The sequence below is a fragment of the Gossypium hirsutum genome, chromosome A12 (genome assembly GCF_007990345.1).
Source record: "Gossypium hirsutum isolate 1008001.06 chromosome A12, Gossypium_hirsutum_v2.1, whole genome shotgun sequence".
Classification (NCBI taxonomy): Eukaryota; Viridiplantae; Streptophyta; class Magnoliopsida; order Malvales; family Malvaceae; genus Gossypium; species Gossypium hirsutum.
In genome coordinates this window covers 7,812,591-7,884,679 of record NC_053435.1, presented here as the reverse complement: position 1 = coordinate 7,884,679, position 72,089 = coordinate 7,812,591, and the positions used below count along the sequence as shown (strand labels likewise).

Here is a 72,089-nt window from a genome sequence, read left to right as displayed (position 1 = left end):
AATGTTGGCAATTATTTTTGGTCATGTTATAAGCTTAATTGAGAGGTATGATTTATGGTAAATATGTTGTGATGTTGGTTATATGATTTGGCAATGAGAAGTGGTAAGTAGGGTATATATTCGGCTTATTAATTAACTTACTTTGGTGGCATGAAAAGTGGTATAATATGGTTTGGTAAAAGGGGTCATTTGAATATCTATAAATGACATATTGTTTTGATGTTAAGATATGAGATACTATGTTTATCTTATAGACTGGGTGATGGAGATGTTATGATTTATTGAGTTAAATTTGATAACCGAAAGGTTATTTTTTTTTAAATTGTTGGACATTTGAGATATGAATACATATGCCTATTTAATGTTTGCTTGTAGTTTCGTTTTAAAAAGGTCAAATCATTGATTCAATGATGGTTATAAAATGTGTTATATATATAGGTAGTTATATGTTCGGCTATGGTATTTGACTATTTAGGCTCGATTTTTGAATGACAAAGAATGTATATGATCTAATTGATATGGAGGTTAATTGAATGATTGATTATTGAAAATATTAATTGGTTGTGTATATGAATTATAGGCATGATAATTCGCATGCGAATTAGGTATGGGGTTCATGTGTGTGGTTGAATATAACATGTTAGATATGCTATTTAGCTTGCAAATTAGATATTTTATGACTTGGCATTTGTATTCGAAAATGGTTAAATTTGATTTAGTAAAATGTACATAAGGTTATAATGTTTAAAATGCTATGATTTGGTAATTGAATTTAGAAATGACTTTTGGTTTTAGGGTGTTATGCACATGGTTGGATGATGTAAAAAAACTTAGTTGGTCATGTATAAAGTTACCTAACGTTTTATGTGCAAATGGTTATTAAACTGTGAGATATGGCTAAATTAGTTTAACAGGTGTATGTATAATTTTTATTAAATATTACGTTTGTTATTTAGTTTGGTTTTGATATTTGATGGCTTGGCTTGAAAGTTTTGAATTAGCAAACGTAATTGAAATGGTTAGATATTGAAATATAGTTCATATAAGAGAATGTTCGATAAGGCATGATATGTGTGGTTAGATATGTGATTCGAATAAATGATTTTGACTTGTATGAATAAGAGGTTGGTTTATCAATTTATTTCAAAAAATTTTATAAGGGAGAATACATTACTGGGCCTATGATTTGTAAAGAATGTCTGTTTTGAACTGTGTTTTGTTTGGTAATACCTCGTAACCTTAGTTCGGCGACGGACACGGGTTAGGGGTGTTACACACAAAATCTGAGGTGTTACATTATTAGGCCATCAACTTATGCGCATAATCCTATAGAAAACTAAACTCCTCATTGTATTTTTAAGATAGCCTCTCAATAACTCTTTTTTAGCCCTTCTACACCTGGTGAATTTTACTTTAACCCTCAACTCAGAAGAACTCTTCTTTAGATCTCCTTCAATTTCATCTTTGGATGGCCTCTAATTGTCTCTTCAAAGCGGTTTGCAATTGCTTGTACATTGACCATCTTGTTCTTAAAGCTCGCATAACAACTATCTTCTTCTTGAAAGCTCTTTACTTGTAAACACCTAGCCTTTTTATTATAGCTAACAAATATCTACCAAGGACATTTGGCAACAATAATGCACTTCACCCTAATATTGTGTGGTTCATTTTTTTACTACTTCCAACTCTCTCCTACACTCCTTTGAGTATCTACAAACAACATCCTTAAATTCCTTCCCATCTTTGAAAATTATCCTTAAATATAATTCCACTTGTTTAACATTTGGATTAAACTTTTTATACTTGTTTTTTTCCTTCTGGCAGTATCTTTATGTTCTTCCTCTAATTTAGATCCAATTAGATTGTCAAAATCATCTCAATCATGATAGTCTGTCAAATTCCAATCAGCCTGTGTAACCCCTTTATCACTAATAATTTTTTTACTATCACCCCTAACAATATCTTCCTTCCCACTATCACTAGCGCTGCCATCAGTATCAACTTGGTCTGGTTTACTATTTCTTGGCAATTTCATCATAATTACCATCTAACACATACCTTACTTTCATAAAGTAAATATCTTTATCATCCTTAATTGAAAATTTATCATTAGCTCCAACAAAAGACCCCTCCTCAATCCCCACAATATAGTCATCATCTACCTGCATAGAAAGGCCATCAACAGCGACACTAGCAAGCCCTTCAATGGCCCCACCAATAGGCTTCTCTTTAAGCATTTCAGTGTTCCCCTCACCTACAAGCCCTTAGTTTAGTCCTCGCCTAACCCCTCAAATTGATCTTTAACAAGCCCATCTAGAGTCATATCGTTGGCACCTTATTATGCCCCTCACCAACAATCCCCTCGTCAATGACCTCAGTGGTCTCATGACTAATAGGCCTCTCAACAAGGTCTTTTCCTACATGTGACCTAAAACTATGTTTCCCTAAATTGTTAGACTCCCCTAAACTGGGTCCAGCTAGCATTCTTCAATCACCACACCCGTGTCAACTTCATGCTCCACATAAACATTTATCTTTTTGAACTTGTACGAATGGCTTATCATATCAATTGTTCTTTGATTACCCCTTACAACCTTAAGGCTATTATCTAGAACCCTTATTCTAGGATCATGAAGTGAATTATCCTAACAATATGGGAAGCTAACCCATTTTGAACTATTTTCCTAAGTTCAAAGTAAGATATAGTGTTAGGATCTTCTATAACCCTAACTTTAAACCCACTAGCATACCTAAGGAAATGATCACATATGAATTCCCCACCAACATACAGGTTCAACCAATATTCTTATCCCATCTGACAAAAAACATATTACTTAAACTTAAGTTTTAATAAAAAATGACACAAATATAAATGTTCAACAATAAACCACATGCACTCTTAATATATATTGCCAAAAATGACACACATATAAATGTAAAATTTTGCAAATATAACAATACGGTGTCTACCCATAACCCACTTGCAGTGAACCTAAACTTAGTTTATCCATATGCAAACAAGAACTATCACCCTCATAACAAACATGCAAGGACTACAAACATAACTTTTATTATACAAATACATATAAATAAACACATTATAGTTATAAGATTTAAAGGGTTTTAGATGCTTAATCTTCTTCGTGAAACCCATACAAAGTTAAAATTTATGTGGGTTTCGAAGGTTTTCAAATTTAAAGGTAAACAGTTTCATTCTGGAAATATATATATGCATAAACAAATAGTTAATGATTTTTAATTTAGGGTTTTCAAACTTTATTTTTTTTCGAAAACTATATAGGTTCAATTCGAAGGGTTCAAATGAAATTACAATAAACCTTTATGTACAAGCCCAATTTTGGGCCCAAAACCCTTAAAGCCCACTAAATACCCACTACACCCAAAACAAATAACCTACCCAAATCACCCCAAAGACCCAAACCTACCCATGCCCACACACACAACAAAAGAAAAGAGCTAAGGAAACCCTAGCCGTTTAGCACATGCTCCCCATCCCATCCGCCACCGACGTCTGCAAGCACCGCCACTGTGCCACCGCCCTACTTGCGCCTGCAACATTAAAAAAGGGAGAATAGACAGATATTAAAAAAGGGAAATGTAATGGCTATTTAAAAGCCAAATCAAAAAACCATTGTACATTGGGCATTTTTGAAATGAAAACAACACTAGATTTTAAGCATAAACCCTAGCAATATCAAATAGCAAAAATAGTCCAAACCGAGGAGCCAAGTTTAACAACCTAAGGTGATTGTTTTTATTTTTTTTATTTTTCGTTTTATTTTAGTTTTTTTTGAATACATCGACAGAAATTAATACATATATATCATAGATACATATAAAAAATATATAAAAAAACAACAAAAAAATATATAAAAAAGCACATCGGTGGCCGGCGACGGCAGACGGCGGATACCGGCGTCGGAGTCGTGGTCGGATACTGGAGAGCAGGACAGAAGTTGAGAGAACCTCCCTCTGTTTTTGGTTTTTTGAAATGAAAAGGTAAAAATAAAATTTTTGTTTAAAAAATAACTTTTATAGCTTATATAAAACGGCGCCGTTTTGGGCCAAAGCGCAAACGCTAAAACGGCGTCATTTAGGCCATGACCCGTACGACCCGACCCGGCTGAGGGAGAACCGCGTGTTTTCTATCTGATGGGCTATTTACGCCCGCGGTCCTTTTGCATTTCTGATTCTTTTAATTTAGTCTCTTTGTCTACTATTCTATTTTATAAATTTGACCCATAAATTTATTGAGCTTTCCAACAGAATCCCTGACCCATCAGCTCGCTGGAATACAGACACGTGTCCAGATATTGGTTTTTTTGCTCGATTGGTCTTCAAGCCTCGTGCGAATTTTCATTTTTAACCCCGCATTTTTATTCTGTTTCAGTTTTCATCTCTAATTTCATTTTTATTTCAATTTAACCCCTAATCAATTTGATTTTAATTCTCCTTTCTTATCTTTATTCACTTATTTATTTTATTAGTTCATTATTTTCATTAAGTCATTTAATTGTTACTTTATTCTCACTTAATACTTATATATATGTTATATAATGTTATTATTAGTTTAATATTATTGTTTTATTAACGTATTTGTATGATTATGTATTCATCTAATGTATATACATTATACTCCATATTATGCATATATGTATTAGTATTATTACGTATATTAATTGTTTAGCATTATGTATATTTTACGTATATTATGTATACATTTTAATATAGTATGTGTATATTTCGTTTTGTATATTACGTATATATTATGTATAAGCTTTTAATACTATTATTTTTATTCGATCTTTTTTTTCTTATACACATATTTATTTGATATTATTAATTGTATTTTCTTTCTCTTTTCCATTTTATATTATTATTATCATTTCTAATATACACGCGTGTAGTATATTCTTTTACATATATTATGCATATATATATATATATCGTATTTTTATTACTTTAATTTAATATTTAATATATTTGCTTTTCATATTTCTATATTATCATTATTATTGTTTGTTGTTTAATATATTATTATTGTATTTTTATTACTACTCTTACGGTTATTAATATTATTATCTTATTTCATTACTATTATTCTTATTAATATTTTTTTTTCATATTTTCTACTTTGATATATCATTATTAATTGTTATTACCATGTATCATTGTCATTAATATACTATATTCTGTATTACTGCTGTTATTACTATTCCTATTATTCCTATATCTTTTATTATTCCTTCTATTATGTCTTATCTGCATGTTATCTCTGTTATTGTCACTATTATTATTATTTTCACGACTATTATTTATATCCACTATTATTATTATTATTATTATTATTATTATTATTATTATTATTATTATTATATATCCTTTTACTACTGTTTTCTTATATACATACATCATGAACATTACTTCTACTATTTATACCTTATTATTATTACTTACTACCTTATTATTTTCATTTAATATATATCAACATCATCATTATCATTATTATTACTAATATACTTTTCATTATATTACGTATATATTTTTATACTACGCATATGTATCTTTTAATATTGTACTACTATTATTATATATATATATATATATATATTTCTATATTTCTTATTACTTCTATTATTACGTGTGTTTCGTTATTATCGTCATTTTAATTTGTCACCTTTTTTGTATTTATTTATTAATTTACTTGCGTATTCGATCATTTCATTTTCCCCATGCGCTTGTTTACTAGCCTTATTATTATTGCACCTTTCATAATTGCTCGTATTATTACTGTCACACTTATTTTTACGCATTAGCATCATGGTTTGCTTTTATATAGCATCATGCTTTTTATTCGATACCATAAAATAATTCTTTCATAAAAAGTGATATTCCGTATTTGGTAATTCGAGACAATCGTGCCCTAAGTCACTGGGCTTCGATTTTTCTAATTTAATCCAAATAACGGAATATTCATTTAAATCACAATACGAGTTTTGAAAAATGCGTATTCTCGGAGATACGAAGTGTTGTGCCCTAACTTACCGGGTATGACATTTCGTCACCTCGAAATAAGAATTTTTTTTTTAAAATAAAGGCAACATTCGGTGTTTGAGGATTCGAGAAAACGTGCCCTAGCTTACTGGGTTTCGATTTCTCTCGTTTACTCTAAATAATCGAATACCCTTTTTATGAATTAAAATACGCAAATTTTATATAAAAGGCAAGCTCGTTCTCAAAAATCCAAGATGTCGTTTCCTAACTTACTGGATGTGACATTTCATATTTTCAGACGAGAAGATCTTTCACACTTGAGCATTTTTATAAAAAAAGGGATCGCATTTCAAAAGTCTTTCAAGTTTTCAATCTTCGACACTAAGACACTAATTAATCAACTAGGTACTAATTTTGGGCATAGCGAGGGTGCTAACCCTTCCTCGTGCGTAACCGACTCCCGAACTCATTTTCTGATTTTCGTAGACTAAAAAAAATCGTTTTAGTAAATTTAACTTTTATTAAAATGATTAATTTAAGGTGATCCGATCACACCTCATCAAAAAGGATTGGTGGCGACTCCCATTTTTCATTTTCGTTTTCAAAACTTAAGTCGATTCCCGTTTTCAAAAAAATGGATACGACACTTTATATGTTGTCTAATTAACAATTAAATTAATTTTTTAAAAGGTTGAGGATGATTTATGTGATTATGTCAAATATTAAATTACGTTTAATATATAAATTAATTTTTTTAAAAATGTTAAATAAGAATTAAATATCTCAATATAGTTCCTTAAAAAAGGGATCATAATATTGAGTATCCAATTTAACAAAATTTAATTTTAATATTATCTTTTATCATTAACAATTTAAAAATAAACCAACGGCGGCTTGACCATGTTTTTCATTTCCTATTTGTGCCACCCATGTTGGCAACAACAACGCCATTTCTTGATCGTACATTGCGACATATAAAACCCCAAATGTTCGCATCCTTTTCACTCTCAAAATCCAGCAAACTTTTTCATCATCTTCTTCATTCTGTTACTGTTGGTAAAAAACAACAACAACAAATGGATACAGCGAGAAAACCCACCATTGTTTTCAATGCCAATAATAACCAATGCCCCTCCGCCAAGCTCATCTTCTCGGCCGCTGCATCAGTTGCCGCCACCGCCATGTTGATTCGATCAGTCGCCAAAGATTTCGTTCCTCTAGAGCTCCGAGACTACATCTTCTTCAAAATCAAGAATCTCATCCTCTCTTTCCGTTCGGAAATCACGTTAGTCATTGAAGAATTCGATGGTCTCAACGAGAACCTTCTTTACAAGGCCGCAGAACTCTATCTCGAGCCTACCATCCCTCCCGACACCAAGAGAATCAAGCTAGCCCTGCCCAAAAGGCAAGGCAAGATTTCATTTTCTCTTGAAAGCAATGAAGAAATCGTTGATAACTTCAATGGGGTTCAAGTGAAATGGAGGTTTGTCTCAAAAAATTTCCCTCCCAAGAACATCCCAGGGTCTGATCCTTACAACCCTTTGTTGCTTACCACTGAGGCTCGGTTCTTCGAGCTAAGTTTCCACAAGAAGCATAAAGAAACGATCTTGAACAATTATATGCAGCATATATTGGAGATCTCAAAAGATTTGGAAGAGGAAAAGAAGACCTTGAAGTTATTTACCTTGAAATCTGATAGGTATAGTGGAAGGATTGGGGATATGTGGCAGGCCCTCAATCTTGATCATCCGGCTACTTTCCAAACCCTGGCAATGGATTCAGATTTGAAGAGGAAAATAATGCTGGATTTGGATAGGTTTATGAAAAGAAAAGAATATTATAAGAGGGTAGGCAAGGCTTGGAAAAGAGGGTATTTGTTGTTTGGTCCTCCTGGTACAGGAAAGTCGAGCTTGATTGCTGCCATGGCCAACTACCTTAACTTCGATGTATACGATTTGGAGTTGACTGAAATCAAAGGGGACTCAGAGCTGAGGAAGTTGCTGATTTCAACTGGGAATAAATCCATCATTGTTGTGGAAGATATTGATTGTTCATTGGAATTTCAGGACAGACTCGCTCAAACCCGGGCTATGATGCCACAAGGTCTTCATCGACATATGCAAGTACCTCAGGTAAATATATAATTCACTAAACCTATTCTTACATTGCCAAACATATACCTGCGGTAGTGTTGATTTGTTGTTTGTTTTTGGTATTGTATGTACCAGCAACAGATGACACTGTCAGGATTGCTCAACTTCATAGATGGGTTATGGTCGAGCTGCGGGGATGAAAGGATTATAGTTTTCACAACCAACCACAAGGACCGGCTTGACCCGGCTTTACTACGCCCTGGTCGAATCGATGTGCAGATCCACATGTCTTACATCACGCCTTGTGGGTTCAAAATGCTGGCTTCCAATTACCTGGGGATAACGGAGCACCCACAGTTGTTGGAGATCGAGGAGCTGCTGAAGACAACCAAGGTGACCCCCGCAGAAGTGGGGGAGCTGTTGATGAAAGATGAGGGGACCGAAAAAGTGTTACAGGGTCTGATCCAGTTTCTCCAAACCACGCTAAGCGATGCAGCTGCTGAACTGCAACCGGGCATGTCCCAGCAGTACGGGGAAAAGGTTGGAAGAGATCTCTTTCTGTGAATTGGTGAGAAATGAGATTTGGGACAGTGAAGACATGCTATAGCCTAATATAGTAATAAATAATACGAGGTTGTTTGTTGATGACTGTGCTAGTTTGTTTTTTCTGGATAATATGGTTTGGAGATGATGGGATCTGGGTTTAGCATGAAAGCTTGTTTAATATGAAACAACTTTTTGAGCTAATGATTTTCATATATGAATGTTTTGGTAGTGCTTAAATTCATTGGCAGAAGTAAATTACCCGCAGGCAACACATCTACATTTATGATTCAAACCTAATCAATTTATAAAAAAACGCCAGACTGATGGCCACAATTTGGGGTTAGCTCTGAATTAAATCGGATGGGATTTAGGGATCAAAACTAACGAAATCTATATGATGCATAAATAAGAAAACCTTTGAACCAATAAAAATAATAATAAATCGATAAATCGATTTTAGGGTTTTCATTGCTCATAGATTTTTTATTGGATAATTTCATGGTAAACAATTTAACTATAAGTTAAATACATATATATTTTTAATTTTTTATCCATTATATTTGTTAGGCTTATTGCCTCTCTGTATATTGTTTTTTTTCTTCTTATTTTCGCGGGATTATTTTTGTCCTTTTTCGATATTTAAAGCATGGCAATCCATATTTATACCAGTGGTACTAGTCGATATTTATCATTTCGGTCTTAAATTGGTACCAAATAATTTATGTTTTGTTCTGATTAAATTCTAGTGCTATCCAGTTATTTCGGTCTGTTTCGATCCATTTTAGTCATTACTGACTTATTTTGGTGTGTACCGATCTGTACCAGTCAATACAAAATTTTAATATTTTAAATCAACTTTTATTTTTATTTATCTTAACAATTTTAATTTTTCTATAATTACATTTAAATTAATGTTTATTAAATTAAATCATTGAATTTAATTAATGCTTTTAAAACTTATATTTACATGTAAATATATTTGCCAGTGTACATAATATATAATTTATTTTTTACCAAAATAATATATAGTTTCTTAAGAAATTAAAAATTAGACTATAAATATGTGTGTGAAAAATATTTAAATGTATATATAAATTATCAAGAAACTAAAATTAGGCTATAAGTATATGTGTGAAAAATATTTAAAAATATCGACAAATTTAAAATGATACATCCAAATATATCAAATACCAAGATAAAAACGATATATTCATAAATATAATATTAACTCCTTGCTCCCTTAAATAAATTGTTTAGTCAATTACGAGGGAGTAAAATAGTAACCAATAAGAGACGTGCAAGTAAAATAATTAAAAAATTAAAATTATTTTCTAAATAGATAAATATTAAAATATTAATAACTTTTAGAAAATTTTAAGAAATATTTTTTTATATTATTATTCTTATATAATTTTTATATATTACAAATTATTATAATGGTTAAATTATATAGTATGTTAAGATAAGTAAAGGTGATAGTTATACAATAAGTGATGCAGATAGCCACTAAAAATAATGGTTTTAGATGATTAGAGGCGGTGCTTGAGCATAGAGTGTGGGCACATATGGTTGATCTCGTATATGTGCCTCTTACTTTAGTGCTCAAAGGAGATATTTATAAAGGGAGGCTGGCTTAGCATGGGTCTCAACCATTAAATGTCCTATTCTTTAAGTGCGGGTCATAAAGAGGTGGATTGTCAACTAATAATACTTTTGGATCGATATGAGGAGAGTTTGTGAGGTGATTGGTTAAAACAATGTTAAATTCAAAGAGATAATGAATTGACGAATGCTAATAAGAACTCTTCTCCATATAGGCTAGGATTATACTACTAGCAAGGCTATGAAGTTAAGCTTCATCAAGTTTTACCTTCAGCCATAGACATCTGATGGCTCCACAAAAGATGAATCTCAAATGGTGTTATAAATGTCTTAGATGCTATTATAGGTGTATAATAACTGTTTCCTTAATATTCAAAATTTTGACTAACAAATAAGCTATTATAAAAATTTAACTGCAGTGTTTTATATTTTTATGATTGTATGTACATTCATATCATAAAAATAAAAAAAATTTCGTTAGTATTTTTGTCTTAGAAAATTTTTATATATTTTTTTGCATTTATATAATTATATATATTAAAATTTTGTATCTTTTATGCTTTCAATTATTTTGCTTAATAACGACTTTTTAGTGTTTATTTGACCTTTCTGTCACCTGAAGCAAAATTCTAAGGCATTCAAATTGGAAAAGAAATTATTTTAAGAACCAAAGTGAAAAACGAGATACAGTACAAGGACTAATTTCATATAAAACATATCTTAAATAATTAAAAAAATTCAATCAAATTAATTCATCCAACAAACCAATCAGATTGAAAATTTAATTTGTTAAACTGCCTAATCTCAATTTAGCTTGAGAAAATGATGAAACGGGCAAAAAGATATCCTTTGTTAGCTATCCAAGGGATGATAGTTCTCCATTGGGGTGGTGGGGAGCGGGCATTGCTTCATCTACTCAATCGTGGTTGCAAGCTCAATGTCAAATAGGCTTACAAAAATGAGACCATAACAAAATCAACAGTTTATTGAATGAAAATTCATGTACATGGTACACTCTAGATCCAATTTCAACCCTCAAACACTGTTCCTTGATCGAATTAAAGACCTTCAAAAAACCGCATGTGGTCTTCAAATGTTTCCCCATGTCGAATCTTGGTCACTGATCCATCTTCTTCAACCTGAGAGCAATAACAGTTAACCAACTAGGATGTGGAAAATTTCGTTTAACAACCAAATTTAACATAAACATGTTGCTAACAAATGATCAAGCTGATGAGGGTAAACGCTATTAAAGAATAAAGATTGCAAGTTCAAGAACGAGCTTGCCATAAAGGTAAACAAGGTTAAAGTTAGTTACCCAGTACTCGGGAGGGCGCATCTTGAGATTGTAAGTTGATGCCATGCTCATGCAGTAAGCACCTGCATCATGTACGACCAGGCCAGTCCCCTGCAAAATGGAACCACCAATTAATGCAATTTTTCAAATAATTGTTGCTCCAACCATCCTGTTATAGATAGAACTCGATACCTTAGCTGGGGTGGGAAGTTCTCTCTCCTTTCCCAAGAAATCGCAGATTCACAAACAGGGCCAACAACGTCGAAAGTAGAAACCTCAGCAGCAGGAGGAGCAGGAGAAACCAGCTCTATATGCTGCGATCATATATGAATGGGTCATTAATTTGAGAAAACAAAATCAAACTCGATTGGGTAATAATTCATATCTTTAGAAGGCTTCAAATATACCAAAAACAGAAACAAATTAGGTCCGCATGAAACATAGGGTATACAGAGATCAGAGTGGTCAAACTGATAGCCAATAATCAACTATTTTGGCACAAGGTCAACCAACTGCATCTAGGACTGAGGCACTGTTAAAACCAACAGCTAGATATCTTTGATTGTGTTAAGTGTGTTCATCAAAGCTTGAACTTGATGGCTGATGATACAAATTATGAAATCATGGTCATTACAAGAAAGATGAACTAGAAGCACTTACTTGATAAGCATCATAAAGGCTAGGACGGATGAGTTCAGCCATACTACCATCAATCATAATGAAATTTTTTGTTCCATTAGTTTTGACTCCAGTGACACGATTGACAAAGCAGCAAGTATTTGCAATGAGTGATCTTCCTGGTTCAATGATGAGATTAAGATTCCTTGAATGTACCAATTCTCTTACCTACACCAACCAACGCCAAGGGGAGAAAAACATTAATATTAGCCAAAATGAACAATCCTAGAATATTGATATTGATACTTCATAAATGGTCAAACAAGAATTATAACCATGGTAAGTACCCTGGCATTTTATTCAAACACTAGATATTGTACACTAGATATTGTATACTAGAAAGTATTTAAATAGTAATTTAAGATACATTGGTTAGTTTATTGTATAAATAACTTTATGACAACAATTTGCAAGATACGGAAAGTCTGAGCCTTACAGTGTCAATGAGATCTCTAGGTGTGGGAAGGACGGCACCACTGTGGTAGTAATCTATCCCCAAACCGCCTCCAATGTTCAAATAATCAACCTCAAAACCTTGGGCACGAATTTCATCAATGTAGTTGACCATGAGAACAGCAGCATCCCTAAATATATCCACCTGAACAACATTAAACGAGGGCTTCATTAACGCTTGATGAGCAATTTTTGAACTAGATTAAGACAAATAATAATGCTGAACACAGAAAATAAACCAACAGGAATGAGCGATAGAAGAATCCTAGAAAAAACTATTAAAACAAGCAAGTACCAACTTGCAAGTGAGTCAAGTCAAATAAAAATGATGATGTTGAGATACCTTGGTAATGGTTGAACCAAGATGACAGTGGGCCCCTACAAGTTTCAGCTCATTAGGATGTCCCTTTACAGCATCCAGAAACCACTGCAGCTTCTCGTTCCTAATACCAAATTTGGAGTTCTTGTTCCCGGTAGCAACATATGGGTGGACCTACACGTTAATAACATAAATATGAAACCTGGATAAAAAGCATGCTCCTAGAATCTCTTCAATCTTTAAAGTCTTAATGGCCTTTTTTCCTAGAATTAAGGTAATCCTCAAAGCTAGGTTTAGGTTGCATTCCCAAAAAACCAACTCTGTAAGGTAAGTTTACTAGCCTTCCTATCATGGATCATCAACTTGAGAGCAAAAATTAAAGTAAAGTAGGCAGGAAGATTTCAAGCTATGGAACAATAATCTGGCTCTCGAGTACACTAAAACAGGTGAATGAAAAAACGGAACAATTAATGGTTGAGAGAGTCATCAAGGAAATGGAGATTAAATAATAGAGGTTAAAGAAGGTATGCTAGTTATACTAAGAACAGACTGAAATTTCAGTTGATCACTTTTCAATAAACCTATATTTACTATGAGAAAGCCATATCTAGCAGCCCAATTAGATTCTCATATGCCATATAATAACTTCACTAGCAAACAAATTTGATTTTATTTCAAACCATTTCATTTCAATTAGATTCTCATATCCTAAGGTCAACTGAAAACCAAGTTTAATCAATTTAGTTATTCAAAGTTCTCTTTTTTATAGAAACAAGTTCAAATCATATATATTAAATGTCCATGTAGTTAAGGCTTAATGGAATAATTACTGCATTACCTGAGGATCTACATCAGGGTTGATCCGAAGCAAAACATTAACCTTTCTGCCAGCAATTCTTGCAGCAGCTACAATATTCTCCAGATCAAATTCACTATCCACATTGACAAAAACACCTTCTTGGGCAGCTAGTACCAAATCTTCCAAGATCTTCCCATTCCCATTAAAGATACACCTATTCATTTAGATATTAACACCAATCAAACTAAATAAACAGTCAACAAGAACAACCAAATCATTCTTACTCAAACAGTAACAAACAAATTTAACATAGCTCAGCACATTTCGAAGCAAGATAGATACATTAAATATATAATATTTCATTGTAATGATGGGTGCAACAGCAATATGCTTAAAATGTCTAGCACTGAAAAGCACAATAGCATACCTACAATATTGATATGTAAAATTTCCAAAAGGTTTTGGATGACCATGACCATAACCAGATGTCTAACAGGGCCATTTAGTGCAAAGACACTCCTCTAAAGATTGTAATACTTTCTATAAACAATTTGACAAGGTTCAGAATACCACCTAATTAACCATTCAAATGCAAAATAGAAAATAAGAAAAATATTAAAATAAAGTGCCAATTTAATCATAATTGCTGCATTTAAAAAGTAAACTAATGAATTTATTCACAAAAGTAAATTTTGATCTAAATGTGAAGCCAAAAGAAAGTAGCTGAAAAAATATGAACAAAACCGAAATGCAAAACAGAATAACCGATGTTTAATCTAAGGAATTTACTTAGTTGGATCGAAGCCGGCACGAAGAGCCAACTTGAGTTCATTGCTACTAACAAGCACAGCACCGCAACCCAACATCCTCAAATGCCGCAAAATCTTGAAATTGTTATTCGCCTTGATGGCGTACCGAATAATGGAATTCTTCAAGCCTTCAAGGGCCTCTTTATAAGCTTCCACATTCCTAGTAATCTGAGGCTTACTATACAAATAAAACGGCCTCTTTTCGACCTTTTCCATGACATCCTGGACCTTGGTATCCTCACAGTAGAGAAACCCATCTGGGGATTTAGTGAAGCAGTGTTGAAAAGTGGGGTTGAGGGTTTTAGCAGGGTTCTGAGAGAGGACAGCTTTGAGAGAGAGGGAGAGGGAGGGTTGCTTGAAGAGATTCTTGGAGGGCTTGAGGGGCAAAATGGGGGATTTGGAAAATGGGTTCTGGGTTAATGAGTGGTTTAAAGTTTTGGGAAGAAATGGGGAGTGAGAGAGAAGATGAGTAGCCGCCATTAGTGATGAAGATTGCAATGCTCTGCGTTTGTTGACTGTCGTTTTTCGTCTTCACATGGATAAGAAAAAGGGTGTTTTTATATTTGTATAAACTATAAAGGTTACCGGGAAACATGTTAAAACGTGGCGTTAACTACATTAATTAAATTAAACTCATTAATGTATTTTTAAGAAAAAGTAGTAATATTCAATAAATTTAAATATGCAAATATGGGCTTCGCACGGTTAGCAAAGGCTGAGGCCCGGGTTTAAGTTTCATCGTTTGTATTTGTGATAATAGGTCACTTTCTTATTATGTGCATATATTTTATATGGGTTTTATTTGGTTTCTTTTCAAATTTTGTTTAACTTTGTCCGGTTCTTCGTTCATTGTGCATTCTATTGGTTGATTCTACACACTATTGTAGTTGGTCAGATACATATTTGTACCTTATCTTGTACTTGTAATTGTATTGATCTTGTGGCTTTCTATTATAGAAAGTTAAAAAAAAATTTTAAGGTAATGTTTGGAAAGTCATCTAGTATTTAGATTTGGGCCTTATTGCTTGTAATTAGCTATTATAATTAGTAGATCTCACTAAATTGGATCTAAGTGGAACATCCTAATTACACTTTTCAATTCTTAAGAGAGATTATGAGCATCAGAGTAATTACACCTAAATCCAATTACTCTAGGGTATTCCAAGCACTCATACATGATATAACTTTAAGAAATATTTTTTATACAAATTTAAGTTATAAACTTGAACATGTAGGAGTATTTGGGATGGTTATGGCAAAAAAAAAATCTAAATTGTTATCATAAATCTTTTTTTTGGTAGATAAAAACACGACATAAAGCTATTGCATCAACTAGTCCATATTAAACTGAACTAGAACCATTACAATCAACATATCTTTTATTGAATCCAGCAGAGCTTCAAACAACTAGAGCATGGAGCTTCCTATTGCAACATGTTTAGCCGTAAGTAAACATGCAAAACTAAACATTTATCTCATCATTGCATGCACCTTCAATGACCATAACCTCCTTAATAGATGATGTATCATCCTCCATAGGAGCTTTCTTACGGACCCGTTCTAACGCACGAACCAAGCCATTCATAGTCGCTCTCAACTCCATCGAGTCATGTAACTAACTATTCATTACCCTATTAGTCAACTTATCGGGCCTCTCATTCTACACATTACTGCCTTTTGGATATAAAATTGGAGTAGCATTACTTGACTCACCAAAATTAAATAATTTGTTTTCCTTCCCTATAACCGAATCAAAATTTTGTTTCTCCGTTAAATGAACCATCTTATGTTTTTCTTGATTCAAATTTAAAGAAACATTGATAGGCTGAATCATAAAATTTCCCCGATAACCCTCAAATTCCTTTGGTCCCATCTTAAACGCATTATCAAATTTCCCATTTATTTTTTTAACTCTAACTCCCATATTTCCATTATTGGGCCTCAAAACTTTAGAAATAGCCTTTGGCCCAATGCCTATCAACAAACCCTTCCCTTTGACCCGTTGCCTCATTCTATTTTCTTTAGTTTGGTTCTTGGTCCCTTAAATCCATAAATCCCCAACAGATCCCATCACCTTATTTTTCTCCATTCTCCCTTTAACTTTTTCGTCGTCAAACAAGTCATTTACAGTATCTTGTTCATCTCCCTCAACTTCTTCAAGCGCAAAAATCTCGAGCCACCATTAACGCCGTTCTAACCACCGTTCTTAACCACTCTTGTGAACTGACCTCTTCTCATTCGCCGTCCTACAACCATCCAGGGGCCAAATGGCTCATCTTCCACATTCTTTTGAAACCCTCTATTCTCTACAACCCAATTGAAATCTACTGCCTCTTTCTCCGACAATGTCGATTGTACCCCCATACAACTTTCCGATCCATGGCCATAGTGACCGCATTTGGAGCAAATGTTTGGCAATGACTCATATTCTATGCATTGGAGACGACCATTTACCCTCACTTTCAATATTAGTTGTTTTCTTAAATGGGTAAATTACACCAACAGTTACTTAACTTTGAGGTAGCTAATAAAACAGTCACCTAGGTTTCATTTCAGTCACTTAACTTTTGAAAAATAACAAAACAGTCATTAACGTTATAAAAAAGTGACAAAACAGTCACTGATTAATAGTTTCCGTTAGTGTTTTAACAGAACTACTGATGTGGAAAGTTAACTAGCTGATATGGCCAATTAACTTGCCACGTAGGATGTCCACATCAGAAATTAAAAAAAAACCAAAAAAAAACCCTTAACAGAGAAGAAGAAGAAGAAGACTGTAAAAAAAAGTCTTATTTGCCTAATTTGTCGGGGTCTGATTCTTTGCCATTGAAACACCATGTCTTTGCTCTTCTTCTTTTTCTTATTGGCTCTCTTCCTCTGTAACTCTGTAACCTTCTGCCATTGTTGGCGAGGTCTTGTGGTTTAGCCAAAAAAGAGCAGGATTTCGAAGAAAAAGATACACCGAAGGGAAGTTTCATGCTAAGGAATTTACATCTTTGCTGTAACAGCCTAATTTTCAGTGGTGTCGGAACAGTGATTCGAGATCATTAAATCCGACAAATGAGTAGGAAATATTATTAATTTAGTGAGTATAAGTTAAATGTGAAGTTAGGAAAAATTTTTAAATAGTGAAATGTACTAATATATATATATTAAAATAATTAAAATTGAAAACGAGATATCGAGACCACGAGAATTTTAAATCGAGCCATAAATATTTTTATAAATATTTATGGAGTGTTAATAAGTTAGTATCAAAGTTTCGTCAAGAAATTTTAAAGTATTGATAGCTAATTGAACAAAAAAGACTAAATTGTATCAAATGCAAAATTGTGGGAAATGATTAAATAGCTTAAATGATAAAAGAAAGAGGGTTTAAAAGGGAAATAGACCCAAGGTCTATTTGGGCTGGACTGCAAGAGCATGAAATCACCAAGAAAATAAGGGGAATTAAGGGCAAAATTGGAAAATTGCAAATTTTACTTAATAAAGCTAGGACTAAAGTGGAATTATCTAGATTTCTCTTTATTTTTCTCCATGCTCATCAGCAAAAACACCATGGAAGAGTTCCCTTAAGCTGGTTTTTCATATTTTTACTGCAAGTAAGTTCAATTCTTGATTATTTCTTGAAATTTTTGTGTTTTTGTGACTTTTACAACTAGGTCCATTTGTTGAATTCATTAGTTCTTGATTCTATGAAAGAAATTGAAATTTTCTATGAATATGTGCTGGAAGTATATGATGATTTGACATAGAATTAGAGCTTTAAATTGTTTATATGCTGATTTTACTGAAAGAATTGAATAGAAAGTGAATGTTTGGGACCTAAATTGTAAAAGAGTTTGAAGTTAGAGTTTTATGTGGAAATTATGAATTTCAATAGTTATGAAATAACTTATAATTTCTGGGAAAAGTATTAATTGAGAAAATTAGTTTAATTGAGGGGTTAATTAAGTAAGGACTGAATTGTATGAACTGTGAAATTTGGGGCAAAATGAAAATCAACATTTTGCACTAAAACAGTTTTAGACAACAGCAATAGTCTAACTTTGAAAAATCTCCAAAAATTTTAGAAATATAATTAGAGGATGAATAAAATATGAAATTAAATCTTATTGAGTCTAGTTTCTTATAGAAGAAACGGTGTAAGCAATGGAATTGTAAATCATGAGATATAATAAGTTTTGTGAGACAATGTCAGAATGATTTCTGGTTCCCCTATTTTGACTTTGGAAAATCATCACAAATTGGAGAAAAATAATTAAGGGATTAAATTTATATGTTTAAAATCCTTAAAGAGTCTATTTTCAATAGAAATAAGCGAGAACATCATCCGAATCTCGTACGATGAGATAATTAATTCTTAGTGAAGAAGGGTCGGAACTGTCAGACAGCAGGATAGGGGAAACTTTAAAGAATAAACTATACTTATTGGCTAAACCAAAAATTCTGAAAATTTTATGGTAATAATATAAGTAAGTCTAGTTTCAGGGAAAATTAGCAGATCTTAATTTCGAGTTCTGTAGCTTAAGATATAAATAATTTAGTGACTATGACGCAAATGGACAGTTTTGAATATACATAAGTAAATAGTGAAATTATTGATAATGTTACTTATTGCATGTTATATAAATTAAGGATGTGGAATGGAGAGGAGGAGGAGGAAAATATGTATGAATATTCAGCTAGCATGGCTAATTTGTATGTTTTAGGCTCATGGACTAAATTGAATAAAAGTAAAATTTTATGGGCAATTTTGTAAAATAAAAATGTTAAAAATGACCAATTTGCATTAAATGGATTATTTTATTATTTAAATTACAAAATTGAATGAAATTATTAATTTAGCTCAAGATCAGGGAAAAACATGTATTAAGGATTAAATTGAAAAGTGTTGAAATTATGAAAAATTCTGACATTTTATAGAATTCATAGGTTGTTATCAATTTGTGTGAGAATAACGGCTGGAAATAAGGATTAAATTGCAATAATTTTATTTTATTTTAACCTAAAGATGAAATCGTCATTAATTAAAAGTTTAGGGGTAAAACGATAATTTTGTTTAGAGCATTAGTTGAATGTATTATAACATGAAATAAATGAAAACGACGATCAAATTTCTTTATAAAGATCCGGATGACTTGAATACAAGACTTGAACGTGGAAAAGAAAAGATATTGGATTAATGAAATATCTGATAAATGAATCGGTAACTCCGGTAATGCTCCGTAACTCTATTTCGGTGACGGATTCGGGTTAGGGGCGTTACATTTGCTTACTCGATTTGATTAATTTTGGCATTTTCGTCTCCTTATTGAAATTTAATCAACCAAATTTGTACCAAAGATGAAATGTTTTAATCAAAAGTTCATCTTCTCAATAAGAAGCAGTATACTTAAGCACGCTACTCAAATGATGCCTCTTCGGTTTTCTTCATCTCAGATTGCTTGACCTTCAACAAACACAACCATATCTTCAAGTGAATCAATTCTCCTACAACATATACCACTCACTGCATATTTTGTTCTAAAAAGTTTGCTTATAATGTTATTCAAACACTCTAAAAATGCTTCGTGTATTGGGGTAATTTCAGCAAAATTATTGGAAATTATCATTAGTTGTTTCACTGCAGACTTTGATGCTTCCTCATTTAACATACAGTCTTATGCAGATTAAGGTTGATTGTACTCACCAGTACTGATTGTGAAATACAAATGATTTAGTTGCCACTTTTTTCCTATCATTATTGCGGTTCCAATGGTAGAATGCATGGGTCCTATTTTGGATTTCCAGTGTTGAATGACCATAACTAGCTTCTCGAAATGCAGAATACTCTGGTTAGGGATCTAAAAATCTGCAGAATCAAAAAATCATTTGCTTAATTTAGCGAGGTATTTAGTTTGTAACAGATTAACTGTAAACAAGTAGCTAAATATCATTCCTATATTTGTTGCATTATGCCATCAAACTAACCTTCCAGCTAGACCTTCTTGATTTCCACCATCTCCGACAGTGATGTAAACTGGAGTTGATTTGTCTGGTACAGGGTAACGTTCGCCACTTGATAATTGTACCTTATATTTGAGATTCGAACATGAAAATTCAGAGAAAAGAAACATGAGCCTTCCTTCCATAAAATAAACCAATGATTGTACTGGAATAGATGCAATGGACAACAAATTATGCATGAAAGAGTTCAGTATAAAGAATTCAGGTGGCTCAAAAATGACTTGAATCCATTGATGATCCAAGACCTTCAGCTTTCCTACACAATGCATGAAGGAACATGTATCGATGGAGATGACATCCACAATCTCACATCACATTAATTGAGTTTTACAGAAAAGATGAATAAATTGGATTCTAGGTGCTAATGTATGAACCAGCCCATAAGTCAATTTTGGTTATTAGTCATAAAATTACAATGTGGCAACATGGTACTGCCACTTAAAGATAAACATGCCGACATTATATCAAGTGATGACTAGTGAGGTTAACATCGGGTGGGAGTGGCCTTACCTTTCAAGGAGACCTCTCTATCAAGAAACCAAAAAATAGAGAATGAGACTTTGTTTCGTACAGATTCAGGAGCTTCAACAGCCTGAACCATGTCATTGATCTTGAAGAAAAGGCGCCCCAATGTACTTCTATAGCCGCCTCTTTGTCACATCGGATTCGAACAGTAAACCACATCCCAATCTGGAAAAATCATAAGACCTCGCCAAAAATGGCAGAAGGTTATAAAGTTACAGAGGTAGAGAGCCAAGAAAAAGAAGAAGAAGAGCAAAGACATGGTGTTTCAATGGCAAAGAATCAGACCCCGACAAATTAGGCAAATAAGAATTTTTTTTTACAGTCTTCTTCTGCTAATATTTATTCTTCTTCTTTGTTAAGGGTTTTTTTAGGTTTTTTTAAATTTTTGATGTGGACATCCTACGTGGAAAGTTAACTAGCCACATCAGCTAGTTAACTTGCCACATCAGCAGTTCTGTTGAAACACTAAAGGAAACTGTTAATCAGTGACTGTTTTGTCACTTTTTTATAACGTTAGTGACTGTTTTGTTATTTTTCAAAAGTTGAGTGACTGAAATGAAACCTAGGTGATTGTTTTGTTAGCTACCTCAAAGTTAAGTGACTGTTGGTATAATTTATCCTTCTTAAATTAACATAAACCACCAGTCGTGCGAAGTGTCCTCTGCGAATATAACTCGTGTGGACATCCAATTTCACCATTGGACGAATAGTTTGGCCAATCGCCCTAAGCAGACAATCCAAATAAAACCCCTCTAGTAGACCCAGAAAACGTATCCATACCACTTACGATTTGATTTCGTTCTGAGCCGTTGAAAAGTTCGACTACCATGGCTGGACAGTTAAGTATCGACAGTAAATAACCCATCGTCCTCCAACCAAAACCCTATTATAGTCATCCTTATCTTGGAACCTTACCAAAAAAAATCATTCTCAAGATCCATCAATTGGATCGGGCATCTCAGATTCCATAACAGTGTTAATTTATTCAACAAAGCATTAAATCCAATTCTCCCCCAACATTTTCACTATTATTGTTCTGGCCATTCTATGTTCTATGATTCTTTGGACCCAATTAGAGAACGTGATAGACGGGACACCCTCGACAACCACTGTAGTCACATCACCGTCCATTAAAACGAACTCCTCTTCTAATAGAGTATTCTACGTCAAAGCCTGCGATGCGCCTAAAAGAGTGGATTTATACAATGCTCTTAGTACCTCCAATTCTTGAACCTTCAGTCCATTCTCATCCACCATCGGGTCATCCGTGTTCGGTGGTAACTCTGTCCTGGAACGAACCTTCTTCACGCCACCTACCATAAACTCCACAATATTTGTTAACATAGTTTGGATTCACCAATTCTACTCTACGGAGCCTCGCTCAGTGAATGACTTTTTATTTTTAATAATACTATTACATGCAAAACCATTGTTGAAAACTTTTTACTTTCACGATTCCATATTTTCTAATGTTGACATAACCTATCGAGATCTATTTATTTTCATCATTTCCATATTTAGGTGTCTGAATCTATTCTGGAGTTTTAATAATTAGTTATATATTAAGTCTCTTTAGAAGCAGGTACCCACCTTCACTAACCATATTGATTTATTATTTTTTTTAGGATAATTTTTATCTTTGGAACCAATCAATCTATCATGCTTTAGGCATGTATTACTTTCATTTATTTTAATAGGTTGTCATATTAGACTTTAAAACATTAGCTGATATATAATACTTGGTTATTCTCATTGGATTGGTAAATACATCTGGTAGTTAACTTGCAATAAAGTGAATTATCTTTTTTGAACTTCTTATTCAAATTCCTTTCTATGAGGATCTAGATAATGATATTTCATCTAGCAAACATTTCTCTTCCCATAATGTTAGGAAAACTGTCAAATCAAAGTAGTTATAAACTCATATCATAATTAAATCTCCAATTTGTTCAAAACATCTAACAATACAAGGAGATTCATAATTAATATATATTTCTAACTTTCTTTGGATACTCATTCTGTACATTGCGATGAAGCAGCTTGAACATATATTGCCCATTCAAAAATTATAAAATAAGTTGTATTTAGCTCCTAACTAAAAGTCAATTGTAATAGAGAATATTTATTATAACTTATGACATGATATGTACAAGTATTTATTCATGTAAAGCATCATATCCTTATGCATAGAGAAAAGATTTGTCCTCAAAGATATGGTTTAGTTATTGAAAGAATTTTATACTAAAAGTAAAAACAAATAACTTTAAAACAATGGAATGAACTTAATGATTATTGCTTGATTGAATGAGTACATGAGTAGTGAATATATATACATTCAAGAGGAAATAAATGCTATTGAAAGATAACAAATTTAGTTGAAAATTGACTAATTATTTCTAATATTCACCCAACTACTATAACATCAAGACTCGAAGTAGCTGTCAAAATCGACAAAAGTGAGAAGAAGACAATGATTTGGTGAGAATATCGACAACTTGATCATATAAAGGTACCTCACCAACAACAAGAGATCTATCAACAACCTTCTCTAAAAAAAATCAAGCTTAACATGCTTAAACTTTGAATGAAGAACAGAATTGGCCACAATAGCCATAGCACTGGAGTTACCGTACCAGATGGTCAGTTTATCATCAGAAGAAACCTAAAGTTCTCATAATAAAGATTCTAACCATGTGATGTCAATAGCTGCAGCAGCTAAACTTCGATATTCAATCTCAACAGTCGGTCGAGACACAACTTGCTGTTTCTTAGAGCACCACGAGACAGGATTCCCACCAAAATACACACAATACCTAGTGGTGGATCGACAGTCATCAAAATCTAATCCCTAGTTTGCATCTGTGTATCCGACAAGAGATAACCTCTCAGAAGGTTGAATACACAATCCAAAGTCAATAGTGGTACAAAGAAAGCGCAAGATGTGTTTGATTGCCAAAAAGTGGACATCGATTGGAGCGTGTGTAAACTGACAGATACAATTAACAGCCTATGTGATGCCGGGTCGAGTGAGAACCACATATTGTAATGCTTCAGCAATACTTCGATATTCACAAGGATCATCAAGCAGAGTTCCCACATGCTTAACAAAGGACAAGAAGTACTCATGTGATATCGATCCAATTAGTCAAGGATGTATTTACCTTGACACAAATAAAGAGCACCGATGGATGAATTAGTTACCTTAACACCCAAAAAATAGTGAAGGGACCCCATGTATTTGAGTGAAAACTCGGTGTGAAGTTGGTGCACAAACGCATCAATCTTGACAAAAAAGTCACCTGTAATAAATGATGTTTTCATCATAAACCAAAACATATATATGAGACTCATTAGTGATACGAATGAATAATGAGGCCTTAGATTTGGAAAGCACGAAACCAATAAAGATAAGAAACGCCTTCAATTTATTGGACCATGCCTTCGGAGCTAGCCTAAGACCATCTAACGCTTTGTTTATCTAACATACAATAAGCTAGCCATTGACATCGATTTGAACATAACCGAGAGGTTGCTGCATGAATACTTCCTCAGTCAAATCATCATTTAGAAAGGTATTATTCACATTAATTTACCGTAATGACCACCGTTTAGTGATAGTAATGGACAAAATGGTGTGAATCATGGCTGGTTTGACGACGAGACTGAACGTTTCATAAAAGTCACACCCAAGAACTTGTAAGCAAACTTTTTCTAACCAACCTTCCTTTTCATCGAGCCACTGTACCTTCAGAATTTCATTTGATTTTAAAAATCCATTTGCAACCAATTGCCTTCCGACCCGAAGGTAAAGGAACTAGCGTCTATCTGTGGTTCGAATCAAGGCATCATATTCATCTTGAGCAGCTAGCTGTAATTTATTATTAGCAAAATCTTCTTCAATAATACAATGCTCTCGTTCATTGGGCTCAACTTCTAGCACCTTTGGTTTAAAAATACCATCCTTTGACCAAGTGATCATAGAGTGGGTATTACCAAGCTATGGTGGAGGATCAACTAGAGCAACAGAAATTTTTTGTATGAGAGAGAAAGTGTTAGAGTTAGGACCCAAGCTAATGGTATCATTGTTATCCGAAAAAGAAGAGTCCGAAGTCTGAGCTTGTGCATATTCGAAAATAGAGGTCGACAAATTATCCAAAGAAGCATCACTCAAAGGCATCGTGTATGGTTGAGTGGAGTGCACGAGAGGAAGATAGGTAGTGATTCAATCGAATGCTAGAGAAACAGACAGAGCACAAACAGGAAACAAAAATTGATTCTCACCAAATACCACATGTTGTGAAACAAATACCCTTCCATCCGGAGTAAGACATTGATAACCTTTGTGTTGGGAACTATAGCCAAGGAAAATACATAGTTGAGAATAAAACTCCAACTTGTGTTGATTAAATGGTCAAATATATGGATAGAAATAACACCTAAAAATACAAAGGTGGTCATACGTTGAGGGAGTACCATATAGGACCAAGTACGGGGACCGATTTTGAAAGATCGGAGTGGGCAACCTATTAATCAAATGAACAACACATGAAAAGGCATACCCTCAATACTTCATCGGTAAATGGGCTTGAGCAAGTAATGTGAGCCCAACTTCAACTATATGATGATGCTTTCTTTCAACAATCTCATTTTGCTCGAATCTGTGTAGGCACGTAACATAATAGAGAATTACATGTTGAGCCAACAAGGATGTAAATGAATGAAATTCACCAGCCCAGTCACTTTGAAACTGCTTGATATCTTTGTCAAACTAAATTTTAACCATTTTCTCAAAACGAATAAAACTGTCAATGGCTTGGGACTTCTTTTAAATAAGAAACAACCATGTAAATTGACTATAAACATCAACAAAGGAAACATAATACCAACTAGTCCCATAATTAACAAAAGTGTGCCCCATAAGTCTGAAATAACCAAATCAATGGGTGATGATATACAGTGATGGAAGTAAAAAAAGGTAATTTGTGTGACTTTCATTGCTAACAAGTAGAACATAGATGTGCCAATTAATTGGTATTAACAACATTACAACTTTTTAAAATTGAGCTAACAGTATCTAGTGATAGATGTCCAAGTCGACAATGCCACAACTTGAACTTATTGTACAACTCCGTATTGTGAAGAGACAACTCAGTATCTTGAATGGACCCCAGGTTGATGGAAGATGACACCAAAGAGAATCGATACAGTCCCTCATGTGTGTAGCCTCGGAGAAAAATTTCCTAAGTCTATATATCCTTTATAAGACAATGAAATGGGCAAAACTCAAAAAATACATTATTATCCCAAGCAAATTGAGAAACTGAGAGCAATTTTTTTTGAATTTTAGGAACATGTAAGACATTTGTTAAATGAAACAATCTACATGACATGGGGATCATGCTATAACCCAAATGCTCAATATGGGCACTCATACTATCAACCATTAGTAGAGGAATATTACCTAAATATTCAGTTGAATTATTTAATATGGAGCCCTCTTAACAAACATGATTAGTGGCACCTGAATTAAGATACGACACGGTCGGCTCAATAGCATTAATTGGAAAATGAATATATGGCACAGCAGAATTTTCAGCTTTCAACATAGGCCTGATAACATTATTGGTGGTAGTGTGCAATCCAGAACTAGCATACCTAGAAGCAGGCCTAGCAAAATAAGCAGTAGGAGACCAAGCCGTAGGCCCACATGTAACATTATGAATAACATGCCTAACTGAGTTACCAGCAATAGACCCAATCATGAATCCAACAATAGATGGTCCAGTAGATGACCCAAATTGAGATGGCCCATTCGAATATGACCTAGAGGGCACGAGACAAGCTGAAGCAAACGGGCTAACGGGTGGATAAGACCCAACAAACGGTTCATAAGAGGGAGTCCCATAAGAGACAAAAGGACCTTCATGAGCAAAATAGGCAGTAGGTTTTAGGCCAGCCACCGAGGTCCAAAAATGCAACGAAGCCATAGGTTTTAAAGACGATACCGTAAGATCAAGCACCGATGTCGAATGGCAAAAAGATATCACCAAGGGCCTATCAACCGAACGATCAAACTTATAGTAGCACTGTTAAACAATATGTTCAACGCGATCGCAAATCTGACATTAAGGTCGACCACGGTTACTCCGACCACGACCACCGTGAAAGAACGAAGGCAGGACCTACGAATCAAACACCACACTCATTAGATGAGCCAATGTTGAATCCCTAAAAGCCAATGAATGTTGAACCAGATTTGACTGGAGAGGAATCTCTTACACGAACCTCCATTGCCACTTTCACACTCTAACAGGATATCCATAAGTCGGTTCAATTCCAGAGGCTCTGATAAAAAAAAGTCACCATAATTACCTAATCAAATTCAATCGAAAGACTAGTAAGAACAATTTCAACTTGCTTAGAAGCGAAGATCGAGTGGCTAGAAGATCACAAGTATTCTTGATCTTGGTTAAATACTCTTTAACTGACATATGCTTTTTTTTAACAAATGAATCTCGTATTTTAATCGGGAAACCTTGGCATCAGAGGCTGCAGCAAACAAACGACACACAGTGCTCCAAACATCATGAACAGTATTAGCACTTGTAAAACACGATAAAAGGGGGCCACTAATGGTGAATAAAAGCTAAGAGGCAAGAAGTTGATCCTATTGATGGAAAACAACAAAGTCGAGATTAGAGATTAACTTCTCTTTTTGGTCTAACACAAATCGAGACTAAATCAGAAGAGTGTCGTTGACATAATCGGTAAGAGCATAACCATCAATAATGAGCTTCAATTGATGTTTCCATCGAACAAAGTTACCCTCATCAAGTTTGACCGTATCATGCCTAGGGAATGTTTGAATCACACGAGAAGGCCTTTCTCCATTAGAAGGTGAAACAGGAATCTGAGCAGAGGTTCTTGGAGACATTGCAGCATTGACGGACTCATTAGGCAAAGACATATCCAACAAACAAAACAGAAACACCCAATGAAAAGGTGACAAATACCATGAAAGAGTTGTATACTAAAAGTAAAAACAAATAACTCTAAAACAATGAAATAAACTTGATGATTATTGCTTCATTAAATGAAAACATGAATAGTAAATATATATACATTCAAGAGCAAATAACTACTACTAACAAATAACAAATTCAGTTGAAAACTGACTAACTATCTGTAATAGTTATTAACTAGAGGCATTTAATCATTAATTCTACTAAACCATTTATACATATAAATAATAGACATTTGCGATAATTACTCTCATAGACAAAATAGCATTTAATATTCATTGAAAGCTTGAAAAATAAACTCACCAATATTAGCAAAATTGTCCCGATTGCATAATTTGAAAATTTTGTTCTTAACCAAATCATTAAACAAGTAATCTCACAAACAAGAAGTTGCGATTTGATAAGTCACATGTGGTTATCTTTGTTGGAACGCTGGTACCCCCATGGCACAGTGGAAAAAAATATTCTGGTGATCCAAACCATGGATCCATGTGCGAGGAACGTCGGGGTGCAAAAGGTTTCGAAATTACCCAAACTTCAATCTGAATAGACAGTGAAGCTTCGGCAATGAGAATACTATTTTGCTTTCGAATCCAAGCTGCAATCTTTATGATCCCGACCTCTACGTAATCCACCCAGTTGACAATGAACGGAAGAAATTCCCAAAACTATTTTCAGAGATATTTTGCTTGACGGCTGCTAGACCTAGTAGCAAAGCTTCGGGTTTGTATATATATTCACTTTATAGGGTTTTCTCCCTTTTTATATATAACTCCCCTTATAATTGTTATGTATATAACGAATTCTTAATTTATTAAATTTTAATCCGAACATAATAATCATAATTAAAATAAATAAATATAATAATATTTTAACCGAAAATTATAATTACGTTAATTATAATAAATATTTCGGTAAACTATATTTATTTAAATTTATATACGAACCAAATTCATATATTAACAGAATTATGTTCTCCTTATGTATACAGCATCCTTGTAGATATAATATGTTCGATATTTGATTGCCCAATTAAATTAATTCTATAATTAATTTAATTCATGTGACAACCAAACACAATACCAACTATGTTTTATTCCGTTCATTTCAACCATAGGGTGTGACCCTGTAGGTTCTTGTAACGTTAGCAGTAATACTAGAACTTCTAATGTTACAAACAATGAGTGGCATCTAGCAATGTATCATTGCTACCTAAGTTACAAGAAGTCATGATTCGACATAACCTTTTGCGATTAACCTTTCATGCATTAATCCTTAAGTCCTTTATCCTCGGAATGGACACAAGTCATGGAATAGTCACACTTGCATAGTCCATCCCATGTTTCTTGATACCTTGAGTAGACTATGATACACAAATAAGTATGACATCTCATATCAACTTATTTGAGCATGGCCATGCATTTTTAGTCTCACTCAATCAAGTGGCCTAAGATATTACTCTCATTATGTAGGAGGGACTTATCCTATATTGATCAACCATATCCCCCTACATAGATTGTGGTATATCCAACATCAGCCTTTATAAAACAACCAGTTACGGTGTACGTTTGACTGTATCAAAATATACAGCTCACGATGTTGGGATAATGATGATCTCAAGTCTGAGGATCATATACATATTAATCACTATAAGTAATGTTGTGACAATTACATAATAATCCAAGAAACATACTCATAGCGGGTCAGTCCAATATGTTGTTCTCTAACACACATATTCATGCATTGATTCTGACACTCCATATCAATGACAACTCTTTATCATCAATCAACTACATGTTAGACTTAATGCATTATTGTTGTCCTAGTCAACAATAATACTTGACTAAGGACCTTTTAAGAATAATCATATTATTCTCAGGACATTATTATAAAACAGTTTATTTATACGCACAGAAAAGAAACTGAAATAATAATGGCAACGCATTAATAAACATGGTAAAATCAAGTATGTTATTACAACCATCTCATGATTGATCTTTGGGCATACTCTTACAATCTTGTAGATACATCTACTAAAATCAAATAAAATATTTCGCTTTCCAAATAAATGGGCTCATGTTTTTTTTTAGAAATGCAAGAAATTCAATTTTAATTTTTGTTAGCAAGGCTCTAATAAATCACCTTCTTTGAGAATAATCAGCACATGATAATTCCTTAAAATGAAGAATCTTCATGTTCTTTAATAAATATCCATTTAAATTCTCATTTATTGCATCATTGTGTATCGAGATGGTCTAACCGATCATGTTAAATAATTACTATATTTGGACAAGTAAACTTCTCGTTTATTATGCATTTGATTCAACAATACTAATGTAAACTTCTAATTTACTGTAACAGTTCAGTTTAGACCCTAGTCGAAATAGTAATTTCGGGACCACAAATCCGAGTCAAAAAATATTTTAATATTATTTTCTGTGCTTATAATATGTGAATTGACATATGTGAAAGTTTTGTATGAAAATTTAATCGTTTGTGTGCTTAATTTGATAAAAGGACCGAAACGCGTAAAATGTAAAATTGGCCTTCTAATTGTTAAAGTGCCTATTTGCTATGCCTTTTTAAATGAGAGGTCCTTATGTTGATATTTGACCATTTAAAGTTTGAATGGACATATATTCTTAAGGTTAGTGGAATTTAAATGTTTATAATAAGGCTAAATAAGTAAATTTTCCCGTTAATGTTAATTTAATTAAAACAAACATATGAAATTAAGTTATTATCATCATCTTAGCCAAATTCATCAAAGAAAAAGAATGAATAAGAGCTCTTAGGGTTTCAGCACTTTGAATGGTGATTGAGATCAAGAACCAAAAAAACGGATTTAGATCAAGGAAAGTCGAAAGTCGTCGAGTAGCCGATTTCGTCTATTCAAATCTGTACGAGGTAAGTCTATATACAAATAAATGTGTTTTGAATTGAATTACTATCGATTATATGCTATTGAACTATGATGAATGACTATATGGGTTGAGAAATATGAGACATCCGAGAAAGTATCGACAACGTTCCGACGTCCGAAAAGCCTCGTAAAACCTTAAGAATAGTTAGGATACATATGTCATGACATAGGATCTGGTATGTGTTCTCGTGTAAGACCGCGTTTGGGACGCTGGCATCGACTTATGATATACGTGTAAGACCATGTGTGGGACATCGGCATCGTATTTGATTTCGTGTAAGACCCTGTCTGGGACAGTGGCATCAATATTTGATTACATGTAAGACCACGTCTAGGATGTTGGCATTGTACGAGCTTTCTAAGCTATCCGAGTATCCTTATTAATTTTGAACAATTCAACGGGCATCCCGAGAAAATGAATGACTATGTGAATGTGTATCTGATTCAGGTACGTTTGAATTGTCTACTATGTTTAAGAATATAAGGTAAATACATGTACCTTTGTGAACATATGATATAAGTATGAGAAAATATGTTATATGTACAAATGAATTGGGAAATGTGTAGTGTATATGAACCATGTGGTTGATGATAGTATTTGGCTATGGAATATATGCAATTTGATAATGTTTATATGTGTTTATAAAGTTAAGTTTATTTGTATATGGCTTACTAAGCTTTGGAAAGCTTACTTTGTGTGTTTATCATCTGTTTTATAGATACTGAAAGCTCGGGGATCGTCGAGGATCATCACCACACTATCGAACTTTTTTTTTGTTCCTTTTGAATATGTGAATATTAAAGTATGGCATGTATAGGCTAGAAGTACTGTGATTATGTTTTGTGATGTATATATTTAGTCATGTGATATGGCTTGGTTTTGATTGTGATTATGGTTTGATTTTCGTATATGAAATGTGATGCAATATGATCAATATGATGTGTTTATGAATGGCTAAGAGATTTGGTAAGTTTGGTAAGTTTTTTATATGTTCTTAATTATGGATTTGGTAAGAATATGGTATAAGAATGAATGAGGTAAATTGAAGTTACAAAACAAATGTTTTGGTTTGATTATGACTCATGATATAGTATGTTTTGCTATGGATGTTAAGTATGGAATTTGTTGATAATGAAATGGCATGAAATATGTATGTTTTGGTTGTGAAATGGTTGAGAATTTAGTATAAAATGATGTGGTTTTGATGCTTGTGGGGAGGACCCTTAATGGGTGGCAAATTGGCCTTGTAAATGGCCTATTTTTGCTATGTCTCAGTTATGCTGCTCGAAGGCCACTTTGGAATGAGCCTGGGCAGACTACACAGTCGCACACACGGACGTGTGCTAGGCCTTTTGGCTAAGTCAATTTCGACCATGGGCTAGACACACGAGTGTGTAGTCAGCCGTGTGGCCAAGTTAGTAGCCTTCCTAATTTTCACACGGCCTAGCACAAGGGCGTGTCTTATGGCCATGTGGACAAGTTCGTATGTATGCTCTGTTTTGACATGGCCTAGACACACAGACGTATCTAAAGCCGTTTGAGGCACACGACCTGTTCATACGGGCGTGTGACCTGTACAACTTTGAAAAAAATGTTTAAGTTTTGAAAAATCTTGTATGAGCTTGATTTAGTCCCAACCCCTTTCTAATGCATACTTAAGGTCTCGATAACCTATATAAGGGACTCTATGGTAATGTTTGACCATCATTGATGATGATGTATATGAATTGTTCGTAAAATATTCTGATTTGTTTGGTAACGCTTTAACCCTAGTTCGGTGATGGATATGGGTTAGGGGTGTTACATTTACCATCTCATATTATTTAACCATACTAATATATACATAGCACCAACTAAAGGAAAATACGATAGTTTTCCAATACAAATTTCTTACCCAATATAATAGATTTAATTAATCATCTCCTCATCCATTCCTCAATATGATATCAATTAAAACGTATATCCTTTTAAAATAAAATAATTTATTTAAGATTAGCTAGAACATAGTGTATTAATTATCACTTTATTTCTTCAGATAACAATGTATTAGCTCTTCTGAAGCCTTGAATTAATTTTGTACTATGAAAGATTAACATGTTCCATTACCACATTGAATATAGGGTAACAATTTATTAGATCTTCTAGAGTTTTAAGTTTATTTTATACCTCCAAAGATTGGTTCGCTCATTACCAAACAAAAAAAATGCTTTTTATCCCTAAAGATAGGGTGCACTGTTGTATTGTCTATGGAGCATATGTTTTCTTTCATTTAAGAAACATTAATTGAATAATAAAATTTTCAGGTGTACGACAGGTACATAACCAATGACTTTTCATAAATTGTCACTTTTCATAAATTGTCTCTTTTCTTTGAAAAGTAGTATTGAGAACTCTTATTATTCTCTTATTTATCTCTATGTTTCCACTTTTAGTGGTCAAAAGTAATTATTACTAATAAGCAATTCAATAATCAACTAATGAATACCGTAATTCACAAAAAAGGATGTAACTCATACTTCTAGAAATTTTGTCTTAACAAAATACATACAATCCATACAAAAATCAAAATCAAACTGTAGATTTAAAGTTTAGTAATGAATAACAATAACAATTATAGAAACAAATTCCTCAATATGAATTATAAAAATCCTAAAAATTGACATGCTAGAATTTAAAATGATAGCATCATAAAGACAATGTTAATATCTTTTTACTATTTAGGTTCCTCATGATTACCAATCTGGTATGCCAAACCAAATTTGACATCATTCTTATTATTCGTTTCCACATTATCTTCATTTCCACATTGTTTCCCTTTTGTTTGATGGAATATTGATAGAATTTAACTAAATGTTTAGATGTGCGGTAGGTATGCAACCAATGGCCTTTGATAACATAAGTTATTTCCACTCCTTAAAAGGTTTTCTTAGGAATTCTTGTTCATCTTTTTTCTTATCTTTTTATTTTATGATTATTATAGTTTCACCTCCACATCCACAATTACATCTTTCGGATTTATTATGTATTGCTATATTCACTTTAGGGAATGGAGTAAATCTAGTAGGACAAACTTCATGATTTTCTTTAATATCGTGTTATTTTATTAAAGCATAAGTAAACATTCAAAATATATCTTGAAATCTTTTTCACGATATTTTTATTGTAGGAGCATGTTTGAAATATGAAAAGTTAAAACAAATTCTCTAACAAGTTCTTATTAGTAATATTCTTCTCATATTAATTTGATTGAGAACTTAATCTTCCTACATTAATTTAATTGAGAACTTATCTTAATTACTATAGAGTTATATTCACTCACAATTATAAAATCTTGCAACTTCTTATGCATCCAATCATAACGAGCTTTAGATAGGAGATTTTGTAACTTCAAGTGCAAGAAATTATCATATTTCGATGATCATATCTTTCAGAGTTGCACATTTGCATGAAGAAAGCTCACATCTGAAATATAAAAATCTAACATAATTTTTTTCATAACCACCATCACAAACATGCATTAATTTCAATTCAAAATATATTTGTTCATTTTGTTGTCATGATTAGTCTCCAATTATAATTAACATGCTATAATAAAATAAATCATAGTGAAATATACCCGAAGATCTTTAATATCATCGTATCACTCTGGCTGTTATCACAAGCACTATTTACTTTCAGAATAACATTTATAAATTAATAAATAATGTTTATAAATTAATAGTAAAAACCATTTATAAAACAATCAATTATTTTTTTGTGTACGATGCTTGAAAGTTACCTTATATACATTGTATCAAATTTCAATATCAAATATATGTTATAGAAACTTATGATGCTCTAATGAAATATTTATAAATCATAATTCAACTTAAAAGATATAAGACTACGGGGATATTTTACAATGCTTATCTTAAATCTATATTTATAAGCATAAAGAGTATACATGATATAAAAGTCTACTTCTAATAAACATTAAAATCTAAATATATATTAAACTTATCTTAATATTGATGGGCATCCCTTTAATAATAAAATATTTATAACAAGTTTAACTTTGTTAGTATTTTTTAAATACTATTCATTAATAAAGCTTTTACTATTTTATAATCTAACTTAAATTATATTAGAAAAAATCTAAATTAGAATTTTTAAAATAACATAAAATTAATTAAAAGTAAATATGTTTTCAAACATAATTAAATTCAACTTTTCAATAAAAAAACCTTTTTTTTTTTGAAAAAATGTGTAAACAATTTTGCAACAGTTTTGAAGTTTTCTTAATTACTTTAGTTTGCAAAGTATAATATTTTTTAGATCTAAATTTTTAACAAATAGTTTTAAAATTTTTAAAATTGAAATATGACTTTATCAATAATATTAAAACTAAATTTGTTTTCAAATAATTCAACTTACAATTTTTTTTACATAATAAGACATTGTAAATTCTAAAATTAATTAAAAAATATTTTTAAGTTTATCACTATTTTTACGAAATATATTTTAATTTCATAACCACATTATTAAAAAAATTTAAAAAATTAAAAATTTTATGAAATAATTAAATGTAAAATAATTAATACATTCAATTCACACATGCAAAGAAAACTAGTTATATATATATATATAACAATTTTAAATAAAATCTTAAGTACAATTCAAAAGAGTTAGATAAATTTTGAAAATTTTACCTAAATTTTGTATGTAAGGAATAAAATATATAAAATTATCATAATGATAAATAATATTACCATAACTTTAAATATTATTTAATTATCATAAAGAGAAATATTATTTATCTTAATCTAAATTTGTTATCATTAGATTTCTTTTTAAAATTACCATTACCATTACCATTACCATTATAATTTATTTTAATTTTAATTTTAATTTAATTTAAGATAAAAAGATATATAAATTTTTAATTTTTAAATATTCTAAAAAAATTATATATCCACAACTATTGTATAAAATTATTTTTAAAGAATAACATCTTAATTTCTTCATTTTTTACACTTCTCCTTTTATGTTCTCACTTTTGATTTTTTTTTATATGTGTTACCGATTCATTTAAATTTGATAGTATTAAAAAAAATTAAAACATATTTTAATTAAAACATATAATCAAACTATGCATCACACGAAAAAAAAATTAGTCTATATTATATGACAAGATATGTAAGCATGATATTATGAGAAATGACCCTTTTGACATTATATAGCAATGGATAATATGGTTTTAATGATAATTTTAAAGATATAAATAAACACTAAAATTTAGATAAATTTTTTATCCTAAAATTTATTATTTGTATGAAATTTAAAATTTTACTATTAGGATAAATTACTTATATATTAAGAAAATTTTCTAAATTTTTAGATAAAACTAGTTGTTTAAAATATCCTGTTAAAAATATTAAAATAATATATTTTTAAAAAATATTGAGATAAGCTTACAATCCTAAATTTAATGATATCCTAATTGTAAATTTCATACGAAATATTTAGGGGCACTGAAATATTTTTGGGAGTGAAGATGACAAGGAGTAAGAAATGGATTTTCTTATCTTAAAGAAAGTAAGTGCTTGAATTGTTAATAGAAACAAGGAAAATAGGAGTCAAATCGTGCAACACTCTGATGATTCCTAATCTACATCTCACAAAAGAAGATGTTGGCTTATTTGAGAACCCTAAGAGGTATAGAAGATTGGTAGAAAAGTTGAACTATCTCACACTAACTTGTCTAGATACCGCATATGCAACCGGTGTTGTTAGCCAATTTATGACAGCTCCAACCATTCATCATTGGGCAGCTCTAGAACAGATTTTGTGTTACTTAAAATGAGCTCCTAGAAAGGCATACTATACAAGAATCGTGGGCATGCTAATATTAAGTGTTTTATAGATATTAACTAGGCAGGATCTAAGTTTAATAGAAGATCCACCACAAGCTATTGTGTATTTGTTGGAGGAAATTTGGTGTCCTAGATGAGTGAGAAACAAAATATTGTATCTCAATCTGGTGCAGAATCGGAATGCAAATTAATGGCTTAGTCTATATGTGAAATTATGTGGATGCATCATCTCATTACAAAATTAGGTTTAAAGTCTTCATTACCAGTAAAATTATGGTGTGATGATTAGGTTTCCCTTCACATTGCCTCAAATCTCGTATTTCACGAACAACTAAAACATATTGAAGTTTATCATCATTTTGTTCGCAAAAAAAATCCTAGAAGGATTGATTTATAATAGTTACCTAAAAACCAAAAACAACTCTATGATATTTTCACAAAACCTCTTACTAGGAATCGAGTTCAATATCTATATAACAAGTTGGCCATGATTGATATATATACTCCTAGGGATGGCAAAACTCAAACCATCTAATAGATTCTAAACCACTCCGCTCTGAATGGAGTTGATTTTTTTCTTGAAAAGTAGATGCGGGGTGAGGCGGATAGATTTTTTCTTTTGGATAGTGGGTATGGAGCAGTTACGATAATTGCTTACCCCACCCAGACCCACTCCATTATATAAAATTACCATTGTATTATATATATACTATTAAAAATGTAAAAATGTACTAACATAATATAAAAATAATATATATTTTATGTTAAAATATTATTTTAATAATTATGTTTAAATATTTTACTTGACTTTAAAAAATTGAAAACATTAAAAGATAAATAGTAAAAATTAAATTGAAGCAAAGGGAGGATGGATGCATCTAACATCTATGGAGGTGGTAATAATTTTCAAAATTATACATTCCTAATGAAGTGGAGTGAAGAGCGGAGCAGAACATATCAATTATGGAGTGGTAGTGAATTTAGTAATATTCGCCTCCACCACGCTTTATTGCCATCCCTATATATTCCAGTTTGAGGGGAAGTACTAATAGGTTATAAATATATATATTTAGGGATTAAATTTTATGCTATTTTCATATTCAACGATTAATATATATTCTCTTGTAAATCAATAGAGAAAGATAACTTATTCTTTCTAAATATCACTATTTTAACAAACTTGAATATTTAATTGCATAACAAGAATATAATTTATAGATGAATATTTAAATAAATAAACAATTAATTAGATAATTTATGCAATTGGTTTAATTATTTATGTAATATATATTATCTGAATATATTTCTCTCACGAGATGGGTTGATGAAGTATATATAAATCCAGAATTTAGGACTAGTTTAACATTACTTCTAATAAGCATTTTTGAAATAAAAAGTATTTATAAAAATATTACTAAATAAAATGCTTTTAAACTTTTTAAAGGTGTTTTAATAATTTTAATTTTAGCTCAAAAATACTTTTTGACCCGAAGCAAGACTAAACTAAATATTAGCCTAATTGTTTCAATTAGTGTTTCAAATCTGGATATCCATGTTTCTAGGCTGCGACATCGGCCGAGAAAAAAGATGAAGACAGTTAATAAGTTAGTTAAAGATAAAAAGACTGGAATGGTTTTTGAATGGAGTTGCATGCATGTCGCCAAACCGGAACAAATTATGTTTAACCTTCTTCTCAATAATAGTAAAGCTTAAAGATCTATGTTAAGAGAGAACTATATATGACAATACCAATCCTGGTGAGTTGTTTTTTTTTATAGTTTTAGTCGGTTGTTATTTAAACCTATCCCTTTCTCCATTAGCCCTCAGAGTCTTAGACTCCTATCATATGGTATAATCATATTCTCTTCAATATTGATTGGATAACATTTCTGTCATTGGATTGGTTCAATCTTTTCAGCTTTTTAGTTATTTGTTATCATATTTGATTTCATTGGGGCTTATTTGCAGATGTTCGGATTCGATTCTGCAGGCCGTTAATATTGAACATCTTTGTATGAGTTATAACATCTTGAACCTGCTGCCCTGTTTTGAGCTTAAACGAAGTCCTCAACATTGTATTCATGGCTGACACTTTGTCTCAACCTGTTGAACGACAAGTTAGAATAGGTGATCTTTTACAAACATTTTCAGCTTTTCTTTTATTTATTTATTTTCCATTTACTGTAATTCATGTACACTAATGGTGGATTTAGATGCATGCCAGATATCTGACTATGGTTTTAAATGGTGAAAGATGAATCAAGAACCCAAAAGAAACGCAAATTGTGTGCATGAAATTCAATGATATTAATAATTCTGGGTTTGTTGATATAATTCGGGGTTTGAGAGTGGCTTGTTTTACAGGTGCAGAAAAAATTGATGTATATAACTCGGAGGATGAGAAGAAAAAAAAGCTTGGGTCTCTTAAGAAAAAGGCATTGAGTGCTTCCAGCAAGTTTAGACATTCAATGAGAAAGAAAAGCAGAAGACATAGTAGAGTAATGTCGGTTGTTAATATAGAGGATGGCCTTGATTCTGAAGAGCTACAGGCAGTGGATGCATTCCGCCAGGCACTCATCTTAGATGAATTACTGCCTGCTAAACATGATGATCATCATATGATGCTAAGGTCACTATCTTCCATTCAACAATACTAAGCTTCGATAGGAATGGTATTAGGTTAGGCCATTAACTCCTTCTTTGATCATACAGATTTCTTAGGGCCAGGAAATATGATCTTGATAAAGCAAAGCTCATGTGGGCTGATATGCTCCAATGGAGGAAGGAGTTCGGGGCCGACACGATAATGGAGGTACATCCACATATGTCTCTGTGTGTGTGTGGAAACTGTTTCCATATTGCAGAACATATATGATGCAACTTTTAAAACTGTCTGAAATTTTCTTCCGGGAACTTCTTTGTTAAGGATTTTGATTTCAAGGAATACAGTGAAGTGGTTAAGTATTATCCGCAAGGATATCATGGAGTTGATAAGGATGGCCGACCTGTTTATATTGAAAGGCTTGGCCAAGTTGATGTTAACAAGCTGATTAAAGTTACAACAATAGACCGGTATTTGAAGTACCATGTAAAGGAGTTTGAGAAGACCTTTGCTGTTAAGTTCCCTGCTGCATCCATTGCTGCCAAAAAGCAAATTAACCAGAGCACAACAATATTGGATGTGGAAGGAGTGGTATGTTAAATTTTCTGCTTAGATATATATATATATATATACACGCATATTGCTTCACTGCAGTTCTAAGACCTGGCATCATAAATGAATGTTCAGGCGCTTTCGAGCTTCAACAAGTCTGCAAGGGAGCTCCTTCAGAGCCTTCAGAAGATTGATGGTGACAATTATCCTGAGGTACTGAATACTCATTACTCCATAAGCTCCGTTTTACGTGTCAGGAGATGCTAATTGGATGCTTTCTATATTACAGACATTGAACCGCATGTTTATCATCAATGCTGGCCCCGGATTTAGGATGTTATGGGGCACAGTTAAATCGTTCCTTGACCCGAAGACCACCGCAAAGATCCATGTAACTATTGATTCACCATTTTTACCTGACAATACATTTGATTTTTGCTACTATAATGTTGCTAAACAACTTTTCACCAGGTTTTGGGTAACAAATACCAGAGCAAATTGCTTGAAGTAATTGATGCAGAGTGAGTGTTTTTTTTCTTCATTAGTTGAGAATATTATATTCCATGAATTTCAAACTTTCTATATTTAAAGCATTTATTTCTTGTGGTTTTCATCAGTCAATTGCCAGAGTTTTTGGGGGGCACCTGTAATTGTGCTGACAAAGGCAGCTGCATGGTCTCCGACAAGGGTCCATGGAACGATCCCGACATATTGAAGGTAGTCAACTTAAGCTTGAATGATATTTTGGTGAAATATCTATGTTATATTATACTTGGAATAATGAAATTGAGTACATTTTCATGAGCTTAGAAGGTTCAAAATGGTCAAGGCAAGTGCACAAGGAAGAATATAACAGATGTTGAGGAGAAAACAAGTGAAGAGGTAATTCCTCTTACCCAAGGCTCTGCCATCTCAATATCTAGTACTCTACAAAATGAGTGCCTAACTTTTTCTTTGATATTTTAGGACATGAAGAAGAGCTGCCATTTGGATGCAAAGACAGCTACAATGCCTGAAGTAAGTTTAGTTGTTCTCATGCCATGTCCACAATGGAAACATACGAGATAAATCATGATTCATGAAGCTAAATATTGCAATCAGTTTCTGCATCTATGTGAATCCCATCAGTCAACATAAAAGTACATGTTTTATATATTGCAGAATCCCATCAAGAGAAAGACCCAGAGTTCCTTTGCCTGTGACAAGTTTATGCCGATGGTTGACAAGGGTGTACATCCTTCCTGGCCTAACGCTGAAAATTTTGGCATGTCCAAAGGTAGATTTTTTGCATTTGAGTACGTTTTCTTGAGTTTTAAAGAATGTAGCAATAACACCATTCGTTTGTGACCCTTTTTTCCCAAAACTGTAGATTGTTACCAGACGAAGGATGTTAGGATGGCTACTCAAGGAATGGGCACCAACATTTTCGGAGGAATTGTGGCCTTGATTATGGGAATTATAGCGCTGGTTCGCTTGTCCCGCAAAATTCCTAGGAGACTGACTGAACCTCTTTTGTATGGTGGTCAAGTTTACTATGCTAACCCAATGATCACAGGCCCTGCCGCTCAACAAGCACCACCTATTAATGACGCTGACATCTTTGCCATGATGAAACGCATGGCTGAATTGGAAGAGAAGGTGACTGTACTTGCCGATAAACCAGCAACGTTGCCACCCGAGAAAAAGGAGATGTTGAATACTGCTTTAAGCAGGGTCGGCACCCTGGAACAAGAGCTATCTGTAACTAAGAAGGTAAATAATTACAACTTGGCCATCCTACTGAAGAAACCGATGAAGAACACAAATTTGTCACTATCTTTGAATCTTTAATTGATTGTGTTTCCTTTCTTGCTTATGCAGGCACTTGAGACAGCCATTGATAAACAGCAGGAGCTTCAGACCTACATTGATAAGAAAAAGAAGAAGAAGAAGAAGAAGTTTGTAAGTTATCAAAAGTCAAATCATGCAAACTTTATTTATGTATATATGTGTATCCCTCACATCTAATTTTCTTGGATATGTGGCTGCAGAACCCATTTCGCTGGCTAAGATGAAAATTGGGTGCTGGATGGCGTAGGTGACATGCACTGAGATTTCAGCCCATAGATGTATTGCTTGCTTATATTGTTTTGCTTTGTAAAATATTCAATTCCAAGCCCCTTTAAGTCAGAGTTTGGCAAATTTCTTAAAAGATATTGTAATATGTTGAACAATTATTGGCCCAATTGGGGGTCTTCTTGGTTGGCCCAAGTTGTAATGTTCTTCAAGGTTAAAATTGTGATTAAAAAAGTGAAGAAAAGAACTGCTCAAATCTTAGCTACAGAAGAGGATTTTAAAGTCCATTTCTTAAGTTTCCACAATTTTTATGAACATTAACCAAGTTCAGGACATTTATTTGGCAAACGCGATATAAGTGAAACTCAAACTTTTGACAACGAAGTTCCGAAAGCGAAAATATATATGAATCCCCTTTTACTTTTGAAGTACAGCAATTTCAAACATTACATGGAAAGAAGGAAATGAGACGAGCCTGAGAGAATTGACGGTTTCATTAGTAGGATTTATATTCAATTCTGAGCGAACAGGCAATTACATTGCTCGTGGATCAACATAGGCCGCTCCATAAAACCGTAAGCGGTTTTGTTTTTAGTCTCTTCATCAGCAGAACATATCACCAGCAAAACTTCTTTTTCTGAAACCAAGAGGCATACCAGTCACAACCACAAAAAAGTTAAGCACAAATTCTAGGAAACGTACATAAACAACGGGAAAAACCAATGCAATGATATACCCTTAATTTGGCTTGCTCTCGACTGTCTAGGGATGCAAACAGCTCCTCTTGCCTCATCAAAGCTTCGTGAAGAGCCTATTTAATACAGCACATACATGCAAAAGAAATGAAAATTTGACAATGAAAGCAAGAATGGCCATAACTGCAAAATGTCTTAGAGAAAAATAAATAATTAATTAAAAGCCTTATCAGCAAGCTATACCCAAAATAAGTGATTAATCAGTTGATAATGAATATTCCATAGAAGACACTGAGATTTCTAGAAAAATGAGCAATCTGGGAAGCCAGTTAGCCTAATAGGAAATAAATCCAAATTCCCGAGAAGAATTATCAGAGCTTTGCACTAATGCAAAATGCAATCTCATTAGCCCAATCAAATACTTTACTGAAAATATTATTTAATGGTTTACCTCACTCACAGGATACGGTTCAGGGAGAGAAATATGGATAATGTTTGGAAAAATAATACCATTATTAAGATTGCCAACAGTACCTTCTTGGCAGCAATGAGCTCTGCCTCTAGAGCTTCAACACGACATACAGCAGAATTCAACAACTCCTCTTTCTCATAAGGCATCTTAGATGGCTTCGCTTGTAGTGTAAGAACTTTCTCCTCAAGCTCACCCAACCTCTCAATAACAGAAGATAGAAGATCAGCCTGAGTCTGAAGAGCTGTTGGAGAAGGGGCGCGACATTCTTCCTTTTGAGTTGCATTAGGTGTAGGTTCAGTAACATTTTGACAATGACCAGAAACTGAGTTAGGTAGCTTTCTGGTTATGTTCAGTGCCACTGAGTGGAAGAGAGTGTAAAGTGTCATGAAAAAAGCCATGAGCATCCGCAAAATCCAAGTTCGAATTCCTTCCTGGGCCTTGGGAGTTTCAGGAGCTGCTAATGTACCTGATTATGAAATAGCATTTCATTTTCCTAAGCATGTTATAAAAGGTCTAAGCATGTTTTAAAGAAGAAATGTAGCTTATTAAAGGGTAAAACAGTATGCAAGAGTACATTTGTTAACCTTTGGAAGCAGAAGGCCTCAAGAGGAAGGTTTGTTTCTTCCAACTAGAATCAACAGCTTTATCAACCATGGGAACAAATTCATCATAGCCTGAGAAGTTGCCAGCATAGCTTGTTTTTCCAACTACCTTAGTCTGCATAATTTACAAAGCCAAACAAGCGAATTAGTTACTTCTAAAAAATGCCAATGATCCTAAACTTCGGTGTAGAAACTGATAAGATGCATAATGAAGTCTTTATCAAGTATCCTTGTAAGTCATCATGAAACTCATAGGTTATAAAATATTGTCAACAAACCACCAAAAAATTAAAAGCAACTGTTAAAAGAATGCAAATAGCTGATCCAACAAAAATAAATCAAAACATCTAGTCAAGCATTCTTCTATTAATGAACCCAGTACTCCAAAGCATTTTGAGTGTTCCAAAAGCAGAAATCCATGTTAAAAGCTCTTCTACCCAACCATTTATATCAGTCATGATGAATGTAGTCTGACACAATTATCAGCTACAAGCAAAGTACTTCAATTCCCAAACCCGACAAAATGTTAGAAGGTAAAAAGGAAACCCACTTCTTCACAAACAGGGGTCAGCAGAAGTTGTGAATAACTCTTCATAGCTTTTGGCGATGCAATATCTTCAGCCTCTGATCCAGATTCTGCAGTGGATGTATCACTACCTTTCAACTGTCATACAGCCCAAAAGGCAATGAGATAGTGCAATATTTTTACCTCAAAACAGGAATATCACTAAGCGACGAAGAAAAGGGCCATTGAAAGTTAAAAAGATCATATACCATTGGACATTGTGGCTTAACATATGCAATAACCTTCCCATCACTATTCAGAACTTTTACAAATTGCCTGGCACCCAATGCCACACCATTAAGAACCATCTGAGAAAAAACACGTGCATTAAAATTTTTTGTGAGAAAGATTGCACGGATGAAGCCCTTGAAATTAACAGCATTAACATACAATAAATAACAAAGCCAGTTTATAACCTTCATTATTTCTGGATTCTTCCAAGGCCCCTTATCAGACCGAAGGCAACCTCCCTGATCTGCACAGGTACAGCTACCACCTAGAAACTCTGGCAACTCACTGAATGGATTTTAAACATCATTATAAGCTATTAGAAAGAAGGCAACAGGAGAGTGAAATATAGTAAAAGAATATATACTTTTAAAGTGAAACAGATGATAAAAATTATACTATCATAGGAGAAAAAAACAAATATAAATCGAGAATATATCATGTCCTGAAAGTTCTAAGTGTATTTAGCTGGCATCAATAATCTCTAGCAGTTTGCTTTGGTACTTATTTCCGATAACCTAAAGTTATTCCACAATATGTATATATGTATGTATAATTATGAGTCAGCAACAAATAAATAAGAAGTCAAAAGCCACAAAAGAAAGCATGGTCAATTTCAAATATTGCAGAAAAGTATTAACATACATGAATCTTGGAAGTTGTTTTGGGATCTAGAAATGTCTTCACAGTTTTCCACAACAGCCTAAAACCAGGTCCAGAATTGATGATAAACATTTGGTAAAGAGTCTGAAAAACAAAGATCAGAACAAAAAGTTCAGCTCGAAAGAAATTAATATAAAAATCTTTCAAGAAGCATAAGTTCACAATTCATCCTACAAGTTGAGATGGCAGACCTCAGGGTAGTTGTCACCATCAATCTTTTGCAGTCGCATAATCAGGTCCCGTGCAGACTTAGTAAAATTCTTAAAGCCCTGATAAACAAACAAAAAGAAAACAATAGTCAGTTAGTCATTAACTCGAAGCCAAATATAAGGTACTAACAGGGCAACAAGCGATTACAAGAAACATACCACACCATGAACGTCTAAAATTGTTGTGCTTGAATCTATATGCCTCTTCGCGGCAATAGTACATGCAGGAAACTTCATAGTGAAGGCCTTCTCAAACTCTCGGACATGGTATTTTACATAACGGTCCATAGTCGTAACTTGCATGAGCTTGTTGGGATCAACTTTTCCCAATCTCTCAATATACACAGGTCTTCCCTCCTTATCGACACCATGATGACCATGAGGATAATACCTTAAGACCTCATCCAACTCCTTGAACTCAAAATCCTGAAAATTAAGGAAGAATGCACTGAAAAACATGGATTATAACCAATTCTTTCAGGCAAATTATTAATTGTGATTACCTCCATGATGGTGTCAGCACCAAACTCCTTCCTCCATTGGAGCATATCTGCCCACATGTGCTTAGCTTTATCGATATCAAACTTTCTTGCTTTCAAAAACCTACAAAAGAGTAAGGCCAGAAACTAATTATTATTGGTCACAGTATTCAAAGTTTGCAAGGCAAACTAAAAATGGGAGAGCAGAAGAGAAGATGCAGAAGGCTCCAAACAAAAACGAAAAGGATATATCATATCAGCAAGCAGAAATAAGATGTGTTGAAAAACAAAACAAAAAGCATAACAATGATAAGACCAATAGACTCACAGTTCTTATTGGTTTCTTTATCAAGCCAATTAAAATTCAAATCAAGATTTTAAATGGTGAACCATGAAGCATAAACAATCATTAAGGAAATTACTATATATAAAAGATAAAATGTTTTGTCATTAGGCTATCCACTGCTAACTTGACAAAAAGAAAAAAAAAACCTATTATGTTGAGGAATATGAAATAAAATTAAGAGAAGGAGAGCACCTCAACATCATGTGATAGTCGTCGTGTTTTTCTGGAAGCAGTTCTTCCATGATTAATGCTTGTCGAAATTGATCAACAGCCCGTAGCTCTTCAGCATTGCGAACATCCTCAATGGATACAGAGCTGACACGGCCATCACCTTTCCTTCTATTACTCTTCTTTTTAAGAGAATGCTTAAATCTAGCAGATGCACTTATTGCTTTCTTTTCAAGGATCCAATTCTTGTGCGCCTTTCATCCTCTGAGTTCTCGAAATCAGATTTCCTCTCTCTCCTCTCATCACCACCATAAAACCCCTCAAAGCCTTTCTCATGACATATATCAAAGCATTACAGTTAAAAACAAGTAGTGTTTAGATAAAGAAAAAATAAAAGATGAAGTGAGAATCATTTTTTCCCCTCATTTTTACCTATATTTCTGGAAAAAAATCTAAAAAAGCTACAAATCATGGCAGAAAATAACAAAATAAGAAGTCAAAAAAATAAATAAAATGAAAATAATGTCTATAATCTCCAATGTTATATCTGACAACCTAAACAAGAATCGAATTCATTTATTCTTTAGTTAAATCGAGTCTTTAATTTCTCTTCCATTATCTGCAATACCAAAATTTTCTCAGCAACCAGACTGTAGCAACAGTAGAACCCTAGAATAACAAGATGAAGAAACGAACGAAGTTAAACTCACAAGGCCGAGCGAATCGATCGAGTGGCCCCGACATCTACACTCCGTCTCGAAGAATCAAGGCTTGGCCGCCGGTGATCCGACTTACTGGCTTTAGGTCTAAATAGTGTGAAAATGGCATCAGTGTACACGCACGAAACGTATCAAAACCAGCATTACGATCAAGAAGCAAGAACAAGGTAAGTAAAGAGCCCAAAATTTTAGGTGGTTAAAGATTTGCTTCTTATTTTAATTTAATCACAAAAAATAAATGAATAAATAAAAGAAGTGAAAGAAAACGAACCACTTACTGCGTCTTTCTCTTTGAGAAAAATTAGTAATTGATGTGTTTTTACGTCACGGGTCACGAGGTAGATCCGACGGTCATAAATGTGTCTGTCCAGAATTTTAACTCATCTTGGAGACTATGGTTAACAAGTAAAGTAAAAAAAAATAGAATTTTGATTGAAAATAAACAAATAGAAACTCGCGGAGTAAACCGCGGCGAATTTAGAGAGAGAAAGGAATTGGTTGGGGACTTGTCCCAATGAAAGGAGGGCGTAAAGGAAATTATGGGAGTTGATTGAAGGGGAGGTGGAGCCAGGGGATTTTTTTTTTTTTATTGAGAAGAGGTGATGAGAGAGCAGGGTAGCGACGAATCTGTCGGTGGTAGGTAAACTGTACCCGATAAAGGACATTGCTGGCACTGTAATTGGGTAATGATTCTGTCACTGCGGGTGTTTTAAATAAATATGGTACTATTCAGTGATAGGGTAATAAGTTTCCTCAATTGATTGTATCGAGAAAACTAATTTCAACTATTTAACATTCTATTTTTAATATACGCCTATTTAGTATTAAAACTGGGATTCAAATATAAATAATTGAGTTTTAAATATAATATATTATCAAATTAGTTAACTTGAAAAAGCAATTCAATTTTTATTTTAAAGAAAACAACATCAAATTTTGTTATAATTTAAACTTGAATCCAGAGAATTACGCAATTTATTTTTTAAGATTTAGGTGCGACTGGGACTGAAATTTGAAAAAGCTGCCCCACCCCTTTCATAGCATCAAGAGTTTTTCTCAATTATTTATTATACCGCTCAATATCTGAAAGTTAGAATGGAAGAGAAAATTAATAATTCTTTTCTTTGGTTTTTTAAATGAGATTACAGTGCTTATGATGATATATTAGAATGAGAAAATGGAAAACATGAGACAAAGATTGGGTCACGGAACTCTTTTTGATAATTATCAGACCATGTTTCATATCAATATTTGAGCATTAAAGTTTTAGTGTCATGGGTTGCAGTTCAAAGTATATGATTATCGTATCAAGTGCATTTAATAGAGGTCTAATATTTATATGGAGATCATTTGGCCCACAAAAATTGATCCGATTCAATAAATTGTTAGAAATACCTGTCAAATTGAAGTCTGAGTGGTCCAATGATGAAGATATAATAACATAAGCTATCTTGGTAAATATGAGAACTAATCTTAGAATATTAATAAAAATCATATCTTATAAAAATTAGATTATATTTGATTATGTATCTTATAAATCTCATAATTTAAGGGATACGTTAGTCTGATCCTAATTTAAAGATATTATTATTTTTTTATCCTTTGTGAATGAGAGAATATTGAAAGCATTTGTGGTGGTTAGGTTGATTTAGGCAAATTTAAAATTAATGAATTACCTAAGGTCATACAGATTGCGAGACAAAAGATCTAGCCTGTGAGACTAGACGTTTGGCTTTTTTCTCTACTCAATAACATATAAGATGTAGAAGCTTATATAAATGCAAGGGTTGAATTCAAGCACCCCACAATATCTCAAGATCGGTACTGAAGGATGAAGGAAACCAATTAGAGTCGAGTGGAGCGGATACAAGAAGAGAAAGGATGATACGGTCAAATGATAAGACTCCATTGAAGCTGTGGATCAACCCGAATTATGAGGGTAATAACAACATAGACTTTGCATTGTTCATTGAAAACAGGAATAAAGGTGATCGATGTAGCCATTACCATCGTCATTAAAGCAATGACATACAGGGTTTGCAAAGACGTAATGAGGAATCATTTCTTGAACCAGAAATATTTAAATAAATAAAAATCCTGCCCAAATAAAGAAAAACTTTGGTTTTTATCTAAACTCATTTTCTATACCTCGTATGTTTGCTAAACTCTCTCTTATTTCGGCCAAGCCTTAAACAAGCCTATCATTTAATATTTCGTTGTAAACTCATTTTTGCATTACCTCTTTCATCAAATAATCTTACCTTGCATAGGACAAAAATTCACTGCCCCTTTGCCCCATCAATATTATTGGTCCACATGTACCATTAAATTTATATTTGGAGTCTTGTTAAAGCCGTGCCCTTTTTCTCTGCTTCATGAAGTTTCAGTTTTTTGGGGTCAAATTTCTCAAGTTTCAGTGAAAATAGAGTGTTTCTTTTAGGCCACAACAGAAGCTCAGGAGATCTGATTTGAGAGGCTGCCAGAAACGGAGTTCAAGTTAACATCCAGGCAGCCGTTTATGGGCGCCTTGACTGTGTATTGGATTCTCAGTTATTTAAGTGGTGTAGGGATGCATAGAGTAGATGTCGGTGCTCCCTGATTATTGATGCATAGCATTCAAGAAATGGGTTGTTGATGATGTGAAGCATTCATATGAGCATTTCAAGGCCTCAATGCCTTCTTTCAATAGATTCCCTCTCAACCATAAATGACTTTTAAATGCCTGCTCCTTAAGTTCTTTCTCAAAAATACCCTACAAACATGTATGACATAAACTCAGTTTCTTGTTTAGTAAGCCAGAAATTACCATGGCTTAGTAAGTGTATGTTTTTGGATTAAAATGATGACCCATAGTCTCAGCTTGATACAAAGATCACTGTTGAGACTTAGAACTCATGTATGTTTCTGGATCCATAACTTGTGGAGTGGTTTAGTAAAGTGTTCTTTCAGTGGCTTAAGCTTCTGGTACCTGACAATTATAAGGTTGCAGATGGATTGAATGAGACTAATTTTAGATGTTTTTTGACACTCAAAAAACTTCAGATGCAATATTAAAGCATAGCATTCGATAAATCCTTATTTGGATCTTAAAAGAAAAAAGAGTAAATGAAACTTGAGGAGGAGGAAATGAAAAATAGTTGACGACGTTAACAGAAAGTAAAAATATAAAATTCATTATCATACGTGGACCAATTAGATTAGCGGGGCACGAGTAAGAGCAAGCAGAGGATTTCAGTTCCCTTGCATCGCCAAACATACTATATCCTTTTTACACTCAGGATAAAGGTCTAGAGCCTGTATCCTACAGGGTCTTTCAGGGGGGAGCCCCTCAATCTATTGTCAGAATGCACCGTCTCTTCTGGTTCAAGAAATGATGTCTCATTATGTATTTCCAAACCCCATATGTCATTTTTATAAAAATATTTTATAGTTTTAAACAGGTTTAAGGTAAAAATCTCTCAAACTTTAAAAAAAAAATATTAAGTCTCTCTCTTTTTTTTTAATAAATTGACCACTTCAACTTTAAAATACATAAAAAAAAAGGTTCTTAAATTTTTTCAAAAAAATAAGTCTTTGCTCTTTTTTTTTTCACTTAACTAGGTACTTGAACTTTCAAAATGTATAAAAAAATACCCTTAAAATATTTCAAAAAAGCAATTAAGCCCATGCTCTTATTAAAAATTAAAAAATAATTATAAATAATAAATTTTAGAAAAATTATTAAATTTTAATAAAAATTTAAAATTTATTAAAAATTAGAATTTTTTTATAAAAATTGTACAATCATAAAATAATTAACGACCCCTAGTTTTTTCAATTAAAGACATCACTGTCGCAACACAGCGTGGCATGTGACGAAAAATGATAAAAAAATAGAAACCAATAAAAGTTATAGAAAAATTATAAAATGTTTCTATTGGTACGATAATTTTTATAAAAAAATTTTACAAAATTTATATTTATTTACATTTTATGTAATTTTCTTATGACTTTATAAAATTTTATATTTATAATTTTTTACAATTTTTATAAAATTTTATAAAATTTTATATATTTTTTACGATTTTTATATTTTTTTAATTTTAAATATTTGAATTTTTTATTAAAATTTAATAATATTTATATATTTTATTGATTTTAATTTTTTATAACTTCTTTTCTAATTTTTAATAAAAGTAAGGGCTTAATTGTTTTTTTTAAATGTTTTAGGGTCTTTTTGATGCATTTTGAAAGCTTAAGTACCAAATTGAGTGCAAAAAAAAGTAAGAGCTTAATTGCTTTTCTTGAAAAGGTTTGAGGGCTTTTTTTTATGCATTTTGAAAATTCAAATACCAAAATAAGTGTAAAAAAAAGTAGGGCTTAATTACTTTTTTGAAAAATTTTGAGAGCTTTTTGCATCCTTAAGCCTTTTAAATATGATTTATACATTGTTTAATAATTTTATTTTATATGTTTAGTTATATATAAAGCAACTATTTTTAAATTATAATTCAAGAAAGTAATAATTTTTTTCTTGTGATTTTTTTTATAAAAGAAAAAGAAATCAGAATTAATTGGTTATCGGGCCTACAGCTTTCTCTATTATAAATAAATTATAGACAATAACAGCAGAAACATCAAATTTACTGTGATGAGTGGTGGAACACAAGGCCAATCTAGCTAGCCCATCAGCCACTTTGTTAAGCTCTTGTGGCACGTAATTAATCTGAACCAACTAAGATTGTGATATGAGTCCTTGAATTCTGTTGAAAATTGGCAAACTCCCCTCTTCACCTCTTTTAAGAGTGCCGATTGCTTCATTGTAATCCATTTCCAGCATAATTTTCTTAGCATCCCTCTCCCATGTGATCAAAATTCCCTTATAAGCTCCCTAAAATTCTGTCTTCAATATAGGATATGAACCAATCCTTTTATTAAAATCTCAAATCCAACAACCAAAACGATCTTGTGCAACCTTTACTACTGCTGCCATAGAATTAATGCTTGATATAGATGCATCCGTATTAATTTTAAGCCATTTAAATCTCAGTAAATCTTATAAGATGAAGTTTGCAAACTTTAACTATAGATACTAAAAATAAAAATATATATAACTATGCCCAAGTAAAAAAAATGGGTCTTTTATATTAAAATTTTATAAACAAAAACTAAATACAAAAAACTATACATGAACAACAACAAAAAATTGCAATAAAAAATCTTAAGATAGGTAATAATATTATTTTGTTGAATAATTTCATTATAAGTGATATCTTCTTCTTCTTTTAACATAATATTTAAAATTATCAATAACTCCTCCTTAACCCATAAATAGGAGAATAATGTACTTCAGCGTACTCGAACCTACGTTTTCCTGCATTAACAAAAATGCTCAAATCAATCAAGTTAAGACTTAATCGGTCTAATTAATATTATTTTTAAAATAACTAAGGAAGTAAAAAGAGACTACTTACAAAATAAAAGAAAATCTAATATATAATTACAAGCCGAGACTTTTATATAACATGACAAATTTTATTTATATGCTCACCCATGTTAATGAAAAAATTTGTTAAAGAATACTATAAATAATTTGAAAAAAATAAAATAAAAAATAATCTAATTATTTTATTAAAAAAATAAATATTCATTCAAACACAAAAAAAAATAGAATACATACATAAATAATAGAAATATTTCATAAAATTCATGTCATTTTTAATAATTTTAAAAGATATAAAAATAAATACAATTAAGAATATTAATTATTGTCGATTAACTCTTGGCTCGATTGGCATAAATATTGTTGTCAATGCAGGAGGATATGGGTTCAAATGCATTGAAGGAGGACGTGGGTTCAAATGAGTTGAAATGTATAAAAAAACAAATATGATCTGAATATATAATGAGATTATTTAAAAAGATAAAAAAATATTAATTATTATCTCTTCAATTATTTTAAATAATTAAATTTAAAATAAGTCAAAAGATAACTATATATTTTTTTGTGTTATTTGGATAAAATAAAAAAAATTATGCATTTCAATAATAGAAATAAATTAATTAATATAATTTTCAAGTGAAAATTTTGATTTAAGTTTTGAAAAATGAAGCTTAATGGATTAGATGATTTTAAAATTAAATATATATATATTTTTTATATTTAAGTATGTTGATATGAATAGTTGTTGAGTGCAATAAATAGAGCATGAGTAGAAATGGTAACGAAAGAGGGCATTTCTTATTAAACTGCAATAAATATCAAGGAAACAAAATCTAGCTCAATGAGACAGATTTATTAGCATTGAATTTAATATGATCACTTATGCTAGTTCTAATACTCTCCAATAAAAAATTCTCATTTTTGTAGTACAAATATTAGAACACTCGCCACTAAAATCCCTCGCTTAGAATTTTATTTGTAAAACAAATAACAAAAGGTTTTATTATCTCAAATGCATTGTTACAAATAATGTTCCCCAATTAATTGATAAGAACTTTGAATATTTAGTACCTAAACATATACAAGTCTCTAAAGTATATAGAGAATTTTGAAAATTTCTAACATACTAAAGATTAATCACAATCATTTCTATTGTAGCTAAAATAACTAAATACAATATAATAATAATGACCGAAGTTAAGTGAGTTGTTGGAAGATAAGTATTCAAGTTTTGTCTCGATTCAACATCATTGATCTAAGGGATTTGATATAATTGATCATATTCAATTCGATCTTTAAGATATGTTTGTACAAGTAAATTAATCTTCATTGATGGGTTTGAATAATCTTACGATATCAACACAATGCAAATATTTTGTTTTTATAAATTGTCAATACTTCAAATAATAAAAATTATTGTCTATCGCAATCACTTCAAATATTTGTCTCAACAATCTTCTTTTAACAATTATTTTAACAAAAACAAACAATTCAGATAAACAACCATAGCTCCCACTTAGTAAAATTTTCTTAAATTAAAAGATAATTAGACAAATGAACCGTCAATGACAATGGATTACGGGAAGCTACTGCCATATCCCTTGTGCTAATAGTATTGGAACTAAATTCTAGGGACTTAGAGATTGCCTTCAATTCGCTAGTAATCTTAACTAACAAGCTTGGAAATTGAAATTGATGTTGCAGTTGTGGTAAGCCTGATTAACAGCGAAAGTAATGCCAACTGTTGAAAGCCACGGTAAGTTAAGAATTTGTTGTAAATTGAAAGAATGAAACTATACTGAAAATTGAATAGAAAGAAAACTATACTGAATATTGAAAAGAGTATTTCTGTATTTGGACTTCTAATCTAGCTTTGTACAATATGATTATAGTATTTATAGAACATATGAATAACTGCTTCTTGCTAACAGCTTAACTGCTTGAATAATAAATTACAACTAATAGGCTATCTTAACAGCAGAGTAACTCTTTAACATTCATCCATCTTCCCAACAGGTAAGACCCGAAGAAGATGTCGAAATCGAGTAAAGAACGATACAGAAAGCGACTTGGTAAGAATGTCAGCAACCTGGTCACACGCAGGAACTTCACCAACAATAACAAAGCCATCAGCAACCTTCTCTCGAACAAAGTAGATCAAGCTCGACATGTTTGAACTTAGAATGTAAGACAAGATTAGCTGCTACGGCGACTGCACTGAAATTGTCACACCAAATATTAGGTGTATCGGTAGACTGAAGTTGTAATTCCTTAAGTAACGAAATCAACCAAGTAACATCGCTGGTGGGTGCAGCAAGACTCTAATATTCAGCCTTAGCCGTGGACCGTGAAACTACTTGCTGTTTCTTGAAACACCAAGATATATGTGTGTGACCAAAATACACACAGTAACCTGATGTAGAACGCCGATCATCAAAATCTAACCCCCAGTTAGCATCTGCACAACCAACTAAAGATAACCGAGTAGATGGACGAAAAACAATCTCATAATCAAGTGTGCCACATAAATACCGCAAAATTTGTTTTAACACTACCATATGAACAGTAGTAGTATTATGCATGAATTGACAAATACGGTTTACTGCATAGGCAATATCAAGACAAGTAAGAACCACATACCGTAGGGTACCAGCAAGGCTTTTGTATTCAGTAGGATCACACAGACGATCCCCACCATCATTGGATATGGTAGACGAACTAATCATTAGAGTATGAACACTATTTGCATGAGACATAGAGCTCCTGTCAATAAGGTCGCGGATATTCTTCCTCTAACAAAGATAGAGGTACACTGTGGAGGAACGAGTAACCTCGATCCGGAGAAAATAATGAAGATCACCCATATCTTTAAGTGAGAACTCTTCATTCAACTGCTGAACAAAGCAATGTATAGAGGTAGGCATACTTCCAGTGATGATAATATCATCCACATACACAAGAACATAAAGAGTGGAGTCAGATGCAACTCTAACAAATAGTGAGGCATCAGATTTAGATATGATGAAGCCAATAGAGAAAGCTTTTCAGTTTATCAAACCAGGCACGCGGAGCCTGACGGAATCTATATAAAGCTTTCTTCAGACAACAGACGAACGGTTTGCCATTCGAATCATATTGAACATAACTCGGAGGTTGTTGCATAAAGACTTAATTATCTAGATCGACATTTAAAAAAGCATTGTTCACATTGGCCTGACGAAGCTGCCAAACTTTAGAAATGGCAATAGACAAGATGACCCAAATAGTAGTAGGTTTTACCACTGAACTAAATGTTTCCTTGAAATCATACCCAGGTACTTGAGAACAGCCTTTCGCTACTAACCTAGCCTTTCATTGGGCAATAGTGCCATCAAGATTTCTCTTCACTTTAAAAAGCCATTTACATCCGATTATCTTGCGATTAGGTGGTAATGGTAAAATATTCTAAGTGGAATTATGAATGAGAGCATCATACTCAGCTTGAGCTGCAGCACGTCATTCTGTAGTAGAAAATGTTTCCTTAATCGTGGAAGATTCTACAGCTTCAACAGACAGAGCTTTGGGCGTAAAAAAGCTAGCCTTAGATCGAGAAACCATTGGGTGAGCATTAATCGTAGGCAAAAAAAAATGCCGAAATATTAGGAGAAGACGGAACATTAGAAACGAGCCCGGGAGGACCATGATCATTATCACTATTTGGTAAAAAAGAACTATGTGGCTCATGGTCAGATCCAACCCCAGCCTGAGGAACATCAAAGATATAGGGTGAGGAGCAGACATCAGACTGTGAAGATGACTCAGAAGATTGAGCAGTCGAGAACTCCATAGGCCGAGAAGAGACATTTTTGACAAGAGGAACGAACGTTGAGATTGATCTACTAAACACAAGTACAAATCCCCCTGTAGCAGACGTAGATAGAAACCGTTGTTCATCAAACGCAACATGACGAAAAATGACAATCTTACCATTTGGTAGGAAACATTGATACCATTTTTGTTGAGAACCATAGCCCCAAAAAGTAGAGGGTTGAGAATACAAGTCCAACTTATGACTCATAAATGGACGTAAATAAGGAAAACAGCAACACCCGAATACCCATAGATGATCATAAGTGGGTTCTTGTCCGTGAAGAGTCTTAAACGGAGTTTGTCCTTTCAGAACTGCAGTAGGAAGATGATTGATTAGGTGAACGGCACAACAGAATGCATAGCCCTAGTACTCCATAGATAGATTTGCTTAGGCCAAAAGTGTGATACCCATGTCAACAATATGACGATGTTTGCACTCATCCACTCCATTCTATTCGAAAGTATGTGGCAAGGACAACCGATGAATTATCCCTTGGGTTGCTAGAACAGACGTGAATGCTCGATACTCTCCGCCCCAAAATCACTCTGAAATTGTTTAATAGTTTTTCCAAACTGAGCTTTGACTAATTGCTGAAACTGAACAAAGCACCCCACGACCTAAGACTTTTGTCAAAGAAGATATATCCAAGTATAACGAGTACACATGTCAATAAAGGATACATAATACCAATTATTACCACAGGCAACTGACGCAGGTCCCCATAGATCAGAGACAATCAAGGTAAACGATTCACAATATTTGGTAGTTGAATTGGAAAAAGGGCAATTTATGGGACTTCCCTTTTTGACATGCAGTACATATAGTATCAAGACAAAATTTATTTAAAGCAATACTATACTTATCTAAAACAGATTTGACAACAGAAGCAGAAGGATGACCAAGGCGTTTGTGCCACAAAAAGAAAATATCACAGTCGCTAGACCGATTTTAGAATCCAATGTGAGCAGCAGAAGGAGCTACAGCAGACTGAACAGACGCAACTGGTGTAGAAAAATGGTAGAGCCCATCACGAATGTGGCCCTTCAGCAAAGTTTCCTGAGTCATGATGTCCTTAATAACACAATAAGTCGGACGAAATTCAAAAGACACGTTATTATTAGTGGCAAACTGTGACACAGACAAAAGGTTCTTCCGTATATTCGGTACGCACAAAACATTAGATAAATGAAGCAATTTAGATTACGTAGGTAAAATTGAATTACCAATAGACGAGATTGTGGTAGGAGTCCCGTCATCCATTAAGAGAGAAAATGTACCTGAGTAAGGTGTAGATTCATGCAACGTCGAGGCATTGCGACAGACATGATGGGTAGCCTCGGAGTCTGGATACCAAGACGCAGTGCCAACGGGCATAGGAATATAGGAGTCAGTGCCATCACCATTTGACCTGAACTGAGTGGTATTTAAATGAGACCCAGAAGAATCAGAGAAATCATATGCATGCAAATTGGGTAGACGAGGAAGCCCAATGTATGGATCAGACCCGATTTAGACGCGAGTTCTCGGTTTGGTTTGCCAAGAAAAGGATGGGACAGACGTATTACCACCGACCATCGGCCCAATATTCTGTCCAAGACCAAGAGATGAAGCAAGTTGAACACAATTAGAAGAAAGGCCCAGGTGGAATAGATGGAGCATTCAGCCTAAATTCATTAGAAACGCCAAACCTTTGTCTTGGGCTATACGACCTATTGTGCCCATTAAAAGTGCCAAACTCATTTTGCCGTAACTGCCCAGCAGTAGCAGGCTTAGGCGTATGAGACAAATTATTGCCATTTGGCGCATGAGACAAATTATGTCCACTAGCAAACTGAGCATTTGACCCAGCATGGGGCCCAACGTACGGACCGACTTCAAAGTTGTGTTGACCGAATGGATTAGAATACCTAATATGTCGAGACACTTAAAGCACAATATATGGCCACCAATTTCCACCCGAAAAAACACCTTGTGGCACAGCCGAAAGAGGGCCATTAGGAAGACCAGAGGCCAGCAACGAAAAGGAAAAATTAGGAGCAGGCCAATCTCCTGGATGCGACGCTCGAGCCATCGACTGTGAGTCATCATACTCACTATTATAGAGGTAAAAGTAGCGTTGGGCTAAATGCCCAAACCTTCCGCAGATCTGACACTGTATGAGGGATCGAAAGCCTCTCCCTCGGCCACCAAACGGAGGACAACCACCACGAAGATATCCTTCCATCGCCTGTGACGAAGCGTTTTCTACAAGGTTGACATGAAGAGCCACATCCTGAACCGTACGCACCTGGCGACTCTCATACTCGAGTAACACGTCGATTAGAGGCAGTGGTTCCGACGAAAACGAGGCTAAGATAATAATGGCGTCGAATTACAGTGGTAACCCTGCAAGCACTATTTTCACTTTCTCTGCTCTGAGATCCGAGATCTGGACGCCTCTATTAAAGCACTTGTATTTTGAATCTTTGCGATATAATCTTTGAAAGAGAGATTACCTTTCTTCAGTGAGTGAAGATCGATGCGGAGGCGATGTAATGGCCTAAATTCAAGGTTATCGGAACAATGGTTTCGTAACCATAGATCCGATTTAAAGAGAAATTTATTTCAATATTTTTGCTTGAAAATTGATATGATAGGAAAATCGTATGAAAATATTGATAGAAAAATTTTACCAATTTAGTGATTAGATAGAAAAAGAAATTATTGAAGAAAATGGGTAAAAACAAGGTATCGAGACCTCTATCTCATAAAATTGAGTCAAAAATAATTTTATAAATATTTATGAAATGTTATTAATGTGGTATTAAAATTTCGTTAGAAAATTTTAATGTTTGGGTAGTCAATTAAATGAAAAGGACTAAATTGTAATAGGTGTAAAAGTTGCTAGAGTGATTAAATAGCTTAAGAGTCTAATGAGAAAGGATTTAAAAGGCAATTAGACCAAAAAGTTATTTGTGCTGGACGGCAAGGGTATGAAATCAGCAGAAAAATTGATAAATTAAGGGTAAAATTAGAATATTGCAAAATTAACTAAATAAAACTAGGACTAAATAGGAAATATCTAGATTTCTCTTCATTTCTCTTCAATTCCAGCAGCTAAAAACGCCATAGGAGGGTTCTATAAGCTGGTATTTCATAATTTTTGCACCAAGTGAGTTAATCCTTGCCTTTTTCTTGTAATTTTTGTGTTTCTAAGACTTTTACAACTAGGTCCTACTATTAAATTCATTAGTTTTTTATTTCATGGATGAAATTGAAAGTCACCATGGTTGAGTGCTGTAAGTTTATGATGAAATAGAATGAAATTAAAGCTTTAATTTGTTTATGAGATGATTTTTTAGGCAATTTCAATGGAAATTGATTTTTAGGACCTAATTGTGAAAATGTTTGGAATTAAAGTCTATTGCTGAAATTATGATTCCTAAAGGTTGTAAACTAGTTTAAGGTGATAGAATAAAATGTTAATTGAGAAAAATCAGCTCAATTGAGAGGCTAATTGAGTAGGGACGAAATTATCATTTATTAAAAGCTTAGGGGAAAAATGGTAATAAACAACTTACACTAAAACAGTTTGGACAGCAGCAGTAGACTAACTTTGAAAAATCACCAAAAATTGTAGGAATCGAATTAGAAGATGAACAAAATATGTAATTAAAGCTTATTGAGTCTAGTTTCTCATAGAAGAAATATTGTAAGCAATGGATTTGTAAATTTTGAGATATAATGAATTTTGTGAGACAAAGTCAGAATGAATTCGGGTTCCCCTGTTCTGACTTTGAAAAATTATAAAAAAATTGAATAAAAATAATTAGGGACCTAAATTTATATGTATAGAATTCTGAATGAGTCCATTTTTAATAGAAACAAACGAGAACATCATTTGAATTCTGTATAAAGAGATAATTTATTTTTAGTGAAGAAGGGTCAGAACTGTTAGACAACAGAACAGGGGTGACTTTGAAGAATAAACTGTACTGATTGGCTAAACCAAAAATTCTGAAAATTTTATGGTAAAAATATATATGAGTCTAGTTTCAGGGAAAATTAACGGATCTTAATTTGGAGTTCCGTAGCTCAAGTTATAAATAATTTAGTGACTCTGACTCAAGTAGACAACTTTGAATGAACTATAAATAATAGTTGAATTATAGAGAATGTTGCATATGAACATGAAATGTATTAAATTGATAATTAAATTTATTTATTTAGATCCAGAAGATTCAAATACGAAGCTAGATCGAGGAAAGGAAAAAGTTCGGGATTAGTAGATTTTTACTGTTTACAAACAAGTATCAAGGTAAGTTGGTGTAACTTGAATTATATTCTGAAATGCTTGAAATTGTATGTTATTGATGTGAATATGATTTGAGTGTTCATTGTATGAAAATTAATGAAACATTGATATATTTGATAAAACGGGAAGAAATCCCGTTTGAATGAAAGGAAAATTCGATGGATCTCTGAAAAGGAATTGACGGTAAAAAAGGATCTAGCCCGGACGGGTGATCCTATCTTGATATAGCCCTCCCGAAGAATATGTGTAAAATGGATTTAGCCCGGACGGGTAATCCGAATTAGGGTCTGAATTTAGCCTGGATTGGTAATTCAGATCTAAGCTCATTAGAGTAATTGTCGTTGCAGGGGATTTAGCCTGGACTGGCAATCCCTACAATACTCTATGAGTTTATATTGCAGGGGATTTAGCCTGGACTGGTAATCCCGCTGCAAGGTTGAGGTTCGCGGGAGTGTGCTCTCTAAAATGGAAATGTGCGCACATGAATATGAATTGACAGACCCGAAATTGTACACTAAAAGTGTACCTCTGAAAATCCATCGAAAATTCCAAGAAATTCAATGGGATAAATATAGAAAAATAACAAGGAAATGAAAATCATGGTATTGACGAGCTCATCAATCATAGTATATATTATTGGTACATGGAAATTATTGTACTAACTTGAATGTTGAGTTTGTGCATATTAGGGTAATAATGCATTGAATGGATATATGGATGTTTATTGTATTGTATTGAAATATTAGGTAAGTATAATTCTTGTTACATGAGCTTACTAAGCACAAAGTGCTTACCCCGTTTCCTTTTTCCCTGTTTTGTAGTGTTAAGAGCTCAGAGGTCGGATTTGGTCGGAGACACATCACACTGTCAACCTTAGGATTTCGGTATATAAAGAAACTTTATTTTGGAAATCAAAGGCATGTATAAGCTAACAAAGTAAATGTTAACGTGAAATGAATGTAAAGTTAGCCATTAGTATGGTTAACAAACCTGGTTATAGATATGTGATGACGTTATCTTATATAAATGCATGAATCTATCATGAAAATATGTTGAATTGATTTGGTTGATGTGGATTGGTCTCGATTTAATATTACAGGGAAGGTTAGATATTTATAAAAGGGCTATATTGAATATAAAAAAAAATTAATTCGTAAACTCCGGTAATGCCTCGTACCCTATTCCGGCAATGAATACGGGTAGGGGTATTACAGGCGAGATAGCTTCACACCGATGGTGGCAACAAAGAGTCGAGTGGCTGTTTTCCACACATCACATGTCGTTCGAGCCTCTGTAAAAGAAGATAAGAGGGAGGGATTAATGGTAGAAAGCAACTAAGAGGCAAGTAACCTGTCTTGTTGAACAAACGCGGAGGCATCCGGATTTGGAACTAAAGTGCCCTCCGGAGACTGCACAAAACGCAACGGAATAGGTAACTTGCCATCCAAAAATCCGGTTAACTCGTATCTTACGATAATCAACCTAACATGCTGTTGCCATTGAACGAACGTGCCATCATTGAGCTTGACAGTCTCATAACGAGGGAAAGTCTGGACAAGCCGAGCACCAATGAAGGCCGGACAGCCATGCTCAACGGAGGCAGAGTCAGCAGCCGCGTTGGTGGTCATGGAAACAGGTCTCCAGTACATTAGGCGACTGATACCATGTTGAAAGCTACGATGAATTAAGAATTTGTTGTAAATTAAAAGAATAAAACTATACTGAAAACTGAATAGAAAGAAAACTATACTGAATATTGAAAAGAGTATTTCTGTATTTGGACTTCTAATCTACCTTTGTACAATATGACTATAATATTTATAGAACATATGAATAACTGCTTCTTGCTAACAGCTTAACTGCTTGAATAAAAAATTACAACTAATAGGATATCTTAACAGCAGAGTAACTCTTTAACACTAACATAATGATGTCTACCCTTGTTTCCAATTGTAGAACTGCTATAGCCAGGTTGGAGCAAAAGACGATGAAACACATTTTTAGAGAGGACAATAGATGTGAGGATGTTCCCTCATATGGGGAGTAATTTTCAAGCCACCAATTCTCGGATTTTATTTTCGAGCATGATATTTTATGTATTTATGATGCACCTCCTATCGGTCTTTCCCCTCTTTTGATGGTTGATGACTATGGGGAACATTTGTATCGAACTATTACTTAATTTTTATTTATGAAATGTTCCTGCTTTCGAGAAAAAAAACTTAGATGAGAAGTTTTCTAAAGTTCATAGCCAGCTTGTGATGAGTTTCTAACATGGGCACGGCCAAGGTACGCGTGCATGGCTGGTTGAGCTGGCTCTTGGAAGCTTCCTTTCAAGATTCTCTTTCCACCAGAAATGAAAAGAGAGAAAGTACAACGTTGCTGCCCTGTCCATTTCGATATGGCATTTTCACAAACATTTACTTAGCACACCAAGCAATGTGGTTCCGTCCGACAAAATGAGACGTTGTTGCTTATATTTTATTGGCCAACGCGTTCATACACGTGTAATAATCAAAGCCTCATTGATGGACCCATCACGTCGCCTAATCTTCTGCATATATATCTTAAGTTTGTGTTTAGGTTATTTTCTTTTCTTGGGTCGGTGAGTGACTGATTTCCATTTAGTTTATATCGATCTTTCGTTTCCCTAGCCAGTTCATCTTCACTTTCCTTAACATGTAAGTTGAATCTTCTTCTTTTTGCTTTTGTTTTTTCTTGTTAAATATGAGTTTACAATGCTTATTTTCAGCAGGAATTTGCTTATTCTTCAGTTCCCATCATTTGTTGTTACTTTAATTTAGAGATCTGAATTTATTCTTATGTCATCCATGGTCATAGTTAGAATTCAAAATTTCAAAACAATATTCCCTTTTCTTGGTTTTAGCATTGAAAGATTCCTTTATTTTTCATAATTCGTGGATACCCATTTTGTTTATACAACTATAAACTTTTCTGATTTTGAGAAATTTGTCATTAGCTTTTTCTTGCTTTCTTTTTTGTTCATAATGAAGCTAATTAGTTGTATTCGGCTACCTAATTCTAAAGCTAAAAGCTGTTCCAAGAGAATAACAATGGTAAAAGACACTGCATATTATGACGTACTGGGTGTCAACGTTGATGCATCCGCAGCTGAAATCAAGAAGGCTTATTACCTCAAAGTAAGCTTCTAATTTCATCTTCATCTTGTTTAGACTTTTGGTCTATTTGAAATATGTACAGTTCCAGAAACACATATGAGATGCTGCTGTACTTTTATGGGAATTAGGGTTGGATTTGTACTTTAATGGATGTGTGTTGAAACTATAGCAAGAATAAGAGATTTGGGTGATGAAATATGTTATGTATTATTATATGATTCGTATGCGGTATTTTTCAGGCAAGGCTCGTTCACCCTGATAAAAATCCTGGAGATCCAAAAGCTGCTGAAAATTTTCAGGTAAGCTCCCTGATTTAACATTTTTTGAAAATTTTCCAACTTATTATTATTGTACCTACTTTAAAGCAGTATTTCTATTGAATTTGCCCTTTCATGTTTCTCAAACTGCTCAAATTGAAAGCCATGGTCACGAAAACTTATTTTTCATCTTCATTTCCTATAATGTATTTTGTACTTATCTTAGGCACTTGGTGAGGCTTATCAAGTTCTAAGTGATCCTGAAAAGCGTGAAGCATACGACAAACATGGAAAGGCAGGAGTACAACCGTAAGTTCTCTTTTTTTGAGTATGATTTTTAAACTTTCGTTTTTAGGACAAAAAAATTTACTAGAAAGTGACATTCATCAAGTTTACAAGCAAGTGGTATGCTTTATTAACTTCTTAATTATTAATTAGTTTACTTTTTCTTGTTAAAGGGACTCCATGTTGGATCCTTCAGCTGTGTTTGGGATGCTTTTTGGGAGTGAATTCTTTGAAGAATACGTTGGCCAACTAGCACTGGCTTCTTTGGCAACCGTTGAAACTGAAATTGATGATGATTCACTTGATAAGGATGCTCGAATGCAGAAACTTCAGGAAAAGATGAAAGTGAAACCTTATTTATAAGTTTTTTTTCTCCTTTAAATGTTTGTCTTTTCAGTTTTACTTATTTTCTTTTTCCCTTTTTCACCATGCAGACAGTTCAGAAAGAAAGGGAAGAAAAGCTCATCACATTACTGAAAAATCGCCTCGAGCCATTTGTTGAAGGTCAAACTGATGAATTCATTAATTGGGCAAATTCAGAAGCACGGCAACTTTCAAAAGCTGGTAAGCTTTTTTATATTCTCCTAATTTAATAATATTGGAAAGGTTATTCTATTCTTTGGAGGTATTTGCTGTGGAATCGGCCAATCCTTGTGAATTTTACATGATGCTGATTCAAATATTTTTAGGTCTGTTAAATCCGATCAATACAATCAATAGTGTATGACCAATGGTAAAAAAAAACTGTTATAAGTTCTCCTGTACTGTTACTTTTTTATAATTTATTTAGCTTACTGCCATACAAGATTACAAGTTCAGGAATTTAGTAGCTTTATGGAACATTTTCAGTTTCTCATTCTTTACCAAAATGCTTCATCCATGGTAGTCGCTGACCTATTCCTAAGAACTTGAGAATTATACATTTAGATATATATTACTTGGACCAAAAAAGTAAAGGAAGAACAGATTGCGACATTTATTAGATTTGGTTTAAGTACTTTTAGACCAAAATTTAGTCTCGTATTTGCTTGATAAGCATGCTAAGTAGTATTATCTTTCATTTTGCTTCTCGATATTATTATTGCCATTAATTTATAATTTCCACCACTTTCAGCTTTTGGTGAGGCTATGCTACATACTATTGGATACATTTACACGAGGAAAGCTGCGAAGGAACTTGGAAAAGACAAGCGTTACATGAAGGTTCCATTCTTAGCAGAATGGGTCCGTGATAAAGGGCACCGTATAAAATCACAAGTAATGGCAGCTTCAGGTACAATATTACGCAATTAAAGATCTAGATATTGTTTAATGGCATTCAAAACCTTTCCATTTTATTTTAAGTTTGAAAATTTCAAATGAACCCAGCAAGTACATGCTTCACCTTGTAGGTGCTGTAAGTTTAATTCAAATACAAGAAGATCTGAAGAAAGCGAACCAAGGAGAGAACAGAGAAGAGAATATAATGAAAACCTTTGAAGATAAAAAGGATGCCATGCTTCAATCGCTTTGGCAGATCAATGTGGTTGATATTGAGTCCACTTTATCTCATGTCTGCTTAGCGGTGAGTTCAAAAAGAAAAAAGAAAACAGTATGATTCATACCAAAAAGCAATGCATCTGTGGTGTCTTTTGCATTTGCTTTTACTCCAGTTTTTTCGAAGTACCTGTGTTCTGCTCATATTTGGACATGGTACGGGTGTATGACCCTCCCAATATATAGAAAAGCTTTTAAAAATTGAACCTACTCATGTAAGACACATCCATATGGGTGTTTATGGGTAGTTAAAGACTTAAAAAATTCAAATCTGTTTGTTATCCAGGTACTTAAAGACCCCAGTGTATCCAAGGAAGTTCTTGTTTTACGGGCAAAAGCATTGAAGAAACTTGGAGCAATATTTCAAGTATGGCCTTCCCTTCCAGAATTTAGTGAACAATAAAGTCATTCAGCTGCTTATAGTAAATTTTTTCCATTTATGTTTTGTGGGTTAAACCCTCAGACGAATTCATCTTCCATTTTGAATTTCTCAGGGAGCTAAAGCTGCTTACAGTAGAGAGAACAGCCTGCGCCATGAAAACGACAAAGCGATAAAAGGTGGCTCTTCTTCTTCATAATACTCATCTTTGATACTCCAGCTGTTTGCTTCGTTGTCAATATATGTTGTGTTTGTAGTAGGAATCTGCGTATTCATCACTGCATTATTAATGCAATGTTTTAGTGATTGTAACCTACAGTTCAGAAGCTTGTCAAAAGCAGCCTCAGGAGGCAAAGTTACTATGACCCTAAACCTATTCTACATAAATTTGTAACTTTTTTTGTTTTCTTTTTTTGCTAAATAATAAACTTGTAACTTACTGTTTTCATGCTATAAAATTGTTCACTCAGATTTTTTAATGTTCGATGATCTTCTAGGATAGTTGAAGAAATAGGCTAGAAAACAACATCGAAGTATTGGACCAGCTTTGAAACTATTAAGAATTGGGAAATTATTCAAATTTTTATTTGTAATCTAATGAGATTTAAACTTTAACCTTTTAATTTTATATTTTACATTTTATATTGTAACTTAGTCTTATGGTATAATAGGGTGAAACTGTAAATAAATTATTCAAGAAAGGTTATTTGTTTTTGAAAAAAATTGATTGATGGTAAGGTAATAAAAAATGTAGAGAAAAACAAATAACTTTTAGGGATTCAAAAATATAATGGTTCACGTACATGCACGATTGCAAGGATAACATCAAACCATCATAAATACATCTCGTCATGATACGTAGAGAAATAACGCCTTTAGTAAAAGCAATTTCGAGGATACTAGTTTCAGCATTAATGGTAAATATACGTGATATATATCTATACCAAATCTCAGACATGAAAAGTAAAGCAAAAGACTATAACTAATATATCTATACCAAATCTCAGACATGAAAAGTAAAGCAAAAAACTATAACTAACTTATTTACTTATTGAGATATAATTTTTAGAACTATTTATAGTTTTTCCTTAATCCTTAAATAGGAGGATAATGTACTTCAGTGCATTTAAACTCACGTTCTCTTGCAGTGGCAACAATATTAATGTCAATTGAGTTAAGATTCCATCGGCAACAGTAACAATTCTTAAAATGTATTGTGATTATGTTCGGTAACATTTATTATTTTTTAAACATATTAAAAAAACATTTTAAGTAACAAATTTTAAAATATTTTCTGTAACATATATTAAAGGATAAATTTTATTATTACTCCTTGTACTTTACAAAAGTTATGGATTTAGTCTTTATACTTTAATTTTATCAATTTAAGTCACTATACTTTTCGAATTGGTCACTTTTAGTTCTTGTATTTTTTGAATTTTGAACTTTTAATCCTGAACCAAACAGTAGCTATTAAACTATATGTTTAAATTCAATTACTAGTCATGTACTATATGTACAATTGTAATGTTTCATTTAATCATTCTAAGTTGCAAATTTGAAATTTCAGTTTCGACGCAAATGACAATCGTTATTCTATTAATTGAATTTTTAGTGGAGAATATGTGGAAATAACAAGCCAATGTGACATTAAACATATGATAATATCTTTGGCATATCAGATTTTGAAAATAACAAAACTTAATAAATTTAACAATTATCATTTAGTTAGGAATGAAATTTTAAAATTTTAAAAATACAGGAACTAAAGTAATCAAATTAACGTCCAGGGACTAATAGCAAAATTTAACCAATATTAAACTCTGAAACGCTTGGCGCGAAAGAAATTTGTTTTTGGCGCGATAAAGGAATAACTTTGTTTTAAAAATATCACGACCGTCGGTGTTGAGCGCAAAAGAGAAAATATAACAGCCTTTATATCTTTTATTAAAGCCAAAGAGATTGTAAACGACGTTAATAAAGCCGTTCTAAACGACCTCAACTCCTTGCCAAATGTAAAACAACCTCTTTCTCTGAAACCTCTCCACTCTATATGTTCAATGTGCTGCCGTATTTTGAAGCTCAAAACAGGTAAGCTACGCCTTCAATTCTCTAACCTTCTTAATTATCACAATTTTATATTCCTTTCTTTGGCTACTGAAATATCCATGCTCTTCATTTTGATTTTTTAATTAATATTTACGCATTTCTTCGGTTATTTTTGACTGAGAGTTTCTGGTATTTAGGCATTTATTTCGGATCCTTTTTGACCTTTTTTTGGGGGTTTGATATTATTCTTTTCATTTGGTTCCCCATTTAATTCAGTCCTAGAATCCAGCAAATTGAACGGTGCTTGGTCTTTTTCTCACCTATTATATACATATATTTGTAATTCGCTGTTTGGGTGTGCTTTCGAGTTTTGAGTGAGTCGGTGTGGATGCTTAGTGCGTTCTTCTCAGCCTACAAACTCTCACTTTGTCTATCAACTTAGTTTTTAACTGATTAAAGCTCGTTTTAACCAATTCATGGTAATTTCTTTCTTTCTTCATTTTAATTTTTTTGGTAGGTGTTTCGGTTAATTTGGGTTTCCTTTTTATTTTATTTTATTTTCTATTGCTTACTTGCTTTGGCATCTAATTTAGTAAGTATTAGGGTTAGGTTTTATAATGAAGTGATTCAATTAGCTTATTCATGTTTTGTTTTGATGTCGGCAAGCAGAGAATGGTTGAGTTCGCTTTGCGGATAATGTGACCGATGGTTGTTTGAATTCAGTTGGAGAATTAGTTTGCGGTTTGGTGGATCATGGGGGCTGCTTGTTGCGTTGCTGCTACAGACAAAGCTATAGTAAATGGATCGGGTAGTGAGGTTATACGTAGGAATATAAGGTATTCACCAAGGTGTAGTTCACGTTGGAATAACCAAGGGCATGTAGTAGTTGAAGACACTTCTGTAAGTTGGTTTTCCGATACAATTAGTCGGAATGATGGATCAGAGATCAAATCCGAGTCTGCATGCACATTGGAGGATCGAAGTCCATCGGAGAGTTTTCAATCTTGTACATTGCAAAAGTTCCCAACTTCAGAAGGATCTGCTGAGCAACTGAGGACTCCTGCTTCAGGTAAACTCTTCGGGTAGCTGGTTTTAAGGCGCATTGTACTATATTCAGAGACGTTAAAGTTAGTTATGGATGTTAATTTAATTTTCCTGGTATTACTCACCTAAATTTATTAGGTTACATCACTTGGTATCATCCAATAAAATTTTATTTAGTAAAGAAGTTGCATGCATAACAAGATTACTCTATTGGTTGACAATCATAGACCATATAAGGCCGATTCTTTAGGCTTTTCTTTGTTCTCCTTTGAGCAATTTTTTGCTCGTTGGATGTTCCCACTTATCTTGCATGTGAATGGCTTATCCTAATCCATTTTTTCAAAGATCTTTTAATCGAAAGGTGAAAGGTACTTGAGTTGCTTTATTTGATGTTGTTTTACATATATTATGCAGACCAATCCATTTCAAGAAGTCTCTCTATTGATGTGAACTTAGAGCAGGTAATGCTCTTTCCTTTAGGCAGTTAATACCAGGTTCCAACTCTGTGATAACTTCCCCTTTAATAAGGTATCCTTTGAGAATTGTGTTTCAGGCGAATGAGCTGGTAGAATCCCCTGCAGTCTCATACCTGTCTCCCTTTGAGTTATCACTTCCTTTGCCTTCAGCTTCCTTGTCAGTAACATCCCCTTTGTCATCCCGTAGTCATGCGCATCCTACCAGTTCAACTAATAGATGCTCTGTTGGTGGGGAAAGGCTAATGATGCCATCATGGAGCAATGAATCAACTAGGGGATCCTGGGGTGGTTCTTCTAATGGTTTATCTACGCACACCTATTCTGAAGTCATGGCTACATCTCAGAGAGGAAGGTGGTCTTTTGATGATGACAAGTGGGGTTTTCTTCATGAGAATATAAGCAAATCCAGTGGCCGACTTTCAGCATCCTCCTCTATTGATCTGCAAGTATGTGGCGTTTGCTCAAAGTCATTATCAGAAAATCTTTGTGGAGCAGTCAGAAGATTATTATGAGCAATGAGCTTTCTGTCGTTGCTGTCCTAACTTGTGGGCATGTTTACCATGCTGAATGTTTGGAAAATACAACCCTTGAAATAGACAAATATAACCCTTCTTGCCCGATATGTACATTGGGGGAGAAGAAGCATAAATCATTTAAAGCAGAAACAGATTTTAAGGCTAAAATTAACAAAAGATCAAGGAGCCGGGTTGTTGATAGTGATATGGATAGTGATCCTTTAGTATTTAACCATCTGAAAAGTAGTGGAAATGAAAAGAGGGCCTCCAGTTCAAGCATGAAAAATTCCATCGGCAGACCTTTCCTACGGAAACACTTTTCGTTTGGACCAAAGGGCATTAAGTCCCTTCCAGAGGATCATTCAACCGGGAAAAAGGGAATTTTCCAGGCCAAATCTAGCAAGACGTGAACTCATCTCCTGTTAGAAGGTTGGTGTTCCTTTGACGCACTACTTTCTTCAGTACAGGCCTCAAAAGCCTTCAGTTTTGGTTTCGTCGGGTTTACAAAATGAAACTGCCTTTGTTATCTTAATGTCACGTTTTCTCTTTGCAAGTAAATCGATTTTGATACCTGAGAAATACCCAAAACTATCCATCAAAATTTTGTGATTTTTGATGTCTTGGAAGTCGGAGAGTAATTTGTTATGTTTGTGCTATACAGATTCTGGTTTTGTTCTCCTCTACAGTCCTGTCGGATAGGGATTGCTCATAGTCTGCTGTGTAGTTGTTGAAGAGTTCTTGATGTCATTTTTCAAGTATCGACGCGATTGTTTTGTAAGACTCCCACTATAAAGAACACAAAATTTATAGGTGAAAGAATAGCTTAACATGAAGTCAAAAGAATCTCTACATATAGCACAACCCAAGTGAATGGTGTTGATATTCTGATTTGTACAGATTGATCAGTGTCTTGCTTGGATTCTAACATGAATTGGTTCCCATCTCTGTGTTGAGGCCTTAGGGCTATTCCTACTAGTTTGCTTTTTCAGTCAGTATTGGTATATTTCAATTTGAATTTATTTAATTTGTCCCATTTTCGAATTCATTTGCTTAAAACCGAATGGTGACTTAACGAGGCCAAGACTAGGCATTCTTTAAGCAATCCATGATGCAAATTTTTGTTATAGAATTGGGAGTGGTGATTCATTAGTTGTTTTTTTTTTCAATCAAAGTACATGTTTAAGTAATTAAATCAGTACAAAAGTGAAAAATTGAAAAAGATATGGGATGAAAATTGAGAAGAATCAAATAAAAATTATTTATGACATATATATATTATAAATATGAATGACAGGATTCAAACTTAAAATACTCAAGCAAGTTTGTTTTAATCAACAATGTCAATACTTAGTCAATTTTTACTTTCTTTTACTAAGTTTTTTTTCCTTTAACTTTTTCTCGTTTTAGCCTTTTAAATTCCAACTTTTATATTTTAGACTGGATTTTGAGATTTTGTATAATTTAGTATTTGAGCTCAGATAAAAAAAAATTAAAAATGAAAAGAAAGTAAAGACGAGGAAGAAATAGTGATGAATTAATGGTGG

The 72,089-nt window shown here is 33.2% G+C and overlaps 3 protein-coding genes, 1 non-coding gene and 2 pseudogenes across 4 annotated transcripts; 4 read left to right on the top strand and 2 right to left on the bottom strand.

Moving 5' to 3' along the window:
- The first annotated feature begins 6,913 nt into the window (after positions 1-6,913).
- LOC107928202 (AAA-ATPase At3g50940) lies at positions 6,914-8,855 on the top strand. The gene is made up of 2 exons (XM_016859388.2): positions 6,914-8,147; positions 8,244-8,855. Exons 1-2 carry the CDS (start codon positions 6,945-6,947, stop codon positions 8,670-8,672), a joined length of 1,632 nt encoding a protein of 543 aa, XP_016714877.1. The 5' UTR covers positions 6,914-6,944; the 3' UTR covers positions 8,673-8,855.
- Positions 8,856-11,215: 2,360 nt separating this feature from the next.
- On the bottom strand, positions 11,216-15,189 carry LOC107928197 (diaminopimelate decarboxylase 2, chloroplastic-like; annotated as a pseudogene).
- A 23,507-nt stretch (positions 15,190-38,696) lies between these two features.
- On the top strand, positions 38,697-42,434 carry LOC107928170 (phosphatidylinositol/phosphatidylcholine transfer protein SFH3). The gene is made up of 15 exons (XM_041082614.1): positions 38,697-38,792; positions 38,912-39,070; positions 39,308-39,572; positions 39,656-39,755; positions 39,870-40,136; positions 40,233-40,310; positions 40,387-40,488; positions 40,569-40,618; positions 40,715-40,814; positions 40,908-40,979; positions 41,064-41,114; positions 41,259-41,373; positions 41,467-41,849; positions 41,958-42,038; positions 42,128-42,434. The coding sequence occupies exons 2-15, from the start codon at positions 39,025-39,027 to the stop codon at positions 42,149-42,151; spliced, it is 1,734 nt and encodes a 577-aa protein (XP_040938548.1). The 5' UTR covers positions 38,697-38,792; positions 38,912-39,024; the 3' UTR covers positions 42,152-42,434.
- A 103-nt stretch (positions 42,435-42,537) lies between these two features.
- Positions 42,538-47,534, bottom strand: LOC107928184 (phosphatidylinositol/phosphatidylcholine transfer protein SFH6-like; annotated as a pseudogene).
- Positions 47,535-63,005: 15,471 nt separating this feature from the next.
- LOC107928158 (chaperone protein dnaJ 10) lies at positions 63,006-66,940 on the top strand. The gene is made up of 10 exons (XM_041082613.1): positions 63,006-63,545; positions 63,913-64,025; positions 64,244-64,303; positions 64,488-64,570; positions 64,720-64,891; positions 64,981-65,110; positions 65,661-65,819; positions 65,938-66,110; positions 66,369-66,449; positions 66,577-66,940. The coding sequence occupies exons 2-10, from the start codon at positions 63,939-63,941 to the stop codon at positions 66,658-66,660; spliced, it is 1,029 nt and encodes a 342-aa protein (XP_040938547.1). The 5' UTR covers positions 63,006-63,545; positions 63,913-63,938; the 3' UTR covers positions 66,661-66,940.
- A 1,437-nt stretch (positions 66,941-68,377) lies between these two features.
- Positions 68,378-71,694, top strand: LOC107928132 (uncharacterized). Its single transcript, XR_005906099.1, has 4 exons — positions 68,378-68,552; positions 69,180-69,579; positions 69,969-70,015; positions 70,108-71,694. It is a non-coding gene; the product is annotated as an uncharacterized protein (transcript).
- Positions 71,695-72,089: the final 395 nt, after the last annotated feature.

What these genes read in the sequence shown, in the direction of transcription:
- LOC107928202 (XM_016859388.2), top strand. Translation starts at nt 6,945, where the DNA reads ATGTTGGCAACAACAACGCCATTTCTTGATCGTACATTGCGACATATA. An exon ending in GACATATGCAAGTACCTCAG is followed by an intron (nt 8,148 to 8,243) that starts GTAAATATATAA and finishes TGTATGTACCAG; the next exon opens with CAACAGATGACACTGTCAGG.
- LOC107928170 (XM_041082614.1), top strand. Translation starts at nt 39,025, where the DNA reads ATGGCTGACACTTTGTCTCAACCTGTTGAACGACAAGTTAGAATAG. An exon ending in TGAACGACAAGTTAGAATAG is followed by an intron (nt 39,071 to 39,307) that starts GTGATCTTTTAC and finishes CTTGTTTTACAG; the next exon opens with GTGCAGAAAAAATTGATGTA. An exon ending in GGGCCGACACGATAATGGAG is followed by an intron (nt 39,756 to 39,869) that starts GTACATCCACAT and finishes TTCTTTGTTAAG; the next exon opens with GATTTTGATTTCAAGGAATA.
- LOC107928158 (XM_041082613.1), top strand. Translation starts at nt 63,939, where the DNA reads ATGGTAAAAGACACTGCATATTATGACGTACTGGGTGTCAACGTTGAT. An exon ending in GGAAAGGCAGGAGTACAACC is followed by an intron (nt 64,571 to 64,719) that starts GTAAGTTCTCTT and finishes TTCTTGTTAAAG; the next exon opens with GGACTCCATGTTGGATCCTT. An exon ending in TATCTCATGTCTGCTTAGCG is followed by an intron (nt 66,111 to 66,368) that starts GTGAGTTCAAAA and finishes TTTGTTATCCAG; the next exon opens with GTACTTAAAGACCCCAGTGT.